At 35.6% G+C, this 72,089-nt stretch overlaps 1 protein-coding gene across 1 annotated transcript; it reads left to right on the top strand.

Moving 5' to 3' along the window:
• Positions 1-2,022: 2,022 nt before the first annotated feature.
• On the top strand, positions 2,023-43,580 carry LOC131060057 (ATP-dependent RNA helicase HAS1). Its single transcript, XM_057993158.2, has 13 exons — positions 2,023-2,797; positions 17,127-17,312; positions 32,076-32,261; positions 38,682-38,765; positions 38,936-38,977; positions 39,189-39,260; positions 39,378-39,476; positions 39,776-39,976; positions 42,129-42,167; positions 42,265-42,369; positions 42,454-42,522; positions 42,649-42,774; positions 42,907-43,580. Exons 1-13 carry the CDS (start codon positions 2,183-2,185, stop codon positions 43,114-43,116), a joined length of 2,034 nt encoding a protein of 677 aa, XP_057849141.2. The 5' UTR covers positions 2,023-2,182; the 3' UTR covers positions 43,117-43,580.
• The last annotated feature ends 28,509 nt before the right edge of the window (positions 43,581-72,089 follow it).

The following is a 72,089-nucleotide window of genomic DNA, read 5'->3' on the forward strand; positions in this document are numbered from 1 at the left end:
TTCCAAGGAGCCATTCACTCCCACATTTGAAAGCTTGTTAGCTTCCAAGTTTGCTTCCCAGAGGACATGAGTCACCTTAAAATCTTCAAAACTGCCCAACAGAAGATGCATTCTTCGAACCTGCTTGTCTAGGTGCCACGCCTCCATTCGGCCTTGAGCTATCCCGTTCACCAGAATCTGAGAGTCTCCCTCCAAATGGAGTTTCTTCACTCCCAATTTCTTAGCCATGAGAATGGCTTCTAACGCCGCTTGACACTCAGCAATGTTGTTCAATCCATCCACCAATCTTTTAGCACCAATGGCCGGAGTATTGCCCCAATCATCTCGAGCAATTACCCCAACTCTAGAGACTCATGGGTTGCCCCTCAAAGCGCCATCAAAATTTATCTTAATCCACCCCTTATTTGGCGAAGTCCATTCTGGAATTGATTCACCCTTACTCTGAAGATTAACCCTCAACAACCCATTAACAGGCCTATTTTTTTATTATTTATTTTTAGATAAATTAACTAAATAAAAAGTTAATTTCGTTAGATTAAATAATGAATTAATTTTTGTCTAATTTTTAATTTATTTTTTATAGGTAAATTCTTTTGACTAGAGCTTTGAACTAATGAGGCCACATTTTTTAGGGACCTTATCCTTAGGTGTTGGGATTAACCCCAAGCTAATTGCCTCGACTATTTACTTGCTCCTTAGTTTCCTACCCTCCTTATCACTCCTTCAACCGTATACCTCCTCTCCTTATTACTCCTTGCCTTCTTATATCTCATTCCCCTTATCACTCCTTGCCTCCATGCTCCCCTCCTCCTAATATCTCCTCTCTATCCTTATGTCTCCAGCCTCCTTATTACTCCTAGGCAGCTTGCATCACTAACCCCTTGCGAGGATCTTCGTGCTTCATTAGCAATGGTAGCCTTATTTCATCTATTTTCCTAGCCACACACATACCGCCCCTACCGTCGCATCCAATGCAATCTACCTCCATCCCCTCTGTCGACCTTCTATCTTCGTCTCCTCCAAGGCGTGTGGGTCCTTGCCACCATCTCCTTATTAGTCCTCTGCTGGGTATATCCTCCTACGCCTGTGTGATGACGTCACCTTCTTACCACTATTCGAAAACTGTACCATCACCAACGTAACCTTCACAAGAATCGAACCACGAAAGTCGAATCAACATGGCTTGCAACCTTACGGTTGCATTGCGGGTCAACCCCTAATTTCTGTTTAGATTGATAAAGATCTAATAGTCAAATTCATGAATAAAATTAATGAAAGACGTTATACAATGATAACAAGAGATTTTAAAATGTCGAAAAAAAATAAAAATAAAAATTTATAAAATAATAATTTAGTCTTACTAGTTTTTCTGGCTCTTATAAAGAGTTTAATAAAAATATAAATAATAAGATAGTAAATAAATAATAATATAATAATAATAATTTAGTCTTAATAATTTTTTTACTTTTGTAAAATTCTTAACAGTAATATATAAAATATAATATAATCGTATATAATAATTTAATTGGTTCTATAATCATATCTTTCGATCTCTTTTACATATTTTTTTCTAAATATATGTATGCTAGGAGATATAATTAATAATTAATATGTCTAATTATATTTAGAATATTGAAAAAAAAAATAGAATACATATAATTATATTTAAATAACTAGCTATAATTAATATAATTTAAAATAATGAAACAAAATATTTAGAATTTAATTTGCAAGAAAATATTTGAGATTAACAATTTATAATTATTTTAAAATTATAATTTGTTATATATTTAACTATAAACTAATAGTGAGAAATCCAATGATATAAAAGGCTATTTTTATAAATTTTGTTTACATTTAACATTATATTTAGCAAGTGTTATTTTAGGGACACTTTAAAACAAAGTTTCTGCATAAACTTAAAAGCCTTGTATTCATTAAACTTAATTTAAATTTAAAAACCTTGTATTCATTAAACTTAATTTGAATTAAAAAAGAAATTGTTCTTTTGCTAAACCCTAGGATTGCTTTTAGGCGTACAAAGAAAATTATTTGTTTCTCTCACGAGGATCAACTACAGAAATAATTTCGTAACAATATAGGGTTGATCGCTTTTACTGTAAATGTTTTTGGATTGATAGCGGAAGACAAAATTTTCAGGGTTCACGGTTGATCGAGTGCCATGGAGGAAATTGAAGTTCAGGGTTCAAATCCCGCCGAAGAGACAAATGTGGCTTTAACAGATAAGAAACGGAAAAAATCTCATGAAAAGAAGAAGAAGCAGCAGCTCGAAAATAATGCAGAAGATCTAACAGAACAGGTTCAACCGGAAATGAATGGAATGGATGCATCTCATGAAAAGAAGAAGAAGAAGAAGCAGCTCGAAAATAATGCAGAAGGCCTCACAGAACAGGTTCAACCTGAAATGAATGGAATGGATGCAGCTGACGAAACGAATGGAATGGATGTAACGGACCAAGGGTTTGGCGAAGTAAAGAAAAAGAGCAAGAAGAATAAGAAAAGAAAAAGTGATTTTAACACTGAAGAGGATGAAGTAAAACAAGAGGAAAGCGAAGTTGCTGCTGACAGGAACCGCGAAACATTAGATGGAGGAGGCAACGTCTCTGATAAACTTGAAAACAAAAAAGCGAAAAAGATAAAGTTTTCTATCGAGCGGCTAGAAGGGGCGACTGCTAATGTTTCTGGAATCATGAGTAGTATGTCATTTGATACACTTAAGCTGTCGGAGCCGACTTCTAATGCCATAAAGGACATGGGTTTTGAGAACATGACAGAGGTATGTCTTTTTTGGTCGTTGCTGTTTTGTTGTGGAAAGAAATACCAGAGTTTCAATGTTTAGTTGCTATGCAATTAACAGAACTGAATAAATATATCATGATTCAGATTCGTAGTACCGGTTAACAATGTTTTCATAATGTCAGAGAGGAATTTTAAATCAGTAACATAACAGTTGTGTTCTTCAGATTCATGAAGAAAGTTTAAAACAGTATAATTTAATGTCATGAAAGATTTTTTTAATTTTCTTCTTAAAACATTATAAAAAGTTGCCTTGCTATTGGGGATGTTTGGCCTTACCTGGGACGGTCAAGGGCCATCTCGGACATCCCTGGCCACCTTGGGAGTTGCCAAATATCGTTGTGGAGTTTCCTGTTCCTGCAACATATTTCTGAAACATTTCCGAATTTTGAAGATTTTTGGAGCCTGCCAACGACTATACCCCTGCTATCCTGCCACATCTAAAATGCCATTGGGGACAGGGATGGGGTATGAGGCCGGGGTTGCATTCCATATAACACACATTATTTTATTGCTAATAACCAACTACTGGCAAACCAATGCAATGTTGTCAAAGAGTGGAAGACACAAGATCAGAAATGTTAAAATGAGGAAAAATTAACAATTTTCTTTTTTTTGCCACACCTAAAATGCCATTGGGGACAGGGATGGGGTATGAGGCCGGGGTTGCATTCCACATAACACACATTATTTTATTGCTAATAACCAACTACTGGCAAACCAATGCAGTGTTGTCAAAGAGTGGAAGACACAAGATCAGAAATGTTAAAATGAGGAAAAATTAACAATTTTATTTTTTTTGCTTTGATCTTGCACTTTTTCATCTCTAGACGAGTTCGTAGATTGGTCTTGCCAAGTCCTAGCAAGTTTCCGGGCAATTGACTTGATGAGTACTTGCCTGAAAATCATCTGTGATTTTATAGGAGAGTAACTCGTGGGACCCTCCTAGCCCGTGAGTACTTGCAAGTGTGTGTTACTTGCCGAGTTTTGATACTATGATCAGACCCACTGAGGTGTGCGTAGGGATGGATAAGCACTCTTAAGGGATGGGATAGAACTTAATTATTGAATGCTTAAGAATTGATTTTTGAAATATTTTTAAGACTACAAAAATCTTATTGCTCTTTTTGTTTATAGATTAATTCGTGGGGTTTCTATCGGTGCTCTGCCAATGAATTGAGAACTTTTGTTTATGGGACCTACATCCTGACTGGAGTAGTTCGAAACATGGCCCAGGTGTGATTATAGTTTTGAGACTTGGTTCAAGTCCAGTAGATCTCTTTTAGATTCAGACTCGTACTCTGGATAAAGCTTAACAAATTTAAAAAGAACAAAAAAACCAATTCCTATATCACATTGAGCCAAGGTTGATGAGTGCTGCAATAAATTTCTAGGCACACCAATGTTTCACCCATTAATTTGGCTAGACGAGTCAAGTTTCTTTGACTTGTGTGGGATCAGCAGGATTTTGTGAAATTCGCTGAGTTATCACACTGTGATTCAGACAACAAAATAAGCAATCTTGGTGATAAAATTGTAAAATGCAGGATAACTTAAATATCATGCAGTTAAAATTTGGTCTTGATTGCGCCCCAAGAGAGCCCCTCAGGGTTTTAATGCTACTGAGTACTTATTAGGTGCTTGTGTGAATGTGGCTTGGGGATGCACTAATTGAATGATTCTCCAAATGACACGGGTCATATTGAATAATTAGGGTTATGGTCCATTCTAGCTAGCAGTAAAAGTTCAATAGAATTCTCTGCATGTCTTGACAAAAGACAGGGCCCCTATCCACATGTGTGGAAACTGCCAGAAAGAGGAAATACACGAGTTTGTGTGTCATGATTAAAATCTGCACTAAGCAGAATGAGAGAATAAGGGAACTGGTTTTCCATTCGAGAGACAGGCTTCCATCTTGCCAAAGCAATAATTTAGACATGAGAATTCCAAGCTCATTTCTTTCCTGCACATCTTTTCCATGATACAAATATGGTTATGGGCTTTTGACTGTACATATTTGAACCCCAGAGACTCATTTCATCTTTCAGTTTCTGTCAAAGATGCACTTCGACTAGGGAAGTTTAGAGACTACTCTACTGAGCTTCAAATGCAACACTTACACTCCTCTCTGGTGTAGCACCAGTTGACTGTCTGCTATAGACTTGAAAATATGAGCCATTTAAGAGATCATTAGTGCTTCCTATGCCATAAATATTTGAACTTACAGGTCATTGTTTGAGAGCTGTCAGAGAATGAGTCCGTTTTTTTGTCCTGTATGCCATTCTAATTATTCACTGCTTATGCACAGTGAGCCCTGAGACCACAACTTTAGGTAAATGAGGCTTGTAAGAAGGGTGCCGTCACTTTTTCAGATCTACAGAAACCCATTCTTCACTCAGTTATGACATATTGGTTGCATTTATATAGAAATATCATATATTACATACAATAAACTTGGGGTCAACAATAGGTCAGGTGCTAAAAGTTGTGCAATAATCCTATGGAACAAGTATCTCAAAATGAAGCTTCGGGTTAAAAGTGGCAATGGTTCAAAATTGTATCCATTAATTTAATCCACCCATTATCATATTATCAAAGCCTTGCTGGAGGCTGGCATCTTTTCAATGCAATCAATGCTCAAGTTTTTCAAACCCTGACCAAACAAGGTATGTTACCAACACACTCAAAGCTATCAAATTTGATAAAAATCTACGTAGCCACAGATATGGATAGAAGGGAATGGTAGCTAACTTACCTACATTATAAATCTTTCTTTGACTTGTACTTTCTCCTGCTATTGTCTCTTCTCCACCGTTTCTTCTGCTGCCAGCCCTTCCCATGTGAAAGGCGGGTTCCATAAGTCTTAGGTCAAAATACTGTCTGTGTTTATCCCAAAACATTTTCATCTCACTCATCTTGTCTTGCGATTTGTATATCCCTTGAGCTGGCATTCTTTTTATTATTAATGAAGTCTTTTTTTGGCGTTTCCCTTATCCATGTGTCCCGCTTTTTGTTATCCTTCTTTTTACTGTTTTCCTAAGAGGATCAGTCCTCACTCCATAAACCTCCTCACTTGTTGCTTTGGATTTTAATCTTATGGATGTGGAAGCTGCATTTTCTCTTGCTTGGTATAATTACTAATGCAACTTGCCCAATATTAATACTTGAATTGCTTCACTACAGGGCACCCTCTTGCATCCCCTATTAAATCACTTCTCATTTCCTTTTGTCCTTCTGATTCTGGCTGTTTTCCATCACATTATGATATTACTCATATTTTAAATCTTTATCACCTGCATTCATGATGTTCTTCTCTATGTTTTATTTTATTCCTTTCATTTTTGTACATATTCTTCTGTGACATGTCCAAGAATGTTACATATATGATGATATTGTTTATTTTTGTTTGGTTGCTTGTGGCAAATTTCACTCCTGCTTCTGATTACTACACTGAATGTTAACCTTTTCTTTCTAGTTGATATGGGTTTCTCCTTCATTAGCTTAACTATGTTTATCTAATGTCTTGAGATCAATGACGTCTCCTATCCTAATGCATTGGTAATCTCAAATAATTGTTCTTGTCCTACCTTACTTCTTCTACATAAGTGGTGGGAACATCACCATAGTTTTCTCCTACACTTGGGTAGCAGATCTTCAAGAAAGCATCTCATTTGCAACCCATTAATTTGTCTCATCAATTTTCTTAAATATGGCATTCAACTTCAAGCTATATAATTGAATGTTTTTGATTTTTTAATTGTTTTAAGGTATAGATTTTGTCTTAGGCTGAGATTCTTTATAGTAACCTTTATTGACTTTGCTTCAAATTTTTGGAATGTTTTATAGCAAATTGTTTGTCTTCTTGCCTATTTGCCATCCACATCATTTCACAAACTTGTTTTACAAGTTCTTTCTGACCACCGGCATATAATGTGATATATTCTGCTTGTAAATCTCTAGGGCTGTGTCATGCCCCTGCCATGGAGACATAGACAAACTAATCGCAGCAGTTTTAATAATTAAAACCAGGCATTCAAATTGAAATAAAAAAATAATAGTATTAAGTCCCTGTTAATGGCCGACCCCAGTTAAGTCCCTGTTAATGGCCGACCTAGGTTTTAAGCATTAAATATTAGCAATTGGATGAGGGAGGCCGACAAAGGGAAAAGGGTAAAATTCAGAAAAGGGCTGACCAAGGGGAGCATAATAAAGGGCCGACCCAAACAGCACTTGAAGCAAGAGGGGATGCGCCCCTTGCAAAGAGATATTATTTAGGAAAAGAAGTGACCCTTCACCCAAAGAGAAGGATATAAAAGGAGAATGCATTCATTTGGAAAAGGGGCATCCATAAAGGATCAAGTAGACAAGTGCAGGACTCAGTAAGAGCAGAAAATAAATAAATTATAGCAGAAATCTGAGTTATTATTATCAACCTAGAACTAGTGAGTTCAATTGTGAAAATATGATAAGACATCAAATAGGAATGAGCATCGATCAGGCAATCGAAGAAGAGCAGAAGTACTCATACATTGAACAAGATCGATCAAAACAGAAAACATTATATATATATCTAAAAGGGATCGGTTGGATCCAAGCATCAGCATTCATATACAGAAGTCTTGTGTCCTATTCATCTTTTTGGTATGTAGCATGATATGCATAATTCCTCACATATTGAAATAGGCAGTAATATGTATGCAACATGATAATATATTTGATACATAACCTCTCATATATTGGATACAGTCAATAATGTTTAATATCTAGATTCCTAGTCTATTCATCAAATTGCTGCAATCAATCATGACGAGGTTAGTAAGGGAGTACAAGGAAGGAGAGTAGAGACGGAACCTCCTTCTAAGTAGGCCACCTCATGTTGGATGTCCGAAGAGCCTGCCAATTGTGGCCAAGGGGTGCAAAGACATGCCCTTGGGCTTAGATGCGATGTTCTGGATGCCCTATTGCAGCTTCCTCTCTGATCTCTACAATGATTGATTGTGGACACATTTATATGTGGGTTAATGAAGTGGCACAAATAGGGAAGGCAGAGACAGGCTCCCTTACTAAGTAGGCCAGCTCATGTTGGATGTCCAAAGTGCCTGCCATTTGGGGCCAAGGGGTGCAAATACATGCCCTTGGGCTTACATGAGGGATGTTCTGGGTGCCCTATCGTGTTTCCCTCATTCAACCCTACAATATGGTTGATTATTATATTTAAGTATGTTGCCAATTTTTTTTTTAAGCTCAATATGATTTGCCCATGTTGGATGTCCAAAGTGCCTGCCATTTGAGGCCAAGGGGTGCAAATACATCCCTTTGGGCTTAAATGAGGGATGTTCTGGGTGCCCTATTGTGTTTCCCTCATTCAACCCTACAATATGGTTGATTACTATATTTAAGTATGTTGCCAATTATTTCTTTAAGCTCAATATGATTTAATGTTATCACAAATGATCATTAATGCAATGGATTATATATGCATTTATTTTTTATTAAAACTTAACCCTAATGAATTAAATTGTTCTTATGAATTACATTTCCAATATTGTCTAACATGATTGCAGAACCTAAACAAGGATTTATCTTCCTTAAAACATTTCAATTGGTAAAGTTATAACTCTAACTATATTACATTTCTTTATTTAATGGAACTTGTGATTCTAGGGCAAGATTTAGGGCGATCCCAAAAGGGAACATTACAGACTACCACACTTGTTAAAATATGGTTGTCTTGAACATCAACATCTTCCTTTATGTTTTCTTTGCAGCAATGTATAATCTACCAAATCCAAACTTTATGTTCCCCTGCATGGTTCATCAGTGAAGTCTTAATATGGAGAGAAAAGCAATTTTAATGCCTTTTAATTCCTTCTCTTGTATTGTCTTTAATCAATTGCTAAATATGAAAGCCACAACAACAAATCTTTCTTCAACGATGTGCTTCTTGTCTTATTTAACTTGTATGAATGGCCTTTGAATGGGACTGTAGAAAAATATCAACAGCTTGTTTTCCCTACCCCTTGAAGTGTTTCTGATGCTATGCAGATTGCCGAACGATAGAGGGGTGTTTGTTCTCCCACCTACCCTACACATATTTTGCCTAGTGCGTACATATTTTCCTCCTATTTAAGGGTATCCTCGACTCGTTCAGAATTACATATAGAAATACCATAATCATCACATTATAAAAATACACATATTCTGAATTAAGTTGTATTGATATCAATGATGGAAGTACACGTTGGCAAGTGATTAGCAACAGAGGTTTGAGGGTCTCACTAGATGAGTCTCCTGGATGGCTTCTTACTCTCACACTGATCGTACAGAACATGAATGAATGGTGGGGGAGGTTCATAAGGTTACTGTGATGGACAGACACTTGCATGCTGGACAATCTGTCACCAAAACCTAACACAATATTGATTACATTCTTATTCAGCACAATGCCTTTATACATGGCTATGTCCATATGGTGATTCGCTTTAAGCGTTTCATTATTAGTGAATCACCAACTCCTTGTTTCATTTGTATGGGACATGGGTATTTTCCTAGCTTGGCATTTACTTGATCTAGTGATTTAGAATCACATATACCCTTTTATAGAAGATGACTTAATTGGACTGAGGCAGTGAGTACAAAGTAGACTATCATGTAACTCTACAAGTCAAAGAGACTCTTTGAGGGCTAAGAACTATATTTTCCATACAGATTAGTTTCAAATTATCATCCTGTTGTGACCATTTCACACATCGCCCCATTGCAAATGGGGACCCCCTCTTTTTGCTCGTTTTTCGCTCGCTTTTCGTTTCGCTTTTAGGGTTTTGTTAGTCTGTCAGTTGTCTGGATTTAGGGTGTAGCCTTAGGGTTTTAATTAATGTCTTTTCAAGCCAGAATCCAGTCAGTTTTGAGAGCTTTTGAGCTTTCTTTCGTTGAATGCAAATTTTGAATGCAATGAGTTCGCCGGAATGGTCTATTTTCGATTGGAATTTTGAATGCAGAGCTTAAATTTGTCTAAGTGTTCAGGTGAAGTGTGAATTTTTGTTCAATTGACTAATTTTGACCAAATTTTGGCTTTTTTGATTTTTGATCCCGGATATTGAGAATGGTTGGTTTTTGCCTTGGGAATTGATTAAACTTGTAAAATCATGATATTTTGGCCTGTAGGAGCAAAATCGCTCCTGTCCCTCAGTGAAGGACCGGAGCTCGTTTTCAAATATCTTACTATTCCTGCAGGACCAAGATGAATTTCGAGTTGGAAGTGATGAAGAAAGGCGAGATCTTTCCATTGAATATAAATTGAAGATTTTCACGAACACAGAAATACCTCCAGGAGAAAAATCGCTCCTGTCCCTCAGTCAAGGACCGGAGCTACAAATCAAATATTGCTTTGTCCTTGCAGGATTCCAACGACTTAACAATTTGAAGATGTCCAAAGGAATATGTTTTATCAAATGAATATAAGTTGAAATGCAAACATGAAGGAGAATGACCCAGAATGCTAAAATTGCTCCTGTCCCTCAGGAAGGGACCAGGGCGAAGTACATTGTAGCTCCTGTCCCTCTCCAAGGGACCAGAGCGATATTCTTCATAGGGCAAAATTCAGACAAAGATCAAGTCAAGTTTATGTTTGATGGCAAGGAAGGAGGTGAAATGAAACTATTGAAGACAAATTGAAGATTTTGAAGAGTCAACAAAGGACCCTAAATGCCTAGTTCGCTCCTGTCCCTCTCCAAGGGACCAGAGCGATTTTTGTTATAGATGATTTTCTTGCCCATTTTGAGTGGATCCCAAGGCATAGATGAATGGAATGGAACATGACGAATCCGTTGAATATAAATTTTGAAGATGACGAAGTGAAATAAGGCCTACAGAGCTAGAATCGCCCCTGTCCCTCTCCAAGGGACCAGGGCGATATAATGGTTATATTGTCGTCCCTTCAAAATTCAAAACATTCCAAGACGAGGAACAAGGTCATACAAGGTTCAAGGCGTCTTTTGAAAGTGATATATCAAAGTTTGGAACGTCCAAATGTTATCAATCAAGCTAAGGAGTCTATATCGCTCCTGTCCTTTGGACAAGGACCAAAGCGATTTCATTAAAAACATTCATGCTCCTTCAAAATCAAGACAATACAAGGATTGGCGAAGTAAAAGGCGACCTTTGGAAGACAATGAACGAAGAACGAAGATCAAATGTTTACAAATTTGAGCCAGGACATGGAGATCGCCCCTATCCCTCTCCAAGGGACCAGGGCGATATTTGCCAAAACACATGATATCCTTTAAAGATCACGTTGAGATAAAGTCGCACATGGTTTTAAACATCATTTCGAAGGCGACACAAAGGGAAATGGACGTTAAATATTACCAACTTGAACTTAAAATGGAGAAAAGACAAGGATCGCTCCTGTCCCTCTCCAAGGGACAAGGGCGATGATCCTTTAAACATCGAAACGTCTTGTGAAAAGCAAGTGGGACGAGCATGGAATGAACAAGCAAAGTTATTATTCACCATACAAGGAAAAGTTGATGTCAAAATGGAGAATTTCAAGTGAAAACGTTAGGATCGCTCCTGTCCCTCTCCAAGGGACCAGAGCGATATTACATCCAAGGACATCCCTTCGCACATGCAAGTCAATCAAACTCGAAGGACTCGACAAAAATGATGATTTGAATGTAGAAATGCAGAGGTTGAACGTCAAAAATGCAAAAATCAAGACCAACATGATGGATCGCTCCTGTCCCTCTCCAAGGGACCAGGGCGATGAGGTACGTATACTTCATTTTCAAAATATTTTGGCGCTCAAATAAACATTTTTGAATTTATTTAAATGCTAGCAAAATCGATATTTAATTAAAAATGGCATTTAAATAGTGCGTTTGGCATTTATTAATTATTTTAATTATTTTGCCTTGTTAAAAAATCGAAATTTATTAATTGAAATAAAAGGCATTTAATAATTAATTAATTAATAAAAAAAATCGATTGGAGCGCTTGGTATGTTAAAGGTCGGCCTTGTTATTTTATTAAAAATCGTTTAAAATTGCCTTATTTATACCAAGTCGGCCTTGGGGGTGAATGGTGAGGTGAGCGCTATAAAGGGAGAGGTGAAAATCATTATTTTCACATTATCATTTTTTTCATCTCATATGCGATCAAAAGGAGAAGTGCGAATTTATATCCAAGGAAGTGCGAATTTATATCCAAGGAAGTGCGAATTGTGTTTGGAGAAGTACGAATTTCATTCCAAGAGAGGTGACGCTAACATCATCCAAAGGTGGTGCGAGACTTGGAGATTTATTTGTGCGAACTTGAAGATCACGTTAAAAGGGGAATTTGAAGATCACGTCAAGGACACAAAAGGTGGCGAATTGCTATTTTGCTAAGGCGATTACATTGAAGGCTATTTTCGATCTTTTTGCCTAGGCGATTTTGTCCTTTTTGCATTCTAGAGTTAGCTCTCTATTGAGGTATGGCGATTTGATTTTATTGTTTTATTTATTCATCGTCATATTTTAAATTTTGAATTTTGAATTTTGAATTCCTAGCTCAATCGTTTCATTTTAGGAAATGATAACTCAAAGACTTATCATGAAGTTTCCTAAAATTTATCTCTCTAATCTATGTTATGTATTGCAAAATCTAGCTTCTCATTATGAAATGTTGTGTAGGTATGGCGACCCCGAAGGCGGGAGCATCCACCAGTCGCTCAGCTCTCATGAAAGAAGATCAGAAGACCGAAGAAGTGGAGACCAAGATCGTGTCGAAGTGGAGCAACATTGGAGATACAAACTTGGGTAACTTCAGCACGAAGAAGTTTCGAGAGGTCCCTTACATTGGCAAGCCATCACCTGTCGCCCGGAGAATAATAGAGAGTGGCATCATTAAGGCGGCCGGCTTTCCTCCAGCTGTTCAGTGCCATGAGTTGATGATCGAGTGTGCTCGTCACTATGATCCACAGTCCAGGACGATCGTGTCCAAAGAGGGAAACATTTTGGCGTACCTTTCAGAGGAAGCTATAAGTGAAGCTTTCCATCTTCCAGAGCACAGGGACATGATATACAAGAGCATAGAAGGAGCCAGATCAGTGTACGAAGATGATCCAGATGCTTGTCTAAGCATTATCAATAAGAACTGGCTACTTAAGAGCCGTCCCCGTCTGAGCAAGGTCCCGAACACACCGCACAGGATTGACTTCCAGGAGGAGTACAGAGATTTGATTACCATGCTCAACCGAGTTACAGGAGCCCCTCATGCCTTTTATTTTGAGAAGTGGATGTTTTACTTCATCCAGGTGATCGTTCAGGGAAAAGGTACGATACATTGGGCTAGGATGATTAGCCATTGCTTAGACGTACAGTTGAGGAGACTCAAGGCTACTAAGTCCTTCCACATGAGTTCATATGTCATCTATGCCTTGATCAGGAGTGTTGAATACGCAGGACTACCTCACAGAGGAGTGATTGGAAGAGGACCCGGCGAGGTCAGAGCTTGTGATTCCTATGCCTACTTGCATCATCCGCTAGGGAACAACTATAAGTTGATTAATGATACTTTCATGATGAACATCACAAGGACGTTGCAAGGTGGAATTCACAACAGGTTATCTCAGGATGCCCAGGAATTCATAAAGAGGTACGGTGCTTGGTTCATTCAGTTCCCGAAGTTCACTTATATTAGAGTGCATGGATGTCCTTTACCTCCATACATGTTGCCGAGATATCCGACAGACAGAATTGTGTTACTTGAAGTAACAAGACAGTTGGCAGCATATGTGAAGGCATTCAGACACAGACATCAGAATGGAGTTCCAGTACCTATCATTTTGGGTAATTCAGTTGAGGTATGTCCTAATGCTTTAGCTATGGATGACGCAGAGAGGGAGTTAGCCTTGTATTCTTTTTCATCTTTTGCTTTGAGAGAAAGCTTTGATCCACGTGGACATTTAGAGGAGACAGTCGGCAGGAAGTTTAGACATGAGTATCAGATTGAGGATTTTATGATGAATCTCTTAGATGATCTTGAAGTGAAACGAAAAATGCATTCCAGATTACCTTTGGATTTCATTAGGAAATGCAAGATTTATAGAGTGGCCGACCAAGCTCAGGACAGTGGCAGACATATCCAGTCTTCCTATGATCGAGAAAGCAAAACAATAAGGTTAGATTGGAATGAGCCCGAGGTCGTGGATTTAGATACTTTGATGGCACCAGTCTTGTCTTGTACTCGCAGATGGGTTGACATACAACATCAGAAGTTGAGAGAACAAGGCATAGCCATGACTTTCACTTTGGAAGAGAAACCTGCCGAAGGTGGAGCTAGTGTGAGTGAAGGCAATCCTAATCCTAGAAATTCAGGTGAAGGAAACCTTCGATGTGCCAGTGAGGGCAATCTCCATTCAAGAGGTTCGAAGAGGAAAGAGAGACCTGGAAAGAGAGAATCTTCCAAGAAGAAACAAGAGGCTAACAGAGATCGATCATCCGGTACTTCTTCTAGACCTGAGAAAAGAACAATTCAAATGGAAGAATCCATGGAGTCGATGGTACAGAACGATAGGCAGGAGGAAGGACAGGCACAGCATGGGTCACCAGATGGATCTCTCCAAGACTCTGAGTTAGATGAAGGCAAAGAAGACAATGAAATATCATCTCCTCCTAGACAAGAAGAAATAATGCATAAAGAGATTCAAGTTCAAGAAACAAGATCGATTATCCCAGATTGGTTGAAGGAAAGATTAACCAAGGTGATCGTAGTAGAGGACAAGGACAGTGTAATTGATTTAGAGAGCCTTGTTGGACGCTCACATGAAGTAACAGAGAAGAGAAAGGCTACCAAGATGTCCAAGATGATTCGAGATGAGACTGGATCCAGGAAATTGCAGATAGCTACACCGGCGACAGACAAATATGAAGGTGAGATCCTGGCAGAAGAATATGATATACAGACTTTTGAGTTAGGACCCTCTACAGCAGAACAGACTTTAGATGATGCCACCGATTCATTTGAGGCATTGAAAGACAAGCTTAGAGAAGAAATGGAGAAGAATAGAAAGCTTGAGAGAGAGGTCGGTGCATGGAGGACATATTTCAATCACATCAATGAACCTTTGGGACGTCAGGATCCAGCTAGATCACCAGTGCAAGCACTTCCACTTCAGTCAATCAATGAAGCAGAAAGATTCAGGAACATGGTCCAACGTACAAGTAATTGGATGGACAGATCTCATACAGTGGCTATAGAATTTGCAACAAGGATGATGAAGATTATTCATCAAGCTATCCAGGTTCTTGAGATGATCCACAATTTGATGATAACAGTAGCTGCATTCGCCCATACCAAGGATGTTATCATTCCTGTCTTGAAAGTTATTAGACACACATCGAGGAAGATTTTAGCGCAGGAGAAGATCTTGGAGGGAGAATCTCACAGTTTGTTTCATTGGTCAACCTTACTCCATATGAAGAGTGTTTTCTTTGAAGACATCAGTACTAGATGTGGCCAAGTTGAGGAGGTGATCAATCCTATCCAGGACAGAGTATTTGAGGTACTTCGTACCATCCTTGGCAGGAGGATCGAGGTCGAGACAGATGTGGATATGCAGGAACTAGAGGATAGAATCAAGGTCATCTTTTGCAAGGACGCAAATGTTATAGATGAGCAGTATGATCAGATGTTTGCCACCATGCTCCTGATTGAAAGGACGAAGGAACTTGAACCTTCATGGGACGCAGCTCTTCTAGATGCATTCGATCAGGTCATCCATTTAGAAGAGAGTGTGAAGAATCTTCCCGAGATTCCAATTGCAGAAATCGAAGGAATCGTTTCAAGATTCATTGCATATGCTAAGAAAGAGAATTGGAAAGGGAATAAGATTCTAGATGAAAGGTTGTTACAGATGACATGACATCTTATTTCTCATTGGTTTATGTCTCCTAGGTTTTTGTGCCAAAATTTAATATTTGGCTATGCATTTAATATTGTTCAGTAAAAAGGAGGCCATTTGTAACAAACCCTAATTAGGGTTTAGGTGTCATGATCTTGTCCGTTGATCTACTTTCAATCTGGACCTTTCATTGTAATTGAGGATGCTATTTATACCCTCATTTTCCATTTCAAAAAGTAATAGTGTAATAATCAATAGTTGATGTAATAGAGAAAAGAGATTAGAGCTAGAAGCAATTTTATTTTGTAGCAAGATTGAGTTTTGAAGAGAGGAATTCAAGCGATTGTTGTACATGATGATTTGGAAATCAATGAAATATTGAAGTTATGGTGTTTTGTTGCAAATTTCTTGAGTTATCTTCATGATTGTTTGATTTACTTGAATTGTGCTCAATCAAAGTAGCTTGTTAGTTTGAAGGACATTGTGTGAGACTTGATCTTTGGTAGGATTCGTAATCCAAACCACTAGCTTCTTGCTGATTGTAGGAACGCCTTGCGTGGTCAACTGGAGAATACTTTGAGTCCCTTAACCTTCAATCATTATTGTATCTTGGATATGTACCTTCGTGGTAGTGTCCATGATATTTGATGCATTGAATATCATTTTATTAACTTAGAAGATCACACTAATTTCAATTGAGTTGTTATCTTATGGCAAAATTGAAGTTGGTTGAATCTTGCCAAGTCTTGTCCATACTAAGTCATTCATAGGGTTAGACTAGATTAGACCTCTTTCAAACCCTACTCCTTTTGTTATTTTTTTTGAATAGTTTCCTTAGTTTAGCAAATCTTGAGCTTTCGGAATACGTAAGGCCCCTTGGAGGAAACAGCAAATCACATCATACCGCTGGAAGCTTGTCCACACGTAGAGACCCTACTAAAAGAACCTTGGAGTCTACCTAACTGATCCTTTACGCGAATCTTCAGCAGTTAGAGACTATTTTCTCAAGAGAGGATAAGATGCCTATTGGTATTTTATTCTGTGTATGATGGTGTACAAAATACACGTCAACACATCCCTAGGTTGCATTTGGGTTCTCTTGTTTGTCTTTATAGTTTATTATAGTTTTCTATCACAAAACTCACCCGTACACACACATTAATATGGATGTACACCTTTTTCAGTTATTTTGAAGTTTAATATTATACACAACCACTACATGCAGCTATAAATACATGCAACCAAAAAAGTTACATTGATTCTGAACTTTGGTGAATTCTACATTTTATCTTTATTGATATTTCCTGTAATGTTATGCACCTTAAGTCATATATTATCATCATCTTAATGTTATGTCAAGAGACTTATTGATGTTCATAAAATGTGTTTGGGCACTTAATTAATCTTATAAAATTATTTATTTCAGATTCAATCCAGATCCATTCCAGAGTTAATGAGAGGCTCTGATGTCCTTGGAGCAGCTAGAACTGGTTCAGGAAAGACGCTTGCTTTTTTGATCCCAGCTGTAGAATTGTTATACCATATATGTTTTACACCTCGCAATGGTACTGGTGTGATCATCATTTCTCCAACTCGAGAGCTTGCCATGCAGGTAGTGTATACTACTTTATCTGTTGATGTTTTTAATATAGTTGAAACACAAATAGTGATTTTGCCATTTTCTGATTACTATCAAACTGTATGAATATAATTTGTCTGATGCTATTTCATTTTGAATCCTTCTGTGAAATTCTAGAATTAAATTAGACATGCAAATTAAATGTACACTTTACATGATCAGAATATTCATATACGAACCATTCTCTCCACTTAAATAAGTCTCTCTCTATTAGTGGGTAATTTGTAAACTCGGGGAGTGTATGTAGCCTTAGATGACATGTATGTTCTTTTTGGGCTGTGCTCTATTGTTAGGTGTTGGGATATGGATTGGGATATTGGAATACCTTAAGATTATACGATCAAATATAGCTATGTTCAAAGGAAACACACAAATTAATACATATGTCAAAGATACACATGAGACAGAGATTTACATCTTATGGTAAAAAACCCATCAGCAAAAGGACATAAAAAATTGTATTACTTAGGAATGATACATCCGATAGTATAGGTCACTTTCAACAGTCTTAATTTATAGGCCAACAACATACGACCTCCGACTAGGACTTCACACCTTTAGGATACATCACACTTTTAGGATACAACACACTAGACCAATCTCATTCTGTCCAACCTTGGTGTATCCATATGAGTAGATAAATATGATTGTCTTCATAGAATACCATCTAACTGTCTAACTGGTTTGTAGAATACCATCTAACTGTCCAACTGGTATGTAGAATACCAATGGTCACATGAACATCTCATGACTGTATCATGGTGTTAGCATGTTTTACATTGCATGCAACATGACCTCTCCAAATGAATGACCACCGCACATAATGAAGCACTGCTGCTTTCTACTAGTCAAAGGTTGTTGACTTGCATTTTCTAAACTGTGTACATGTCTTCCTCTACTACACTGTCTATGGCTTCTGGTAGCAGAGACAAATACCTGATTGATGCAAGCTACTTTTTTTTTGATCGGTTAATGGTTCTTTCTTTCGCTTTTGACTGGAGCTTTGAACCAGTGAGGTCACATTGGGGGACCCCATCCCCGTGGTTACAATTTGCTGAGGTATTAACGCCTCTAAGATTTGACTCATGTTGACATTTCTAAGCTATCTAATCCTTATCACTCCATATGCTGCTATGCCCGTGCAAACCCCCTTATCTCTCCGCCGTAACCTCCTTATCCCTCTCCATATACTCCTTATGTCTCCCCTCCTTATCTCTCCGTACTCCTCGTGCATCCTCTCGGTCACCTTATCACTCCGCTCTGCGAACACCATCCTGCTGGGCGCTGCCACTGTCGTTCACAAGGCTTGAGGCATTCATGCCTCATCCGTTTGTCAGCATCCTTCTACCGCTGAGACTCCACCGAACACCTCATTCGCTGCCATCCACTGTAGACATCGTTGCATTTTTTGGTATTAACACCAAACGAGCCGGTCTTTCGCATGACCAGCACCCAAATGCCTGCAGAGAATGGGTCTCGAATTCGAGATCGCCTGATAACCAGGCTCGTGACAAAACCATCACGCTTCGGGGTGGACCCCAATTGATGCAAGCTACTTGCGATACCTTTGGGAATCCTCTAAAACATCACCATGCCTCTAGGCATCATCTCATGTACTCTAACATCACCATAAAAGCTCTTGCACTATCATATACATTCCCAGTGACATACCTATAATTACGTAGTTATGAGTTTTCCTCCGAATGTCTTGTGGTTGGGAACATAGCCTTACTCTACCAAGAGAAGCCTCCATTTTTAAATTGCAACACTTGAAAACTCACCCCCAACTTTATAATGTTGGATTCTATGAATGTTTTTTTTAAAAGTAATTTTCTGATTGCAAGAAACAAGAATGGAGCTAAAACAGCAACTCAAATGAAACTAAATGATGATACAAACCAATTTTGGTATGTTCTGAAAGTTCGCAAACTGAAATACATATGAGAGGCATGATTCAATATGATTGCTGAAGTAAACTTTGTAATGTCCCCATTTGGCATTTACCTTGATTTAATCCTGAAACAGCAATTCTAACTCAAAGTGAGAATAGTAATACATTAATAAATATAATCTTATCAAACCATATATATTTGATTATAACTTTTAACTCAAAATCTTAAGAATAGTACGGAAGTTAGAACTTATCTTGCTTTATTGTAATAACCATGATAACCTCTTTCCAAGGTCTAACGTTCCTTATATGTCTTTATGCAAGGTATATAATAACATCACTTATAGTGATATGTCCGAGAGCATACGCTGCCCTGATATCTTCTTTATAATATATGTGAATTATACTTCTGCTAATCGATCTGATCTGATATCAAATTACTGTTGTTTCAGATATTTGGCTTTATACTTATGTGATGTTGGATCTCTGTTTCAGATTCGTTCTTATTACTTCTGTGATATTATTGTGGTGCTATTTTGTTTAAACAATCTCCTAAGATCGTGCAGCCACAACTATAAAATCTATGGCCTGATCTGAATGCCTTATATGTTCCCAAAAATCCCTCCCCTGTTTGAATATGTTTGATGCCTTCTTATACATTGCAAGTGAATGGGATGTCTCCAAGAGTTATGTTTGATGTCCCTTAGAATACTGATTAGTTATAACCTTCCATTTATTGATAACTTAATATTATTACCGGCAACTAATCCTTGCCTTTACTTGATAATATAAGTTGCTGTTTACCATTTACGTGTAACCTTAGTTACTTTTTGGTTTCTTATTAGAATCAAGGCCCTTGTACATATATAGAAAGATTGATTCAAAACATTAATAAAAGCATGATCACAGCCTTACTGATTAAAGCAAAATTGCAGTCTTAAACTATATTCTAGACAGCTGACTAAAAGATGACAGTAGTTTAATTAAGAGTCATTTAATATTAATTTAAGGGAAATCATCATTAAAAATAAATAAAGAAAATACTTTAATAAAAGATAATTAAATTGCAATTAAGGGTCAAGAGTTGTGACTCTTTCTGAAGGGCAAAATAACGAAAAGGCATGATTCCTCCCTCATATAGGAAGATATAAAAGGGAGAAGAGAACCTCATTTGAGAGGGGATATTTGGGAATCAGAAGTGCAGATCAGATTTAAATAAAAGTGCAGAAATAATGAAGAGTTGCACTCTTTCAAAGGGTGCTAATGGTGAAAGGGTGTGTCTCTTGCCAGAGGGCATACATGATGAAGAGTTGTGACCTCTCCCTCACATTGAGAGATATAAAGGAAAGGAATCAAAAGCATCCAGTGATATAACCCAAGTCACAGAATACGGCGATTTTCATGGATGAGGTTTGAATTTAATCGAATTTCAAACTTTTGTGAAAAAATTGTTCAAATTCAGCCATAAATTTGGGGCCATAAAAAAATTCTGCTAAAAAGTGGGCAGATGGCCTCTGTAAACACACAACTCACTCCCGTGGCTGCCATTGCTGCCGCCTGCTGTAGTCGCCGTCGCTGCTGCCTGCTGTAGTCACTGTTGCTGCCGTTGCCATCACTGCCGCCTGCCGTAGTCACCGTCGCTGCCGTTGCAATCGCTCCCGTGTTCAGTTAGGTACCCGATCCCTCAAATTTTATTAGTTATTTTGACATCGCTCCCGTGTTGTAAGCAATATTGAGCAATAGTAATGTATTCGATGTTGTGAATTTTATTAGTTATTAGTTAATTACAATCAATAGTAATTAGGTATTCGATATTGTCTGCTGTAGTTTTATTTTTTTATTGTAATAAATTAGTAATTAGGTAAAAGGTATATCGAATGCATTAAAAAATATACAGTAATAAGTTATTATGTATATTTTTTAATGCATTCGATATACATTATTAGTTATATTTTTTAATGAATTAATTATATTATTAGTTATATTAGTTACATTAGTTATAATTTATTAAAGTATTACATATATTTAAAAATAGACAAAATTATATAAGGCGAATTTAATCCGATTTTTTTTTTTTTGATTTTTTCCCTTGTCGAATTCGAACCTTGTGACTTAGGATATAATCATTGATCAGATCAGATCAGAACTGTTATTAAGTTACAGGCAGTAACATCCTTGTTCTTGGTGGTATGCATGGGGATGTGCTTAATATGTATGCTTAATATATGAAGCCTGATAATGTTCTTATGCAGAATTTTATATATATATATATATATATGAGAAGTTAGTATACTCATAATCTCGTTCTTAGTCGTCTACTGCCTATGTAAGGATTGGAATGATTTTGTAGGGAAAGGCACCCTAAATCCCCACAAGTCAGGCAATTCCAAGATGGGTAAGGACATGTATTTCCAATGCCTTGAGGGAGAGTCCCGAGATGGGTACGAAAATGCATTCCCAATCCCTTGAGGGAGCCTGCTTGTAGATGGTCTCTAAGCGCCCTAGCACAATAATTTTCCCTCCTTAGTTTGGTTTAGAGAAGTAACAGGGATAAGACCTTGATATATAGGGTTTTGGAATTGTATTATTAAGAAGTAAATGCCTACTAATCTAAACATTTAAATTGAGATGTTATAATATTTAATGATGCATTCAATAATATAGATTAATTGTCGAGAAATAGCCTGCCTCCAAGTAGGGGACACTTAGGCAATGGAACCCCAAGCCCCCAAGTCTCTCAAAAATACCAATTCTTCTACCACAAAAGCCCTATTTGTTTGGAGGTGATTCGCATACAACTTTTTCTGGTTTTGGGACTTTTTTTTAGTGCTTTCACTATGTCCACGCTTTGGTGAAGCAAATATTTAGCACCCTGTACTATAATGTTCACAAGAATCAAATCCATAAATAAAATGGCATCATACCATAAGGTGCCTTGAAGGGAGTCATAACTATTGACATGTGATGGGTGGAATTATATCAATACTCCCCATGATGTAGCCACTTGACACACGCGGTTTGTTTCCCCGTGACATAATTTATCAAGTAACCTTCTCTCCATTTATTCACAATTGCTGTTTGCCCATCTGTTTGAGAATGATAGCTAGTGCTTGGGGTTAATTCCATCCCCGTCAAACGAAAACGCTATCCCTGTCAAACGAAAAAGCTCTTGCCAAAACAAGCTGATAAACCTGCTGTCCCTGTCACTTATAATGTTCCTTGGCAGCCCATGAAGTCTAAAAATCTCTATAGAAAATAGATTAGCAACTTGTGGAGCCTTAGAATTAATAGCATGAATATGAGCATATGTAGTAAGCCTATCAACAACCGCATAGATACCATCCTTACTTTGCAACTTTGGGAGGCATGTAATGAAATTCATGGAGATAGTCTCCCATTTATGATTTGGAATGGACAGGGACTTCAACAAAGCAGCTGGAAATACATGATCCTTTTTGTTTTTTTGGAACACCACACACTTTCTAACATGCTTTAACACATCATTTTTGAGCCCTTTCCATTAAAAACGTTACCTTGCTTGTATATTTTGTAGTAACCAAGATGACTAGCAAGTGGTGTGTGATGACATGCTTGCAAAATTCTATCCTTCACCTTTGATTCCGGTACAAGGTACACCCGATCTTTGTAGAGCTCATCAACTACCTTGAACCTGTCATCTCGCAACCTTCCATTTAAAATGTCCGTAGCAACTGTATTCTTAGCATATTCCACAATTGTGGAAGCCTTCCAATCAGCAGATATATCTGTTATAAAGCAGAAATGAGTTTTCTTAGAAAGTGCATCAGCAACCACGTTATTATTTCCCTTAACATATTCAATGTCATAATCATTTGCGTACCTATTTTTGCTGTCTATCGTTCAAATCTTTCTGGTTTAGGAAGAATTTCAAGCCGTTATGATCTGTTTTCACCACAAACCTCCTACAAACCAAGTACTGCCTGAATTTTGCCAGTGCATGCATGATGGTTAGCATCTCCTTGTCATAAATAGAGAAAATCCTCTCTGTGTCCTTGAGCTTCTTACTCTCAAAAGGTATGGGGTGTCTATTCATCATAAAAAATGCTCCAATTTGCTCCCCCAAAGCATCACATTCTAAAGCAAAGGGAAGTGAGAAATCAGGAATAGCCAATACAGGAGATGAACTCATTACCTCCTTAAGCTTGTCAAAAGCTCTCTATGTTGGGGAGCTCCAAGAGAAAGCTCCTTTCCTTTTTAAAATGTCAATGGGGCCATGAGTTGTGAGACATTGAGAATACTTTAACAAACCTCCTATAGTATGCAGCCCACAAATCCTCTCAAATGTGTCAAATTCCTTGACCTAGGCCAATCCTGTCTTGCCTTAATCTTTTCTTAATCCATGCTAACCACTTTGGTACTAATCTTAAACCCCTAATATAATATTTCAGTTAAGGCAAACTCACACTTAGATGCTTTGGTGTAGAATGAAAACTGCTCAAGTATGCCAAGCATCTCATCCGTGTGCTTCAACTGATCCTTCCATTTTTAACTAAAAATCAAATAACATCAAAGAGGACCAACACGAACGTCCTTAATTTTAAAATAAATACCCGATTCATGCATGAATGGAAAGTGGTTGCTGCATTGGTCAAACCAATTGGCATTTCTTGGAACTCATTTTGCCCATAGTGATCCCTGAAGGCTGTTTTGTGCATGTTCTCATCTCTAACCCTTGTCTTTGATGCCCTGATCGTAGGCCAATCTTGGAGAAGTATACCGCACCATGGAGCTTATCTATTAACTCATTGATCTTCGGTATGGTGGAGCGATTCTTGATTCTCTTTTTATTGAGGGCTCTATAATCGATGCACATCGTCATAGGCCCATCTTTTTTCTTAACCAACACCATAGATGAGCCAAATATGTTGGAACTAGGTTGTATGTGCCGCACGTCCAATAGTTACTTAATCACCTTCTCAATCTCTTCCTTCTACCTCCTATGTTGGCGATAAGGAGTGGTGGTGATGGGTTTTGCTAACTCCTCAAGCTCTATCACATGCTGGAAACCCCTTTCCAGTGGTAGACCAGGAGGAATTTCATGGAACACCATGTAGCGTTTGTATAGGATGAACTAAATTTCAATGTGATAAGATTTCTCATCCTTGGATGGCCTTGTATCAATGATCAAGCACTCTGCTGCCCAAGCTACTTGACCTCTACGAAAAGACCTTTCCATCCCTTTGGCTGGAACCACCATGGGGCCCTTGTTAGATAGGCCATAGAGAACTACCTACCTCCCGAGAGATTTGTCCTTAAATTCCATGGTTTGATAGTTTTGTGTGTATTCTCCAAGCGAGTGCAACCATTACACTCCCAAAACAAACTCTGTCTCACTGATATCTCACACCTTGTGACCATTTAGATACAATTCTGATTCTTGAATCTTTTAGTTGCATGGGAAGGTATACCTGTCTGCCATTGTGACATTAAACCCTTCAAAATCTTCTGTCTCCAATCCAACTATGGCTACCAATCCCTCATCAATGAAATTGTGGGTGGCTCCATTGTCAATCAAGGCCATCACCCTTGATATTGCAGTTAAGTGTGCCCTCCAGATGCTAACCTCCTTGATCCTCATGTTCACCCCCATCTGTGATAGACTTAGTTTCAGCTCTTTCTTCCTTGGAGTCCCCATTTGGGACCACCTCTATATAGTGTATTTGTCCTTTTCCTAGACACCTGTGACTTGGCTGCCATGGCTCTCTACATGTAAAGCATAGTTTCTTCCTTTGGAGTTCATTCTTGGATACCTCGGTTTGGATTGGATTTGGGGGTAATGATTTGGGTGGAATCATACTCTTAGGCGGAGGCGTCTTATGCTGCATCAGGGGTGCCTTCGTGGAATAGAATTTGTCCTTCGTTACTGAATCCTCTAGATTTAGGGCTCTCTTGATAGCTTCCTGCCATGAATTTGGGTCAAATGCCCTTACCAATATCTTGAGTGTTTGGATAGTACTTCCACAAAAAGAACTATGAGCTTCCTTTCCATCACGTCTAGGATCATTACTAATTGCTTCTGGAATTCTGCCACACTGTGCTCTTCCTCCACAGGTACTGCCTTGTCTCTTTCTAGAAATTTGGCTTTGAAAGTCCTTGGGTTGGATTTACCTAAACCCTGTCACTGTTGGAGATGCTCCCTTTGATACCATTCTGTTTAGGCCTTCAAGCACTTAGCTGTTGATTTAGGCCTCTTAATAGTCGAACCATCTCAGCCATTGAATCTTTCATCGTAGTCTGAAACTCCTTTCTTTCCCTGAGAAATTCTTGTGACTTGTCTTCGTCTCTGTTATCCACAGCTCTCTCTTTCTCCTCCTCCCTTTGCTGATACCTTCTTTTTCTGTCGCTCTACCTCATGAAACAGCACTGCACATTCATAAGTGGGCAGGAGAGAAGGCTCTGATACCACTGAAATGAATTGTCCAATGACAATGTCCAATAACAACTGAAATGGATGGTAGTCAATACACTGATTACTGAGATATAAACAACTGAAATGGATTGGTCAATAACAATTTCCAGTATCACCGAGTTCTGCAATATAAATTTATATGTGTGAAACTGCATTTACAAGTAATTCTATTCACACTACTGTTCACTGGCAAAATAAGTCTGATGTGTCTTTCGGAAACATGCATATTCAGCAGATTACAGTATAGATAATTCAAAACTGCAGATCACAGAAAACTTCAGGAAGAAATCAATTGCAGGGTTTGTACTCTCAGACAAGTAGTTATAGTCTCTGCTGGCATATATTATGTAACAGGCTAATTGCGCCCAATACCACACCTGATCTGCTTTAGCCAATAGTCGAGTGAACTTCTGTCTGGATGTGCTGGTTGGTAACACCAGTTCACTGTATGGTGAAGTCCTTGCAGCCTGGAAAACGTTATGTGTTGCCATTAAATTATAGTCCTCTTCAATGTGCCTTGGGTGTGGTGCAGTAACATCTTGAATCAACCACAAGCTGCTCTGGGAGAAAGGTGCCATGCACAGGAAGCTTTAAATTGGATCAATCATCTGTGAAAGGCAGCGCTAGACTTGAAGAAATGTTTCAGCTTTAACTTTAAAAGGACTATGCTCAGGCAGGGTTTGTGTCCTATCTGGAGCCTTCTCTAACTGAGGCATCCATCCCAGTTGAGAAATCAATCTCCGCTCGCATACTTGAAAATGTATTAACAGATGATGGTCAAATGAATGTGATTGCACTTGCTTTTATACTGGTGGTGCCAATACCCAAATACCCTTAAACACAGGTCGGGCACCATACAAAAACAGCATACAGGTCAGCCACCATACAAAAACAGCATACAGGTCAGCCACCATACAAAAACATTTATTATTATATATCAAAACAAATTTGTTATTATTAGAATATTATTATTATTATTATCATTATAATAGTGTTAAAAAATACTTTCATCATTAAATGAAATGTCTTCATGGTGCTGATTCGTTGGGGACATGACATGCACTGTAATCACTATTTGAGTGGTGTAGAATATACCCTAGGGTTTGATACCCCTTTTATTGCTGCGACCACTTATATTACCAGATGCCCCTTATATGGTGTGCTGCATATAACAAGGGCTGCGATTGGCCTGCTAGCTAGTACAGATAAGAAGAATGCGATTTGCTGTTGCAAGAGCCAAATTACCTTAATGAAATAAATATTTCGTAGATGTGTGGTGGCTGTATATGATGCTATGTATTAAAAGCTGTGCATAACAACTGGTATCAACTTGTATTGATGCTGTGATCAGCTTATAAAGCTCACAGCACTCTCAACAGATGTCGCAGATATGCTGTTTAGACTTGCTCACCAATATCAACCTTAGCAAATGTGTAAATAATCTGTGAAAATTGACAATGCAGAACCTTGGAACAATGTGAAAGAATGATTTGCTTACAAATACAAATTGCTTCAAATCTGGAAACTTGTATGAAATCACCAAAACTAGCTCCAATGCAACCTCTGTTTGGAGATAATTTAGACAGGGAATTGGGTTATAATCGTCAAATCTAGTGGTAGAAATCTAAAAGGGTTTTTGTTGTCCAAGATCTCCGAACAGGCAATAATTTTTGACTCCTTGGATGTGAATATGAACACGAAGCTGAGATGTTGAATTGCTTTTTTTTTAAAGCTCTCAAATTCGGTCCATGATTTAAAATTTCCATCTAAAAATATTTAAAAATACTTCTTATTATTAAGTGTTGAAAAACATTTATTCATTAATCATAATAATATTATTATGTTGCCCCTTAAAATAGAAATTATTGGGCCCATCTTAAAATAATATTATTAATCATTTGCCTTGCTTTACCCTTTAGCCCATGGGAAATGAGGATAGGCTAGAGGTCTTTTCATGTCTTCAATTCTGAAAAGGGGATGTGACAAACTTTCAGAGATTATCAGAATTGTTTACCAGTCTATCACCAAATAATTGTCAACATGAAATTAGAGCAACTTTCGTCAACTACTGTCACTGGAAATTACACCAAGAACTCTCTGTAGGTGAATAGCACACCAAAGTTCCAACAGTAGGATGGATATCTAGCTTTTCAAATGAACTAGGTTCCAATCTTGTTGGGCATGCTCAATGGAAATTCTACTTTTGAGTCCAGTGATCTTGACAACATATGGGAAGTAGGGGAAGTGGTTTGATTGAGATAAGCAAGGATATAGAAAGAGAGAGAGAAAGAAGAATTATTAATTTCCAATAATGACCAAAAATAGACCCCACTTCTGAAACAAAGGGCCATTGATACCAAAGGAGCAAAAGCAAAGAAAACAAAAAACAAGACAAGAAATTTTTTATATTCAAGAATTCAAGAAAAATGTGAATTTGTACAACATGGCTGGAACCAAGCTGTATTGGACTTTTAGTGGCACTGATACAGTGGTCTGCAGGGTGATTTGAATATTGGTTGGCAATCCAATTCACATTTAAACATATCTTATATCCTAAAATTATATCAAATATTACAAATTTATCCATGATTTTAATATTTTCAATATTTTTTTCCATTCATATTCGTATTCTTGATCCATCATAGGTTTAAGCCAGGTCTTCAGCATTCAGCACTGCCTTTGAGCCTATGTCCAATGTTTTATGGTAAATTCGCTTGACAGATATAGAAGGGTGAGACTATTAAGCTTCTACTGTTCTCAAGCTAGGGGTGATTTTTCCCGCAATGAAGTAGACTCCCCTTAGTTCAATGCCATCCAGAATTGAACTTTGAACTTGTGTGCCACAAAGATTGAGTCTTATATGCTCAAAATCAAAATTAAAGTATCATAGAATACAACAATCACATTTTAGATATTGTATTTGAAATTCCAAACACTGGTAGAATGAAATGTTCTAACTCAATTTGCAGTCTTTAACTAAGAAATGACAACTTTAGATGCATTACAGATGTAGACATAAAACATAACATTAGCAGTAAAACCAGGGAAACTTATTACTGACATCAAAATACTTTACACATTTATGTTCTCAGACTGAAATTGGAGCTTCAGATATAATAATTCCACCTTCTCAGTATATATACACAGAACATAGAACTCAGATTACATCATATCTATGTGCTTGCAGACCCATACTATTTGATCGCTCCTTGTCACTTGTAAATATTGAGTTCAGGAGTCTGGAACATGCAATTCTCTTATCCAAAGTCGAGTCTCCTATTGTGTAATCACCTTCAGGCGGGTAGTCTTGATATTGGTGCAATAATGGGGCACCAAATCTCCTCCCAGCTACCCGATCAGTGAATCAGTGGAGATTATGGAAGCTGTCGATGATACTTTGGCTGTGTGAAAGCAATCTTCCTGAGGTTGCTGCTGTTGCAAATGTGCAACTATACTCCTTTCCTTGCTTGCGTAGGATGCTTATGCTGATTCCTCAGAGTCGTGAACAATAGACAGATCAATAAATGTGATACAAGCTGATGGGATTGTCTTGTAGGAGCTACGTCCTACTAGACATGGCAACTATACTCCTCTCCTTGTGTTGTGCAGCGCAGCACTTGGGTTTGTGACATGGCTTAACCGCCTCCTGTGGATTCTACAAGTCTAGTGGTTGTATTGGGCATTAATAGGTCAATCTTTTGGTGCAACGGCAACTATACTTCTAACAAGGTCTCCTTAGATTGGTACGCAAGGAGATGGCAGAGTGCATTAGTTTAATGCAGAGAAAACAAAACTTCTTCGATGGTCCTCCAAAGCTCCCAACCACTCATATATATACAAGGCACCGGTCAGTTAAAAGATAACCACCATAGGTTGGCCTGAGAGCCAGACTTACTACAAAATCTATTTAATAATTTATTAAGCCAACTTCCTCCTAGGTCGGCCCAAAACAATTTAATAAAATATTCAATAATTTCATTTATTAATATTTTATTTATTTAATTTAAAAAAGCAAATAAATAACCCAATCGACCCGGGTCTAGCTGGGGTCATTACATAGAGTACAATGAAAGCCTTTATATATGTTTGTACAAGTATATCCACATCTTATCGTATCTTGGCTTCTCCAAAGAACTGATTTAAAATCTCAAAAATTATAGCAAGCTTTCTTTTTTAAGAGAATAACTTTATAGAGATAGTTTGCCAAAGTGAAAAGTAAAAATTGAGAACGGGTCATTCATAAGTCTGGCTTGGCTAGTTGACTGAACTCTTTTTTGGGGAATGGCTTGGTCGTAATTGCATTCCTCAGCCCTGTCATGTTAGAATTATTATTCCAGTGTCATAATCAATTGTGGAAACTTGAAGTTTTTAACTGTCTTTTTCCTTCAATATCTTTTGTATTAGGGCATTACAGCATAACTTCTTCCAGGTCCTTATTTCTCAAACACAATGCCATTAGCAAAATAAAATTTGCAGTGCTTTTCAACTATCATCTATCGCCACAGTCAGATGTAATATGAAGTGCACATTTGATTTTAATTAGCATCTGCATTTATATTTTATTAGTAGAGCATTTTGTAAATTCGTTTTTCTGGTACATTAAGCAAATGATCTGAAGCAAGCTCTAATGTTATGTAAAACACTGAGAAAAAACTGCAGTTTTCAAAGAGAAGATTTGGGATCTACTCCATGGCTGAAAGCAGATCCATCAAAAGTAATACAAAGAATGGATGATACCTGCCTTTAATGTGCATCTGATGTTCTTGCATAATATCTGAAGGGCTCTCCTCCTTTGTTTGGTGCTACATTTGTAAGGGTGTCAAAAATGTAAAGTGAAAACTCTTTGAAAACTTACCAACATTCAACGCAGTTTCCATGTGGTTCATAATCATTTTCTTTAAGCAAGGTTCTTATGTTCTATGCAAGGAATATGCAAACTAGAGTCAAATCTTTCAAAAACATGAGGTTTTAACTGTCCATGTGAGTGAGTGAGGAAAGCTTCTTGACAAAACTGTATGTATTTTATTTGCATCAACATTTCAGATAACACACTCTGAGATCCATTGTCAGGAACAGGAAGAAAAGATAATGGGATTGTGGAATTCGTACTCAAAAAACTCTAATTCTGTAATCCTTTGAGTTAATTTTATCATCTCCTTGAGGAGATTAATATGAAGGCACATTTTCCTCACATGAAAGCTATCGATTGAGAACATGAAGTTTTCAGTCCATTTGAATGAGAAAAGCTTATCACACTCCTTTATCTATTATTAGGATGAGGAATAAGTTTTTTTAATACTGTTTTTTGTGTCATTTTACGAAAACTTTAAAATAACTTATTGTAGCATTGATTGGAGTGTAAGTGCCCTGATCCCTTGCATACCAGTAAGCTAAATGTGGGCTGTAGCCTATAAAATAAGAGTGCTTTGGAGGTCATTTTTTTGGAAATTCGTAGGTTGCATTCTTCAATATTTCCTTTCATATGTTTTGGTAGGTTGGAAATGGTCCAATCTTAGTTGGATTAAATTTGTCTTATTCCCCTAGTCTAAAGTTTCATTTGTACGTTCATGTCTCTAGTTTAAGATTTTCAAAATTTCTCCAATTGTAGATTATTCAAAATGGTATGCTAACTGTTATAGGGTTTTTCATTTTTCTTTCTTCTTTTTAAATATTTTTAAATTTCAATTACCATTACAAATGAAATGTTTGTTTCTATGTAAACAAATATTTTATTTATGGCAAGAACTTTGATATAAAATATAAATTTGAAGCAGATGGTACCAAAAAGGTATCAAGATTCGAGGTACAAGATGGCTTTTAGTTGAATTGTTCAATAAGAAACCAGACCATGATTTAAAGAGAAACTAATGTAGCTTCAGTAAATATTTGATGTCCTATATATGTGCACCACTGGTATTTAATTTAGGCAGTTTGATGGAAAAGATTAGTTGAAGAAATATGTTCTTATGGCAGTGTCATACACAATTTAAGGAGTTTATACATTTGTGTGGATCAAAACAACATTGGTATGGAGTTTATTGTTTGTGTTAGTTGCTGTTGGTTCAACTACGAATCCTTTGAGCATCAGCAATGGAAGATTCTTTTTTATGTTTACATATATGTTTTACAGTTTTACCAATGTGATTTCCTAGCCCTCTTTTTACAAAAAATTAATGGATGTTGGATTCAGTGGCTCAGTCAAAGGACCTTGGAAAGGATGATTAATTTCATATACAAACAGTTTAAACAACCATGGTTTTTTCTTTAAAATGAGCATAGACTTTTTATCAGATTATTAGAATTGTAAATCCTAGTTTTTAAGCCTGAAATTTATTCGCTTGTCCTTTATGATGCTGCAAGTGCAAATACTAAAATCTGTCTGTCTTGAACATTACAGATATACGGTGTGGCAAAGGATCTTATGAAATATCACAAACAAACACATGGCTTAGTAATTGGAGGTGCTACACGTAGAGTTGAGGCAGAACGGCTTGCAAAGGGGGTAAACTTATTGGTTGGAACTCCTGGTAGACTTTTGGATCACCTTCAGAACACCAAAGGCTTTATATATAAAAATTTAAAGGTAGCAATAAGATTTATTTAGCTCATGCTTTACAGGTTCATGTTTTGTAACATCTGTTACTATAAGTGTATATGGTAGATTGGAATTTTGTAATGAGAATATGGTAGGTCACTTTGGTTTCAATATACAATAGACTGGAATGGTTTTCATCAGTTTAAAAACATTTTTTTTTAATATTGAACAATGCTTTTTGAGATTTGAACTGAAGACCTCCCATGTAGGAGGCTTGCAGCTAACCGCTGCAGTGTGGGGTCATTCCCGGTTTAAAAACACTTAATAAGAATCTTTGTGATCCTTCTCTTTAATTACAAATGCAAAATGGCAAAATAATGAGAAAAAATTCTGCCTACTAAGAGTGATTCAATCTATAATAAATATTAAATATTGCTTGTCCAAAGTTGCTATTTTAAGAAATACCCAAGGTGAGATGCACTGGGATTGTTCATAGTAAGCTATTCTGTCTGAAAAATGGTATGTGCATCTGCAATCTTTGTTTTGCCTGTATAATATTGATTTTAAACTTTTAGATAGACTGTGAAATGATTGAAGCACATGATAACCTGTGTAATCATTCCGTAAGGCTTTTTCAGTATTGTTAAAATTTGTAGCATTTTATTTTTTCTAATTTGATGCTTAGCTGCAAGAACCTGCATGTTTGATCATACCTTTGTCTTTACCTGCTTTTTGTATCTGTCCAACTATTCATACCTGTTGGCTCATCAGTTCTGTCAAACTCAATACGGGCTCTAAGTCAAACTCAAATCCACCTTCTGTTTAGTCATAAGAATAGAATCAAGCAACACCATTGTAGGAGTTGAAGATTGATTTGTGTGACATGAGCTATCTGGTTTACTTATGATAACTTATACATATCAGGTCACACATTTTTTCGTTTTTATAAGCATCCAATCAGTAATGTAATGTACCCTTTTGGGAATCACCCTAAATTTTGCCCTAGAATCACAAGTTCAATAAAAAAGGAACATAATATATTTATAGATATAACTTTTACCCAAAGCAAGATAGATTCTAGTTGAGATCCTGCAATCAAGTTAGACAATTATCGAAAAATACAATTCATAATATCAATTATTACTACTAGGGTTAATGAACATATATTCAGTCATCTGAATCATATAATATCTATAATTCATTATTGGGGTTCAACCATAATGGGCTCAAATTAAAATGATAATCAATATTAAATTAAGGAGAGGAATACTCATTATATAGATTATTACAATAAGATTTTTCCATAACGGAAATGATCAAGAACTAGAACAAATAAAGGAAACTTACAAAAAACTAACTAAACGACTTAACTGACCATTGATAAGCTAAATATAACAATATTACTTTAATACCCTCTCTTAATGGTCATTCTACTAATTACTCCAAGTTTGTTTCGAAATTTTACAAATTTGTCTGGATTCAGTGACTTGGTAAGAATGTCTATAGTCTGATCCTTAGTTGGAACATGCTGCAACATCACTTATCCATCTTCAACAAGCTGTCGTATGAAGTGATGATGGAGTTCTACATGCTTTGTATGTGCATGGGAGATTGGATTCTTGGTAGGCTTTAGCACCACTTGATTGTCACAAAACAAGAGTGAAGGTCCCACTTCAGACATTTTCATGTTAGAAAGTATTCTCTGAAGCCATATTGCCTCACATGTTGTTTTGAGAGTTCCTCAATACTTTGCTTCTGTCAAGGAAAGAGCTACTACCTGTTGCTTCTTACTAGTCCATGTGACGACACCTGTACGAAGACTGAAAACATACACAAAAGTATGCTTTTGGTCATCAACAGAGTTTGCTCAATTTGAATCTGTGAAACCAATCAGCCGAGGATCTTCACTTTTGCTATACAAAATACCAAAGTCGGGTGTCCCTTTCACATATCTCTGTACTCGCTTCACTGCAACCCAATGTTTAGCCTTAGGGGCAGTCATGAAATGAGAGATGTAACTCACAACATAACTTAGATCAGGTCAGCAACCTTAAACTTTGGAGGCTGTGTCATGTAGAACTCTTCTTGTATCTCACCATTGAGGAAAGCACCCTTAACATCCATCTGATGGACTTTCCAACCAAACTGAGCTGCTAAGGCAAGGACGAGCCATATGGTACTCATTTTGGCTGTAGGAGCAAAAGTCTCCTCATAGTCAATGCGTTCCTTTTGTGAGAAACCTCGAGCAACGAGATGAGTTTTGTACTTGTCAAGGAATCTGTCAGCTTTGTACTTAACTTTATACACCCATTTGTAGCTAATGGGCTTCTTCCCTAGTGGAAGATCAGAGAGGACCCAAGTGTTATTCAGCAAAAGACTTTGGTGTTCAACTTCCATAGCCTTTTCCCACTCAAGAATCCCTTTAGCCTCATAATAGCTTTGTATTTTGCTGCTTTCTCATATTCCTGGAAGATCTACCCTCAATGAGCTCATCAAGACGAAGATCACTAATGGTCTTAGCCCACCATTTAGGCCAGAGAGTAGAAGAGCCAACATCAGAGGCAGGAGGAACTGGAATTGGAGGTGGAATAGGTGGAAGATTAGCATCATCCAGAGGAAATTCAGCTAGTGCATCATCAAATTCAGAATCTACATCATCCTTTCCATCAGGTGAACCAAATGGAAGACGAACACCTAAATCAGAAGCCTTCAAAGGCAGATCCTTAGAATTTTGCTCAGACTAGGAAAGCTGAAAAGGTGTCTACATCAAATCAACCGGTAAGCCTTGTGGTTGGCATTGTGCCTTGTAAACATAAGCTTCTGACTCTCGGAATCTAATCTTGTTTACGCCCATGCTTCCTCAGGAGTCTTTCCCTTAATGGCACGTGTGGAGACCGATTTAGAAGATAGACTGTAGTAAACACTGCTTTTGCCCAATATTTCTTAGGAACATTCCTATGTTCCAACATTGACCTAGCTATTTTTGTAATGGTGCTGTTGTGACGTTCTACAACGTTGTTTTGTTGAGGGGTGTATGGTATGGTTAACTAACGTTTTATGCCATACCTGATGCCCTTTGCTAGCAACCTTAAAACCTTGAGGTTGTGTCATGTATACTTCTTCATCCAAATCTCCATTGAGGAAGGCACTCTTTATGCCCATTTGATGGACTTTCTAGCCAAACTGAGTTGCAATGGCTAGAACAAGCTATATGGTGCTCATCTTTGTTGTAGGAGCAATGGTCTCTTCATAGTCAATGCCTTCTCTTTGCAAGAATCCTTTAGCTACCAACCGTGCTTTGTATTTGTCAAGTGTTCCATCAACTTTGTACTTTACTTTGTACACCCATTTGCAGCCATTCGGTTTTTTCCTTGGTGAAAAATCTGATAGGACCCAAGTATTGTTCTTCAAAAGACTAGATTATGATGTTTAGATTCCATAGGCTTTTCCCATTCAAGTTTACCTTTCACTGCTGAATAGTCTTGGGGCTCATAAATATTCTTAATGTTGGCCATAAGAGCAAAGTTCACAATACTCTGCTCATTTTTGCGTCTAGATGATCTACCCTCGACAAGATCACTATCCCGGACATCACCAATGAGCTTTTCCCAACACTTAGGCTATAGGTTAGAAGCATCTTTTTCCACATCAGGACGATCATCATGACTTGGGCTGCTTGGAATGAAATGATGTGGATGCTGATCAAGGTTGTCCTGAGGGAAATTTGCTGGTATGGATATTTGCCTAGGAGATCCCACAAGGTCAGAATTGTTAGAATCCCTCCCTTTAGGTGGAGCTAATGGAAGCCTAACACCCAAATTTTTAGTTTGTAGAGGCTGATTTTTAGGATTCTTGATGGTAGAAGAAAGTTGAAAGGGCCCACCTTCTTCATCAAATACAACACCTTTGCTGAATGTGAGATGATTAGTGTCCCCATCAATCAGCCAATAGGCCTTATGGCTGTTATTGTAGCCAGTAAGCATCGACCTCTAAATTTTGGAATCCAGTTTGGACCTCTTAGCATCTGGAATCCAATTGTATGCAGTCGAGCCAAAAGCCTTGGGATGGCTGATTTTTGGTGTCCTCTTAGATCAACCTTCCTCTGGAGTCATCTTCTTGATGGGCTGTGTGGGAGACTGGTTAAGAAGGTACAGTAAAATATACACTGCCTCAGCCCAACACATCTTGGAAACTTTTTTGTTCTCCGGCATAAGTCGAGCCATTTGTGTAATAGTACAGTTCCTTCACTCAACAATGCTATTTTGATGAGGGGTATAGGGTGTGGTAAGATGATGCTTGATATTGTGTTTAGCACAGAAGTTGATGAATTCATTTGAATAGAACTCACCCCCATTATCTGACCTAAGAGTGATGATTGGACATCTTGACTCTTTTCCAACTAATGCTTTAAACTTCTAGAATTCATTAAACACATCTGAAGTACCTTGGATGCTCTCCAAGTTGTCCGTCTGAAAATGGAGTTCGATGCTGCGTCCTTGCTTAGCAAACTCTGCACACACCGTGTCTGTTACTGAATCCCATAACGTTGATGCCAAAAGGTACTGATAGATGAACTCTTTGCAGCCGATGCATGTTCCTGAGATTCTTCAGTATCAATCAGCCTATACAAGCCATGATCATCAAGGCCAACTGCAATCATTTTCAACAATGACACTTATGTGCACTGAAAGTGCTGTGCAACTTTGGATAGTGTCGCATTTTGTGGGTCTCTCTTCACTCTGATTTTGCCATTGCTTGTTTGATCATTTCTGCTTCTTGTTCTAATTTTGAGCTCCCAGCATAGCTTGCTACCTCTGGAGAATTTAGCTCTCTTTGAACACATTTTGTTAGCAAGGATGATTATAAAAACGATTAGGAAAATGTGTGTAATGTCCCCACTTTGATATACAAGTTAATGGTAAATAATCATAATAAAATTTAAAATTAAAATAGACAAGTATAATTAAATATAATTAAATTTTAATTGAGTTAATGAATGGTCAAAAGACATGAAATGAGAAGTTGTGACTCCCTCAAACATGAGATATAAAAGGGAGAAGAGAACCTGAGGGGGATAATTTGGGAATCAGAAGTGAAGATCTGATTTAAATAAAAAGTACAAATCTGATTCTGAAAGGTTGCGTCCCTCTCAAAGGGCAGAAGTGATGAAGAGTAAGGGTGCTAACGGTGAAAGGGTGTGTCTCTTGCCAAAGGGCATCCATAATGAAGAGGTGCGACCTCTCCCTCACATTGAGAGATATAAAGGAAAGGAATCAAAAGCATCCAGTGAGAGGACCATTGATCAGATCAGATCGGAATTATTATTAAGTTACAGGAATTGACAGCCTCCTAGTAGGGGACATTACAGTTTCTAATCAAAGGGGTAGACATCAATTAAGAATAACATGGTGTCAATGTATGACCACACCATCACCGAATAAAAAGATCAATCCCAATTGAAGACTGGAAATCGAGGATCGATATTAACTATCGATTAATTATAAAGTGTTAAAGAGAAGGTGGAAATGATTATCTTTATACTGTTCAATAAACAATTAAGCAATACTATTAAGCATCGACCAAGGGAGAATATAGCCACTTGAATAAGGAGTAATTGGTGTCTGTCAATGATAAGAGCAAGTCCTCTTCAATATCCCCAAGGGAAGGCAGCACGTAGTAAACTCAAAATATCAAGCCAATATAATAACAACTGAAATACAGGTTGGGGTTGGTAATCAGTTGACTCAGGCATATGCATTGAAGGAGAGTAATGACATCAATGAGTCTAGAAAGTATCTTGTTAAAGTATCAAGTGATAATCAAAGGAAATCTAATGATTAGTCATGCCATCGAATATGATTAATTGAACAAGGAGTTCGGTATGCCAAAACTGAATTGGTTATGAAGATAGACTAATTAGATCATGATTTAGAGACAAATACTAATCAGCAATCGAGTTGAACACGTGTATCCAAACATATGTGGTGTTTGGTAGATGAGGAATGGTCAAGTAGGGCAGATTTTAAAACCCAATCATGCTTAATGTTGGCTCTATGCTCTTTGATTCTGGTGTTGACAGATGTGGAAGATTCTTTCTTGCCCTTCCAAGCAAAGAGATCATTCAGAACTGCTTGATAATGGATAAACTGCTTGTTGAACAGAGTGCTTACTTGTTTTTGACATGTATAATTATCTTGACATGTTTTGGTTTGGTTCTTGAATTTATTTCAATATGCTAATGCTTTTTTAGCTGCTTTTAATATGCATATGTAAGACTTTGTGAAGCCAACTGATTTGTCACTGTGATGATGACAATAACTCTATACAACATTTGATTGCAAAATAAGACTTAGTTTGGTCATCTTTAAAATTATAACTCTAGTACTCATTTTAATTATCTTTCCAGGACATGTTTTAGTTGTTTTAATTATCTTCCAAGGTTCTGGTTTAATATTGTAACTTCTGCAGTGCCTAGTGATTGATGAAGCTGATCGTATTCTAGAGATAGGTTTTGAGGAGGAAATGAAACAGATCATCAAAATCCTTCCAAAGGTGAGCACCGACTTTTAATTTGATATAAATTACTAGTTTTTCTATAGAATTGCTGAAATTTACATGTAAATGCTATTTTTCTACTTTCTACTTTGTTTAAGTTTAGAAGATTATCTTAAGTGTTTTTCAAAGAACACAGCTTATAATGATGGAAAATCAAAATTTTGCAGGAGCGTCAAACTTCCCTTTTTTCTGCCACACAAACAACAAAGGTCAGCGTTTTTTTGCATGCATAGAAACAGTTGGCTGTATTAATATTTTGGAGTGAGAGAGCAGGACTTCATTTACTATTTAGTGTTAAATTGTTATTGACTAACAAAATTTTGTGGTAGTATTATTGGATTTCATGTTCATTGCAGAATAGGAACTCTTTAGTTTTGTTGCAATGTTCATCACCATATATAATATAATTTTTAACTATAGGTTGAAGACCTTGCACGTGTATCATTTCGGCATGCACCCAAGTATATTGGAGTTGATGATGGGAGATCTAAGGTGATTTTTTTTCTTTTTTTCTTTTGAAAAATGAGTGTTTCCTTTAGTAGGCATTGCACTTAGGATAATTTAGCATCATGATTCAAAAAAGTTGATATAATTATCTGTTTGTGCCAGGCTACAGTGGAAGGCTTGGAGCAAGGCTACTGTGTTGTGCCAAGTGCAAAGAGATTTCTTCTTTTATTCACGTTTTTGAAGAAGAATAAGTCAAAAAAGGCAAGATTTCAATTTTCTAGCATGTTCAAATATCCTAGGAGAGTGTACTATTCTATTTATGATAATCATCTTTTAATAATTATCCTTTTGTATTCTCTCTTCTCATTTCAAAGTCACCATTGGTGAGTGGTCTTAGCTACTTTTGACTATATGTATATCTTCAGTGCATCTACCTTGATCTTCTATGTAGTAGGTTTATTTTACTTTTATGCATGCTAAATAGTAAATAATTACAGCATTACATTTGTATAATTTGTTGATTCTGGTCATTGAAACCTGGTCTGTTTTTATGGTCACAGATAATGGTCTTTTTTTCATCTTGTAACTCTGTAAAGTTCCACAGTGAGCTTTTGAATTACATTGACATGCCATGCCATGATATTCATGGCAAGCAAAAGCAGCAGAAACGAACCACCACTTATTTTGAATTCTGTAATGCTGAGAAAGGTGTACTGCTTTGTACTGATGTTGCAGCCAGAGGACTTGACATCCCAGCTGTGGTATCTTCTTCCCTCAATTTTCTGTTTTATGTTTTCTCTTCTAATCTTTGTTTTCCATGGTAGTGGCCTGGTAAGCCGTATGTTACACATGTACTTGATTGGGTCAGATATTTTGAAGTGTTGATATGGTGGGGAGCACATTGCGATTCACCTTAATGCATTGAAATACTAAATATATGCTTCACCATACATATTTAAAATTGATAATATCTTTTGAATTTATATTATTCAGTGCAGAAAATTGTAAGCATTATACTAGCACATCAGACCCACTTAACCATACGATACCTAATTCCAATTTGGAAACATAACTATATTCAAATATTTGTGAAGAGAGTCAAGAAGTACGATAGACAATATATAGAGGATGGTCAGCAGCTAAAGCAGTCAACTGCAAAACAGCTAGGTAATGGCACAGCCTGGCCGGATTGTAAATATTTATCAACTACTCGGGTTTAAAGTGGAAATTTTTAGATTTTTAAATGATATTAAAATCTAGGAGAAAATTCACCTTTTCACTTGTAAAGCAAATTCTTTTCACATATAACTGGCAACTCACATAAACTGAATCCTATGCTAGGATTAATCCTTTTCTTCCAGGATTTAGCTGCCATGCAGTTTGGCCAAAGTAGTAACAAACAGGGTCAGGGATACTTTGAACATGACCAATGTGCTTCATCCACAATTTCCTGTTTCTAGGTGGGGGAAAGCCTACCATGAAATTGAAAAATAGCCTGCAAATGATGGCAAGCTCCATATAATGGTTAGTTATTAAAAAAATGACATTTAGGGAGTTCTGTTTATTACAATCAGTGGGACAAGATAGCATGAAGAACATCCTAGCCTTGGTAGTGTTGTGAAATTTCCAAGCTCTATCCAATGAATTAACAATAAACATTTGTTCTCAATTAATGACATCAATTGGTTAGATACCAGATTTGGAATACTACAATATGAAATTCTCAAATTTGTAAGCAAATCTAAAATTAACTTTGTTTTTCTGGGTATGGCTGTACAAAATAAAGAAACATATAAAAATTATTAAAATATAAAATTAACTTTGTTTTCTGGGTATGGCTGTACAAAATTAAGAAACATATAAAAAATATTAAAATATACATATTTGCAGATTAAAAACTGGATAAGTACAGAATACCATACATATGCTAAACAAAACTACCATAAATATTACATATTAAAATACATTTATAATTTAAAATTTTTGCTAAATATATTGTTAAATCATGTACCATAAATTTGTAATTAAAAATATCCTGAATAATAAACTTAAATCGTAAATGTAACACATACTAAATATATGATATATGCTAAATTTGTTATGTATCCTAATTTTTGTTTTTACTTGATAAATCTTAAACAATATGGGAGATCCTAAAATTATAATTTATGCTATATTTGGTTTTTCCTTAATAAATCCTAAATATACAGTATGTTATAAACTGTTTATAAAGGGTATTTAATAAACAAAACTACGACAAATGTTTGACCCTTGAGGTTATCATTTATAGTTTTTAAATTGCAAAAAATTGTATGCCATAAGATTTAAGTTAACATGAGGCAGAATTGGTTGTAAATCGATTATGAAACTTAGGGGATTTATCATATATGGTTTAAGTTCAAGTGGCAAGAATATCTGTTACGGGCAATGTATTGCTACAACTCTTTTCCTGTTTGCTAACGGGCTATGATTCCTTTATTATTTGGGCCTAAAGGTTAGGCTGTGAATCAAACAAAATGCATATATTACTGAGATGTTGGAGCACACAAGTTGTGTTCTTGCTGCTGCATTTTAGGATTTAGCTTAATTTATACTAATTTATATACAGTAATATATTTATTCTAACAGACCATCCACAAACACTAAACAACTGGCATTTAACTAAATATACAGTAATATATATACCATATTTGGTTTTTCCTTAATTTATAACTCTCTTTAGCATGCTTTTTCTTCTCTTCAGCTTCTCTATAGTATTCAAATTAACGTGTGCTTGGTTATATTAATGTTAATTTGTTTAACTATAGGGTTGATTCTATTGACACTCGTTTCCTTAAAAACCTGCAAGAAGGATGTTTTAGGACTAAATTTGGTATTCAAACACCTTTTGATGAAGTCAATTCTTTCATGCAGGATTGGATTATTCAATATGATCCTCCTGATGATCCAAAGGTATGCCATGCGTTTTCTCCGCATTTTGTTGAATCACTTGTCTTTTTGAATGATAAAAAGAGAATGCATTTTACATGTGAAATATATGGAATTGCAGGAGTACATCCACAGGGTTGGTCGAACAGCTCGTGGTGAGGGTGGAAGAGGCAAAGCTTTGTTATTTCTCATTCCTGAGGAGTTGCAGTTTCTTCGGTATTTGAAGGTTTGCCCTTTCTTATAAGTGTAATTAATTCAGTTCTTTGATAGAATGTAACTGTTAATTTGATATGCTATGGTTGATTTATAGGGTGCCAAAGTGCCACTGCATGAATATCAGTATGATGAGAAGAAGACTGCAAATGTGCAGTCACAACTGGTATGATTCTGTGTCCTTAAGTGCAATATTTGTGACTTCAACATTTTTCGAGTGTTACATATACTGTCATTTTGAAATGTGTGAGGTATTCTACTCTTTTAAAAACTGTAGTTGGTGTGACTGCAGGAAAAACTGATTGAAAAGAACTATTACCTTCACCAGTCTGCCCGTGATGCCTACAGATCATATATTTTGGCATATAATTCCCACTCTATGAAGGATATATTCAATGTTCATCGTCTTGATCTTCAGGTAAACTCGATCATTCTAATTTGAATGGTAAAATGGGTATGAACTAGAAGCTTTTCATAGATTTGACATTTTATTACTTGTGCACAATATTATATAACAGTATAATCATTGACACCTATTACTTAATTGTAGGCTGTGGCTACATCTTTTGGTTTCAATTGCCCACCCAAGGTCAATCTTAACATTGATAGCAATGCGTCAAAGTTCAAAAAGAAGGCTGGGCATTCAATAAAAGGTGGCAAAGGAAAAGTTGATAGTAGAAAGAGTGGTCATTATTTCAGTTCAAATAATCCATATGGGAAACGACCAGAGGGAGATAAGAGGCAGTTTGTGCGTTACTAAGAGCAGCTGTATTCAAACAAAAGCTTCACAAGCCCACAGCCTGGCCTTAAAATAGATCAAAACCAGGAAACAATTTCCTCCCTGAAGAGGTTTCAGCCCTCTAATGCTACCAGTTGCCGGCAATCATCATTCTATATGGTAATTTATCAATCATTTCACCAGTGGTGAAATGATTTTCCTCTTTTGGAGAAAAAGATGTCTCCTGCATCTCTGATTTTGTACTTGTAGTCTACTGTCACATTTAATTCTGTATTTCATAATCTATAATTTTGTTCAATCAGTTTTGAAGGCTATAATGCGGCATTTTTTCCCTTAACCTGCATTTATAAACTATGACTGTCTTTGACAGTTAATGAACCTTATAATGCAGAATTTTTTCACAAGAGGCTTGCCAATTCATGTATGCTTGCCAAATTAGATGCAAGCAATATAATCTTGAATCAATTTTTAAAAGGTTTTACTTATCTGCATGGGTGTGATTCTCGTACATGTTTCAATACTATTGAACTTGGAACTGTAAAAACCCAGCCATGAGAGCAATTTTTTTTAATAAGATAAAACCAGTATATATGCACACACGCGCACTTATCTACATGGGTGTGATACTTGTGTATTTGTCAATATTATTGAACTTGGAACTGTAAAAACCCAGCCATGAGAGCAATTTTTCTTGATAAGATTAAACCAGTATATATGCACACAAATTCTATCAGCAGCAGGAAGATTAAGTGTATAAAGCCGTACACATGCACACACCAAAATTCTATCAGCATCACACATGCATGTGCACACCCACACACACGTCAACATTATTGAACTTGGAACTGTAAAAACACAGCCAGTATATATGCACACACAAAAAATCTATCAGCAGCACACATGCACATGCACACACACAAATTCTATCAGCAAAATGAAGATTGTGTAGAGCCCCTGCCTCTTGATCCCCCCTCGCCCTCTTACACAAGATTAACAGTATACAATCCACACATACAAAAATTCTATCAGTAGCACGCACACACAGCAGCACACACAAATTCTATCAGCAGCATCAAGATTTATTGTGTACAACGCCACACAAAATTAAGTGTATACAACCCCCCACATACAAATTCTATCAGCAGCAATTAAGATTAAGTGTGTACTAGGGCTCTGCCTCCACCCCTACACTCACAAATACAAAAAAAATCTATTACACATGTACACAAAAAGAAATAAAAAATCCTATAAGCAGCATGAAGATTAAGTATCCACAACCTGCCCCACAGATACTGTACAATCCCCGGCCCACCCCCACCCACCCCCCTACCCTGCCGCGCACAAAAACACAAAAAAAACTCAGGCCCCCTTCCCCCACACATGCACATTCTTGTCCATGTGTACACATACACAAACAAACAGAAATTCTATCAGCAGCATGAAGAGTAAGTAATACAATACAATACCATGTAATCAAATAATCAGAGTGGAAAGACCATTACTTCAAGCACTTGAGGTGGATAAAGTAATTGATTGGTCATGATTAGCATCTTGGTTGCCCGAGCCTCCATTTACCCTCTTTTGAGGTGCAACTAACCCAACCAAGTACACCACTGTCCTGTCCATCCCAACCAAGCTATCCTAGGAAGAGTCTTATGAAGGGCCAAGGTCATAGTTTCAAATGATAATTGGTTATAACAAAGGATCAACTGAGAAGAGGATTCATTGTATCATGTACTATATTGGGAGTCCTTTCTTAACCCAGCAGGGTCAAGTACACATCGAACAATTGGGAAGAGGATTTGATGTATCCCAAATTATATTGAGGGTCCAATTCCCAAAAAGGTCATATAAGCACAAGAGAGATTTTCCTAGTAGTGAACCTATCCAACCCAGTATATTTCAACTTCAATTGCCCTTAAGCCACTGATGGCAAGTCTGTCCAACCAGAAAAAGTAGCTTCTGACATATGCCAGCTCGTGACTTTAGTGATATTGTGAGCTATCTTCTAACTTCTTCACAATATGGGTAGTGCTTGGCATCAATCACCCCCTTTTGCCTACTAGCCATCTCGATACAATGATGGGTCATGAGGGTTACAGTAGTCTGGAGCACCTTTTTTCCTCAAGACCTATAGAATCGAGTTGTCCAAGGACATGGACACCATGTTTTATTTATGGAACGGCCAAACTGAAGCCTATGCTCTCCCCTGATTATTGTGGCTATTTCCTAGTGTAGAAAGAGGGAAACTTTGTCATTAATGCCCTTTTTTCTTCTTTTGGCTGCCCAAATGTCATGACTAGCAATTTTTATTCGTTATGGTCTCTTCTCTCTCTTTCTCATTTACATTCTTTTTGTTTTGTTTTCCATCTCATGCTTGTATTTTCATATTACTTTGGTTTTTGTTATCTTAAAATAGTCTTTATGGAGCTTTTATTGGGAGGGGGAGGAGTTGAATTAACTACATGGCTGGTTAGGGGCATTATTAATAGTGATGAGAAATTTTTCACTTGGGTGGTGTAATTAAGGTTACTCAACCTCATAATTGCCATAGTAGGTTACAAGGTTTAAGATCCGTTCTTGGAATAGGTTGTCAGGTCTGCTTTATGTTGCACTCTTTTTGCAAAACCTATTCAATACTCACATACACATCATCACAGATGTTAATATTTGGTTAGTCTGACAAATATAGCATACATGTTAATATTACACTAGTCGACAATAAAAGTATCAGGTTTAGAGCATTTGTCTATACAAACATTAAAATAAAACTACGATCATAATGCAAGTGTTCTATCGTCGATCGAATTACATTGAAATGTCAGACGATTAACACAGAAGCTACAATAGAATTTGCAGGGATATGACAGAATCCAGTTTTATTACTAGAGAGAGTATTAGAATTTGAGTGTGCCAGTTTTATTAGCCATAGGTTAATTATTGAGTATTAGAACAGCTTCGTTTTTAGATATTCCAATGCCTTCCAATTTATTTTTAGAATTTAGCTCATGGGTAAAGTAAAATATCACAATAACAACATTGAATTATGTCTAGCCAGCCAACTTTTATATTGAGATGTGTTTGCGTTTCATTTTTATTGAAAAAGTTTTATATCAAGTGTGACATCACAATGATATCATAAAAACATTTGTTTAGGAAACCACAAATAGATCAGGTGTCAAAGACAAATAGCATCTATATTTAGTAGACTTGTGGCTATTGCGAGGAAAAATGAAACTTCTAACATTTGAATATTGCTTAAATAAACTCTAAAGCAGAAGCATCAATTATGGGCCATAATGATAAATTCTTGGTCAATTTTAAATATTGGTCAATTTCCTTTCTTAAATCAATTTATTCTTGGAGACAGACTTGCTTATTCTGTCTTGTCTATGCATCTGGGCTTTTGCAAGTGTATGGTCCTAGTTAAACATTTTAATATAATAAAAAATATGAAGGCAACAATGACAACTTTCAAAACACAAAATTTTGATTTATGAAGAGCATAGAATATTGATCGTTAACATCAAACCTTTAACTGTCAGCATGGGTGAGTCTTGTTTGCTACAAGATCCTTGTTGAATAATACTATCAGATACCTCGGTAATAGCAGATTTTGCTTTACAGTCTAAAAGTACAGATAAAAAGGGATCATAGTGATTTGGTGGAAGTAGAGATGGTAATGAGCTATTTGTTTCCTTTGGTTCTCTAGGTAGTGCTGCACTTTTTAAAGCAATGATCAACATTTGCATTTACTCATCATTCTATATTGTTCAGGGGACTCAATGAAATTTTGAAATATGATCAGGTCTTTTGTAGTTGCTGTGAAATTTCATAAAGCTGATTTAACACTCCATCCAACCTTTGGTCATAGTGCACATTTAGGGTAAAACTAACATTATAAACAAGGCAATTGACTGATTTTACACTTCATCCGATCTTTAGTCATCTAAACTTTGGTCAAATGCACATCTAGAACACAATTACTAGTATAAATAAGGCAATTGACGATTTTAGAGTTTATTACAATTCTCTCCATCTATGTTCTATAAAATATATCTTTAGTGTGCAGACGTTAAATATTGTAACGGTGAAATTAACATCACCATGTTTTTCCTTGTTTGGTTTTGTGTCTACCTTGATGTGGGTGTCTTAATATGGTAGGATATTGATAAGTGCCATATTTTTGTGTTAGACTTAGCTCACACTTTGATCCTTATTCTTCCCTATTTCACTTATGTCTGCACTAATTTCCATACTAATTTCCATACATTCATTCCCTATGTCAAGATCATCACATCATTGAATTATTTTATGTAATACAAGATTGACCTAGGTCAATCCAATGGAGTGCATAAAGATCCAAATATCGAAAGATATCAAATTTAAATTTCAATGTTGTGCTTCCTACTAACTGTTTGTTCTAGTACATGTTTCATACGATGTTATGGTATTTAAATATATTAATTTAGAATCATTAGAACACAGTTCAGTCTTAAAGAACAATAAACAAATCAAGTTTGATTCTGTGATATAGGTAAATGCACATTGAATGTTTTCTTCAATCTTTCTCATATTTGTTAATTTAGTCCCCAAGGGGGTTTGACCTTGGAGATAGTATAATAAAAAGGAAAACATGAATAGTTTATTAGGTGCATTTTCTATTAGATCGATTCAACACATTCGGTTGGGTTCACAATAGTCAAGATTGACCTCATAGGAATAGGCTTGTCATGTCCCTTTTTTAGTTAGTTTGTTTGTTTGGCTTAGTAATTAAAAAAGGTATTTTTAACACGATTATTATATATATATTTAAAAATAAACGAATAAATAAAATAAAGTATTTGAAATTTAAATATGGCACTTAGTTCTAGGCCGACCCATATTTTAAAGAAAGAAATCAAGTCTAATTTGTAGGTTAACCTTTTTGGGCTCTAGTGCCCTAAATAACTATATATATCCATTGAATGCAAGGCACCACGATATTTTAAATTTGTGAAAAATGTATGAATTTGGGAGACATTCCTAAAATAGTTGGGATGAAAACTCTAACTACCCCTAATGTTAGGATAAAAACCTTGACCTTGCCTTAGGAATTTTCATATATTTTACAAGTTCATTTTGATCAAGAGATTTGTTTTTGTTTATCCTAGGAAAAGTGTTACCAAACAAGATCATCATTAATAGATCATCATTAATAGTGACAAGAAGAATCCACCATCACCTAGGCCACAAGCCATTTTTATCATCAATTTGGGCATAATAATTGAGCGATTGCTCAAAAGACCTAGTGCTCCGCAAATTTGAAAGAAGGGTGCATATCAAATTTTCTTAAGATGCTTGGCATTTAGGAGGGAAGCAACCTAAATCAATATTAGACCAAATTTGTGGATTACAAACTCTAGCACTAATAGACTAAAATTCACTTTGGTGCTAGTGCTAGTAGGGTAAAAGTACAAAGTCATGTCACACTATTATAAAAGGAATAGCCAACATTGAGTCAACTTTTTAATTTGAATCACTAAAAAAGTGACATGTTTTGAATTGAAATGATGTAAACTAATAAAATGGATATTTTTATTGTATTTTAATGTTTATAATTTTTTTAATAAAATTTAAAAATTATTTGGATATATTTTTTATGAAATAAACACTATAATCTAGTTGTTGATAAAATGCTAAAAAATAAAGTTACATGGGACACCACTCTATATATAGTAATTTTTTTTTTCCTTTATTTATTTTCATGTATATTTATAACTTGAAACTTTAGTGCATGCATTTATTTTCTTCCCATTTTGATAAATGTATATTTTTAAATAATCTTAAACTTGCGTACATGTTAAACACAATTAAAAATAGAAAAATATATATTTAATCTTGAGATAGAACCTTTTTTCCATATATTTCAAAAAAAAAATTAAAAATATTTTTAATTTTAATTTTTCCTTGAGAAGATAATTAACCTCATATTTTGGTGATGACGATTTACTTTTAGTTAAAATTTAAAAATAAAATATAAAACTAATTAAATTGCTAGAAAAAAATAAATTTTAGAAAACTACACTTATAAAAATACGAAAGGGATTTTTTATATTGAAAAAATATAATTTATAAGAGTAGGAGTTGTTGAAACATCAAGTTTTTAATATAATTTTATTTTTTTAGCAAATTGGCCCCAAAGTAGTTCAAAATATGCATATAGTAGATACTTCCAGTTGGAAAGTTTTAGTCCATAACTAACTTAGCGAGAATGAATCTAGCTAGACTATATGTTTGACTAAAATTATTTTTTAGTGTGAAATGCTTCAATTCACTTGTGTGGATAAGTTAGCTGAAAAAACAACTCTATACTTTTGCCATCCAATAGAGACTATAATAATCTAGATCCTTTTTTAATAGAGAATCTCATATTGTTAGGGTTTTGGTGAAATTAGATCCACCACTTCTAAGATGCCCTATAGTGAGACCAACAATCAAACATCTAAACAAAGTAGCACCAAGTTCATTGGTCATACCTAGAAGAAGATTGTAGCAAGAGACCAGGGTAAATTAATTTCTTATAAAAACCCTAATCGAGTCTCTAAAATTGAAGACCACCAAGTTGTAATTTGATTGTGTGTGTGTGTGTGTGTTCTTTGATTAATTTGTTATGCAACCAAGTGAATAAGCTCAATTTGATAAAAATAAAAAATTAATGTGTTCAAAGTTATTGTGTGTTAAAGATTTCTTGTCAACTACAAATAAATAGCATGTTTTACCTAGGTTTTTATAGGGGATCACATTTTACCTAGGTTTCTTTCAGTGGTATTAAAATCACCTTGTTTGCAAGCTTATGGGAGTGTGTGGTATGAGTTCGTGCAACAAAGTGATAAGGAAAGTAGCTACCTACAAAAGGAAAAAAGAATATAAGCTATGGGTAAAAGAAATGAGACATCATATCTAAGAGGTCATTAGAAATGAAAATAGAGAGATGGCCAGAGAATTTTAGTCAACCACAAGGGAGTGTATTGTAGAGATAGTGAGGACCTTGAGAGGAATGAATCAACAATGGAGTTCTTAAAGGTCCAATCCAAATGGTTTTGAAAGAAGTCACTTAGCTAATGATGGAACTTTAATCAATCCACCAACTAAAACATTTAGAGACAAATTTTTGTAAAGAGAAGAAGAGAACCTATTTGAAGAAGAGTTGGCAAGTACCACATAGATATGATGATGGGATGGAAATGCATCATGTTGATTATAGTTCTCTAAACTAAACCATCCATTATAACATATAATTCATCGAGTACTATGATGTGAAAATAAGAAATGACCATTGTAGAGGAAGAAGATATTGAGATCAGCCACAAAGAGATAAACAACAATGGTTGGGAACATCACTATATCCACCTATGATGGATCCAATGGGGTGATAGCTAGAGCTTGGCTACAGAAATTGGATACTTTTCTCCTTAAACCCTAAGTATGAAGAGGACATAATCAAATTTGCAACCCTTCACCTAGAGGGTGTGGCCCACAAGTGGTGGTACCTTGGCATGGTGATCCAAGCACATGGCTCAATCACTATCTTAGAGGATTTTAGCCAAAGGTTAATGGAGATGATTGGTAGAAAACATCTAGAGATTCACTTCAAGGAGCTAACACAGGTGAGGCAAGATGGCAAAATTGAGAATTATGTCGCAGATTTTTAGAGGCTACTGGTGATGCTTCCAAATGTGAAAGAGAGGAGACTCAATTTATTGTTTGTAGGATTGTATGAACTACTTAAGCATTTGGTAAGGGTTTTTGATCTGAATTACTTACAAAAGGACATTAGGAGAGCCCTAAATTTGGAGGATTCAATGACAAAAAATAAATTCTAATTCAAGAATGCGCTACCATTTCAATATTAGGAGCCTCCTCAAAAGAGTTTCCCTCAACACAAGGTACTACCCCTCAACCACACAAGATTGAGGATTCTAAGAATGAAGTTTGAAGAAACAATGCTTTGCTTGCAAAGAACCATAACAACTAGGTCATAAGTGTTTGAGAAAAGGAAAAATATGCTATGTAGAGGTGGTTTTTGGTGAGGATTTTGAGGCAAAAGACCTTCAACCTTAGATTGTTGTGGATGAGGTCGGGCATGAGGATCAAGGAGTAGAGCATTCAAGTGGCACACTTGCAACACTTTTAGTAGCACCTAGATTTCACACTCTTCAAGTTAGAGGATTTATACATGGGTGTAGTGTAATTATTTTGGCTCATAGTGGGGCCACCTATAAATTCATTGATGAGGGATTGGTGGATAAGATGAGTTTTAAGGCTTAAGATTTTGATGGGTTTAATATTACCATGGCACCATTCTATGCCAACAAAGGATTTAGCAATTGAAGTTGATTCTAGGAGGGCACAAGAAGTGAAATGAGTTCTATTTGATTGACATTGGTGAGATGATTTAGTGTTGGGAGTGGAATGGTTGCATTCACTTGGTGAATAGACACATATTATTAGACCTTGGATTTGAAATTCAAATCCAATGGGAAGGATGTAGTTCTTCATGATCTGTCTATTGGAGATCCCATGATGGTTTTAGCTAAGAGGATGTAGAAGGATTTTCATATAGGCCAAGTTGCTTGCACAATAGAGTGCTAGATTACAGATATAATTTCATCCAAGAATCAAAGGTTTTATCATGTTAACATTTGATCCATCCTAGATAAACCTAGCAAGGTGCTCAACAAAATTCATTTGGGTTTACGACTAGATAAGGGTTTTAAACATTAATTGGTCGAGAGGAAGGAGCAAAACCTTCATCACTATACCATATCCCCATTCTAAATGCTATAAGGAGATTAGGAAGACGATTATAGAGTTGTTTGACATGGGACACACATGTCTTAGTTCTAGCCATTTTCTTATTTTGTAGCATTGGTCAAGAAAAAAGATGTCACTTTGATGGTTTGCATTAATTGTAGAGCCCTCAACAAAAAGATAACTAAGAATTTCTACCTCATACTCAAAATTGACGAGTTGATAGATGAGATCCATGGTGTGGTGTACTTCTCCAAGACTGATTTATGGTTAGGGCATCATCTGATAAAGGTTAGAGAAGAGGATGTGCACACAACTTTCAGAAGTCACTATGAGCACTATAAGATTTTGATCGTGCCACTTGGATCCACCAATGTACCCTCCACTTTTCACTCATGCATTAATAATGTATTTATTTTACAATAAATAAATCTGTGTTGGTTTTATTTGATGATATCTTGATCTACAGTAAGACATAAGAGGGTCACTTGAAGTAGATAAATGATATGCTTGGCATACTAGAGCAACATTTATTCTACACAAAGCGTCCATATGTGAGTTTGGTTTGAGGGAGATATTTTATAGTTCCCAAGGGGTTAGCATAGATGAGAAGAAGATCAAGGCAATAAGAGATTGGCCTAGATCTAGGACCTTGTTACATTTGAGTGGATTTGTGGGACTTTGCAGTTAGTATATGAGGCTTGCTATAGAGTTTTCACAACTTGTAGCTCCATTGATAGATTTGATGAAGAAGAGGGATTTATTTTGAAGCACTTCAATACAAAGGGCCTTTGAAAATATCAAGGAGGCAATGAGTCATGTCCTATTTTGGTTATTCCATATTTTTCACTGCCTTTTGTTTTAGAATGAGATGATTTAGGAGATGGTATTATAATAGTTTTATGCAAAATAGAAAACGTACAAAATTTGCGACTTGGAAGCTCAAGGAGATGAAGATGATCTTCTCTATTTATGAAAAAGATATTATATACATCATGTATGCACTAGACAAATATAGGCAATACTTAGTTTTTGAGAAGTTTATGGTAAAAATGGATCATAACTATGAAGGTATGAAAATGTGAATCTAAAAAAAATGGAAATAGTGCAATGCAAGATCCAAACCCATATTCATACTCACTCAATAAATCTTAAGACCTATTCATAAATCAAATGATAAATAATAACAACAAAGACCTTAAATTGCTCCATTGTTTCTTTGATATTTACATGAGTGCTTGATGTAGATGGCTCTCAAATTTTTAGTATAACCTTGATATCTTGACAAGATAAGATGAAGGCTTGATGCTTGATAATTGATTATAGATACACGCTTGATTGCTTGATGGTGATAGTGCTCATGAAAATCCTAGGATATGATCATAATAGTGCTAACTCGTGTGATATATTGTCTAGGGGAAAAAATGAATGAGTGTAAGTCTTATTTATACGCCTCACTTAACATTTTGATCAATGGTGGAGACTAATTAAAAAGATCAAAAAATGAAGAAATTTGAGAGGGGGTGGGATCTAAAATTAGCACATGGATTGATGAGGTGGAAGAATAAAGAGGGGGTGTAATTCATAGAGGAAATAAATAAAACATTTATTTAAGGTAAAAAGGTAAATAAATTATCATAAATTTATTTAATTTTGAGAGGAAGTGTTAGCTAACTGAATAATTTGTGAAAGTTATTTAATTATAGGAGAAATCAATTAAATAATAAATATTATTTAATTTATATAGAAAATTAGCTTAATTAAATAATTAAAACTTATTTTATTAATGTGTAGAAGAAAATGATGAACAAATCAAACAAGAAAATGCATTAGCCATTTTAAGATGTCTACAATAACAATTTGAAGTTCTTCTTTAATCAAAATGATTTGAATTATAGACATAAAAAGGGGTAACTATAAGCCCGTGATTTTTACATTGAATATGTTAAGGTAAAACATAATGTGGTGGTTGATGAATTCTCTAAGAAATCTTATTTTTTCTCTATGAATTATATATCTCCTTACTAACAAGTTTCTATAATAGATGGATATGCTAAGAACACACTTGTAATTGACATTTTGGATGGGAAACAACATGATGACAAGTAACAAAGTGGTTGATGAGCTCATTCGTTATACCAATAAGGCGTATCTTATACCAAAATCAAAGATGAAGGAGAGAATTTTGAGGGTATGTCATGACACACCACTTGTAGGTCATCCAAGCTATTATAGATATTTTAAGGCATGTTAAGGAGACATTCTATACCTACCATTATTAACTTTGCCTTGTGTTCCTTCAATTAAATTCATCTCAACCATCCCTTTGTTGTAGGGCTCCAATAAAGGAAGTATTAATAAAAAATAATAAAAAAGAGTATTTATTTTTATGTGGCTGACCCTTGTTTTTAGATGCCCCACTTTGGGGATATAAATTCCAAATAAATATATTATTTTTGGAAGTGGGCCAACCTATGTCTAGTCCACTATTTTGTGGTTTAAAATTACAAATAAATGTTTTTTATGAAATGGGCCAATCCCTCAAATGGTGCACCCAATATTATGATGAAAGATTGATACATATGTGAGAGTTGCCTTCTTTTGGAAGTTTTGTGTCTCTCCATGAAGTCACCCCTTTTGGAGAGGTATAAAAGAATTTTGTGAAGTGTCATGAAGAGTGTGTAGAAAGTAAATGGATAAAATAGATATACAACAAAAAAATTTATGTGAGAAGAGAGGTTAATCATAGACAGACTTTTGTGAAGACTTATAGAAAATTTAAGAGCAAGATTATAGTAAATTTATAATCAAATCTACAAAAAGAATTTGAGCTGACAAAGAGTAGAACTTTTAAGAGAAAATAGAAAGAAAAATTAGAGTAGATGTTTAAGATGATTTAGAGGATACCTTTAAGGAAAATTTATAGTAGATTCTGAAGGTGATTTATAATAGATTTAAGGTAGATTTTGTGAAAGAAGAGTTCTTTTGTTTAGAAATTTTATAAGCAAATTTTTGAAGGGAAGCATATACGTTGAAAATGTTGTATCATATTTGTGAATGACATTGTTTAGAAGCAACACTCATATGGTGGAACTTTTTTTGGAAGTTGATGCCTCATCAACGCGATTGTCATGTCTTATTAAGTTGGTGCTCAGTTGTGGGGATTGGTGTCTCCATTAGGTTGGTGCCTACAAATGTAAGAGATTGGTATCTCTTACCAAGTTGGTGCTCAATTGTGGGGATTGGTATCTCTAGTGGTTTGGTGCCTACAAAGTTTGTAAGAGAAGTTTTATATAAGCAATATTTTGCCACGGTTTTCTCCTACAAGGGCTTCCACGTAAATCTTGTGTTCTTGTGTTGCATAATTTTTAGATCTTGTGTGATTGATATTTTTATGGTTTTCAAGTTTTGAAAAAGTAAAAGATAATCTTATATTGATTCAACACACCTTTTAGTATAAGTGTGTGCTCATAATTACTTTGGACATGTTATATTTGGTGAGGACATATCAATAGACTCATCAAAGATTTAGGCTATTGTAGATTGGCCTACACCTATGGAATATTTATTTTAGATCCAATCACACTATCCCTTGCATAAGGAAAACCCTAACCCATCCAACAAAGCATCTATGTAAAACACAAAATAGTTTGCATGATTTAGCATTGCAAGGATATGTACAATCATTGACTAGTTAATAGGATATCTAGAAGGCTATCTCACACTAATCCAAACATAATTTTTTTTTATTGCATAGAAGTAATGAGATGTGTTACTTTTAAGAAATTCATAATAATTTGATGAAATTAACTTGCTAAACTTGTTCTATGTTAAATATTTAGGCTAAATTATAGATTGGCCTCCCTTTCCACCTAGCCTTTCATTCATCCATAATGTGTTCCCTATTTCTATTTTGAGGTAGTATGTTTATGGTCTAACCCATGTTATTGATTGGGGTATTTTTTAGGTTGATGAAGGTGATAAAATTTCTTTGGATAACATCCATATTTTGTAGCATTAGAAGTTGAGCCTTCATGGATAAGACTTGGATTAGGTAAATGTCTAGTAAGACTATCTTGATGAATCAACACCTACTTGGGACGATGCTATATAGTTATAGTTTCTTTATCCTCACCTTTTGTTGTAGGTTTCTAGGATTAAACCTTCTGTTGTAGGAAGGGGTATAAGACTCTAAGTGTTTGTTCCTCTTTTTTCTACTTAGGTACATTTTTTATTTGATACTATATCATACTTTCTATTGATGTTATTTTTGTATTCCATTTGAGGTGTATGGGTTATGCATATCTCTCCCTATTTGTATTTCTACTTTCTCTATCTTTCCCTCCATATCTCTTTATCTCAATCTCTCCCTTTCCCTCCCTCTATCTTTATCTCTCTAACTATATTTCTCTTTATTTTCTCATTTCTATGTCCATGTCTCCTCCTCTCCCTCCCTCTTTCTTTTCCTATATCTATCTCTATTTCAAACTACACATGCACCCATTTCTTATGGGTGCTAGTGATAGCTTAAATTACAAATTAATTATATTCTCTACTATAAACAACTCATTTTTTAAATCAATCAAAAATTAAATATACAAAGTAATTTGAAATTGAATTGTCAATAATACTTTTGATACTTTTTAAAGATGTATTTCATATTTCAAACCTTCTTAGTTGATTTGTATTTTCTTTATCTCAAACATTAGGATTTATACATTAATAATAAATAAATATTATGTACTTGAATGTGGATGAAGAAAATTATAAGTTGAAATACATTATTTCAAGTCACACATGCACCCATTTCTTACAAGTACTAGTGACATTTTAAATTACAAATTAATTGCTTTTCTTGTTATAAAAAATGAGAATATAAATCAAATTTTATGAATTGACATGTCTTCAAGCACAATGATATAAAAATGTTAAATCTTCTCACACTTAGGCTGTAGACTTGGTGATTCAAGGGAGAGATTATAAATAATTTTTTGCATGGTATTGCAAGTGTAATATCAAAAAATTACAAATGTTTTTTGAAAAATTAAATGCAATATCAAAAGTGATTGCTTTAAAATGTAATTATGTGTTATAAATTTATAGTTTACTTATAATCTAGATCCATATCGTAAAATGGGGAAATTATTGACATCTTATTTTTCTCTAAATTTTTTATGCGATTCTTAAAAAGTGATTCTTCATTTTAAGTCTATTTGACAATATTATGGCCTATACAAGTTGTGAATCATTGGAAAGATGTCACATGCATAAGACCATAAAATGATCTCATAATTCACACCATGATATAATCTGTACAAATTGATTGTTTTCTCAAACTTTGATAAAATGGTCATGAACTTGCTATTTTGTTAGTGGAATTATAAAAATATCTCAATAAAACAAATCCAAATTCTTTTAAGGGATGTTCCTATATCACTAGGAAATAAAGAGATTCAACAGAGGAGCTAGAGATTGAAAATTATTTTGTAATGCCTATAATGCCTAATTTATAGATATTAGTTCCAAATTCTTAATCAAATAACTAGTTTAAAAACAATATTGCCTTAGGTTGACTTGTAGGATTGTTATGGCACACCTCAATTTTTTTTACATGTGAAGTTAATCATAGTGCTAGGGGTTGGGTATTAGGGATATCATGTCATTTATTTTCTAGATTAATCTCCTTTGAATTCTCACCTCTCCATCTTGTTCTGATTAATATGAAAAATAGGTTTTAAGGACCCAAAACCTTTAACAAAGGAGCATAAGATAGTTCATAAAAAAGCATCCAGACCAACATTGAAACAACTTACAAAATACTGGCAAAAAGACCAGTAAACCGAACGGACAACTAAAGAAAGGAACAACAAAGCGGAAAAACCAGAGAAAAGACAAAAATGACAAACAACAACTATAAAGACTTAAGAAGATCAACCGCTTTATTGACCAGCTGGTCATAATTTGCCGAAGCAACTTTGAGCTCTTCCATATCCTTGTTTGGCTTCTTCTCCTTCTTTTTGCCTCTAGTCCTCGTTCTAGGTCCTTGCACTTCTCCCATACCTTCAATGTCAGGTTTCAGCTCTAGGGACTCCTTCTCGTTCTCCAGTTTGCTGATGAGAATTTTGGTATTGTCGGCCGAGGCCTTCAGAATGCTATAGCTTTGTTCAGCAATGCTTTTGAGGCATTTTTCAATTTTGTTGAATTTGTTGTTAGTTTCCGCCATTCTCTGGTCCGTAGCATTGTCATTGGTTTTTATCTCTATTAGGGCCTTCTCAATTTGCTCAAACCTAGGGTTGAAGGAATCTCTGATCTCTTCGGCTCTGGCAACAGTTTTACTCAAATCCTCAACATATTCCGCCATTGATTTACCTTCACCAATACCGATTGTCTCCAGAATTTGGACCCTATGGCTCAACTTCTTATTATCCTCCACAACTTTCTTGTAACTGTTAATTAACCAATCAATGGTGTCCACAAACCCTTTCAAACCTTCAGTGAGAGGATTTGAAGGGGGGGGTTCTCACCAGGATTGTCCTGTTCATTTTTGAGGATGTTGCCAGTAGTGATCTTATCGACATTTCCAGCAACCCTCTGATCAAAACCTTCCCTGTGATCTCCTCCTCCAATTTCTGGCCAACGTTAGGATCCTTTCTCTGCACTTTATCCTCTAGTTCCATATCATAATCATCCTGCCTCTTTTGTTTGTTCCTTATCTCAATGGAAGTTTTAGTTTTCTTTTTCCGAGGAGACTGGGGTTCATCCTTCTCAGAATCCTCAGAGACCTCCTCCTTTGAGGAGGAGCGGATCTGGAAAACCTTTTCTTTAGTTTTTTTCGTATCCTTAGAAGAGGAGGGCTTGGTACTCACTTATTTTCTTTTCTTACCAATTTTATCTTTAGAGTCTTCCAAACTCTCCTCTGACTCACTCATCGAATCACTTTCAGACTCCTTACCCATAGAAAAATCAGAATCTGACCCTTCCTCCTCAGACTCAGAGATAGAAGGCTGGGGATGGGTAAATTGGTTAGCTTTTAAATGGTCATAAATTAACACCATAAGACCTTGATGCAGGGTTGTATCACCCTTAGGGTTATTTCTATGGGCTTTAGTGGTAGCATTCATTGAACACAACAAGAAATATGGAATATTAACTTTTTCATCATACTTGAAATGATTAAGCAATACAAAATGATAGCCATACACTTTTTCTGAATCTGCCATCCAAGGTAATGTAACGCATAATAGCAAACATAACCTTCCTCCATGACTTAACAAATGCCCCAGGCAGGTAGTAGGTTTTACTTAGCTTTACCAGGCGCTTCTTCTCCTTTGCCGTTTCGGGGTATCGCTCAATTGCCTCCTTGCTTAGTTTTTTGTCTCTGTAGTAATTGCTTCCTTCCCTGCGAAGACCCGTGACCTGAGCGATGAGGTCTTCATCAATGGAGATTGTTTGATCTCCCATCTTCAGGGTGCCCTTCCTCTAGTTTTTGCAGAAAAAGTTAGTGATTGTGACGTCCCTCCCATGGAGCCTCTCCATAAACTTCGTAAACCCACCCTTCTGCAAGATGTTCCAAATTACCTCCTTTTGTTTCCACTCCTTACAGTTGCTTGGTTCATAGCAGCATCTATTTCCTCCCATTTTTTCATTTTTCAAAACAAAAGGCGAAAAGTTGTAGAAAGCTATAGGAAATAAATTTCTTGAAGCGACCACATATACCTAGAAAGCGTGGGAAAAGGTGGCATTTGTTGTTGGCATTATGTGAACCAGTATGAGGACATGATGACATTATATGTTGTCATTAATGTCAATATGCTGAAGAAGAGAGAACCAGTATGTTACCAAGAACAAGTATATGTGAGAACCGGTATATGTGAGAACCGGTATAACATTGTGAAGCGGTGTGTTTGTTCAAGGTGAACCGACATGTGGATATGGGAACCAACACATGGAAGCTTTGTATGACTACCGGTTGGTAGTCTCAACTTCAGGGTTTCCGGTTGAATTACTTCAAGCCTGTGTGACTCAATCGGTGACTTTGTGTGATGAGTTAGCATTGTAACGAAGAACAGATCGTGTTTCCATGTCAGCCTTGTGCACGTGAAGGATCTTGCATGAAGGACAGTGTTCCTTTCTACCTCGAGAATGTGCGAAGTCTGTAAACGGTGAAAACGTGTGATGGGTTATAAGCCGCCATGAAAGCGGTAGAAAACGAACGATGGAGAACGCTTTGAGATCAGTTCAAGATAGTTGCATTTAATGCAATGTTCTCAACGGTCAAGATTGAACCGTTTGAATTGCTTAACCTAATAGGTTTAGGGTTTAGGGTTTATGCTACCAACCTATCTGTTTCCTATAAGGTCGATGTTGTGTTTCTTTTTGAGGTTGTTGGCAAAAGTTGTGTGTGTGTATCCAAGAGAAGAGATACGTGATTCTTGCTAGACCAGAGGGGAGAAGTGATACTTGTAGAGTGTAAGTGCAGAAGGTGAAGATGAGCTAAAGCGGATCTGCATTGGCATTGAGTGCTGTTACCAGATCATTGTAATACCTGTTGATCTCTAACCACTTCAACAGTTGGGAAATCCCTTAACAGGGTAGCTTTAACCGGCTTACTATAAATCCTTTGACAGGGTGACTCAAAACCATTGAGTTCTTGAAATCCTCTAACAAGGTAACCTTTAACAGGGTTTAACTTAACTGGGTATTCTAGCCATCCCTTAACCGAGTGATCCCTAACAGGATTAGTTCCTAACAGAACCTATTGTATCAGTCTTTAACTGGACAAGGCTCCTAACAGAGCGAACTTCTAAAGAGTTCAAAAACAGCTTGTGGGTATTCATCCCCACCGTGGTTTTTTCCATTTGGGTTTCCACGTGAAAAATCTGTGTGTCATGTGTGGTGTTATTCATGTGATGGTTTAAGTGATTTGTGTCTGAAGGTAAATCATGTTGATCTAGCTGTTTATATATTTTTGATGATAGATTACCTGTTCATGCACTAGGGTGAAATGGAAATGAAGTATTAGATTGTATGAAAAGATAAGTGTCAATTGGTTTATGCTTGTCTCAGTTATTCTAGGTTTTGTCAGTTGTACTCTGTTTAAGACCAGTGTTACTGTTTGTCTGCCAAAGCACAGTGTCTGCTGACAAACCGGTTTTAGGAATGTGTTTTTGTCTGTATTGATTCACCCCTCCCTCTTAGTACCGGTTTGGTACTATCCATTCATCATTGAGTTATCATTTGTCTTGTAATAAATGGTATTGACATAATGATAATTACTCATAGCCCTCCTATTAATTCGTTTAATCATTATTTTGTCCATTTATGATCTTTGGGGTATTGTTATATTTATCCATGAAAATGATCGATTTGACGTCATTGAGGAGACCCTCTTCACCTCTCCATCTTGTTGACCTCTTTGCAATATCCAATTATTACACCTTTCACTTCTTTGTTAAGGAGAAGGTCAAATATTTTAAAGTTCAACAACCATAGCTTTACACATTAAAATGGTGAAAAAGATTGTCTCTAGGTTATAAATGCAAACTAGGAACCATTTCCAATTGATATATCATCTCATTAGGGTCCACTCAATTAGGCTCAGTTTTATTCTCTTAGAAGAGTTCAACACTATGATCAATTGTTCCACTTTTTGACTTGATATCATTGGATATGATTAAGACAAGAAATAATACAAAATATGAAATAATCAACATACATAAAAAGAAGAAGAATTGGAAGTCAATTCAAATGCATAGATATGGAAAGGGAATGTAGAAAGGAACCTGCCACTGAAATACGGGTTTGAAATAATCATACAATCGAGCTAGGCGCCATAGTCCTAACATGTGTCATATAACCCAAGGCTTTAGATATTGGATTATTAGGTTTTGTAGCTCACTCTCTCAAGAAATTATCTAAAAAGTATTAGACTATGGATTTAATTGGATTTGTCTTGAGGCTTTTGCCTATTCAAATTCTAGAACTACGTGTCTCAATCAACTTTGCACAATTTTGTCACTTTTTTTTGTTGGATCTGTAACCTACACACATTGAGGAAAATTGTTATGCTATATAGGAGTTTTTCTAAGTCAAAACTTGGGTAGGAATTAACCTCCGCTACAACAATAGTGATTAGAAGTGATCTTAACCTGGTAGGGTAGAGGTTGAAAAACCTTAGGGAAATTATGAAATTGATAAATGATACCTTTGCTATGATCTTCTTTCCTTGAAGCCCCATAAAAGGTTGATGTTTCTTGATAGGAGTTCATGCATGCCTTCATTCATGGAGGAACACATAAAAATTGATCATGATTGATGAAATTGAATGCTTGAATGCTTGAATGCTTGAATTTAGATATCTCCTCAATTGAGTTGAATATTCTTGACTGTAATGCTAAATTTGAGTGATGATTTGAAATTAGGAGATGTTCAAATGAGGGGGAGGGAGTTGTATTTATACACAACTTACACCTTTTTGGGTTTAAATTTTAGAGAATGCTGACATCAGGGAGCACTTTCCCACTCCACATTTTCTTGACCATTAGAGTTTTGAATTTGGGCCCATTTTTACTAGACTATGGTGATAGGCGCCATAGTTGTAGCTATTTGAATGAAAACTAAGTTCATTGAGATCAAGATTGTGCTAGGCTTCCTAATTCAACCATAGGATGAGCACAATCAATCATGAATTAGGGGGATGAGGCACAACCACTAAATCGAGCCTAAAATGAGTGTGAAATTGTAGAGGAATATAATTTATGACACTGCATTTAGCCCCCATTTAGTGAGAGCACGACCTTACACTCATACTCTTGATAATTTATTCATATAGCATCAAAAGACTTTCACCAAGAAATTAAAGAGACAAGACAACAGCAAGCCTATAAGACTTAGGATCTTATCGATCTTAAATACCAAGATAGAATGAGTGACATAATCAACATAGGCTACACATACACATGGATCATGTAAGAACAAAGAAAGGATATGACATCTAGGTCCACTAAAGGATGCATACTAGGAGCTAGAAGAGAAGAGGCATCACATCTAGGTATAGTAAGGGATGCTTACTAGGACTGATGTTAGAGTAGAGATTCTCTTCTAAAATTGATAAGTTCTTTTAGGGATAAACTTATAAAATTTCTAACGGAAAGTAGAGATTCTCTTCTAAAGAATGAAATGATAAGTAAAAATCTTAGAAAATTTCTAACGAAATTGAAAAATTATCTTTCAAAAAATAAAAGAATAAGGTTGCTTTCAAAAAAGAAATGGATAAGAACCGTTTGTTCTAAAATTATAACTAAGCTAGAAGAAACTATATGTTATTTAGACAGATATGAATTGACTCGGTGGCAAAAAGTAAAAAAATTTTGCAAGTCTTGTTGGGCGGTTTATAGCATCTATGGGTTTTTTGTGCTGCTAGGCAAAAATTGTGGACTCTATTTTGGGATTCCTGATTGGCTAAAGTTTAAATTATATCATTTAGCTTCTAAATTTGTTTATCTAGTTAAATTTTTTTCTAAGTTAGCATTTCATTAGTCAGATAGGTCTAGCAAGGTGCATTATGCTAGTTGATTCTTGCTAAGGAATATTACAAAGAAAAATACCAGTTTGCTAGATAATTGAAAAGAAATCTGTTTGCAAAATAGGTGTTGTAGTGTGCAACAAACAAAAAATTGATATGAGACTACAAAATGGGTGTTGCAATGACACCAAGCACATAATGGTGTATGGTTAAAGTTCACAAACCAAAATCGTGGTGTATGTACAAAGTGGAACATATAGTGGAGTGCATTTCCCCATGTTAAATTGATTGTGTATCCCTTACAAAGAGAGGTTTATTTAAGGTAAAATACATGCATCCATAACACAAGCATGTCACAACGGTGAAGCATCCTAAACATAGGCAAATCAAAGGCGATGATTAAAAGACATGAAAGAACACATAAGGGATCCATTATTTGGGGTTAGTATATGCATGAAATCAATCGTGCATATCAAGTATGATTTCTCTGAATTGACCTCATCTCCCAAAGGTAGTGAAACTACAAGCATAATAGAGGAAGAGAACATAAGATGAACACAGTCAACATGGAGGAGATAAAAAAGATCTCAACCCTTTGCATCATCCTCAAGTAGACAACAAAAAAGGACATTTATGACAAGAGCACATTTACAACATAACATGTATGCAACATATAGAAGAATGATAATACAAATAGAGTGATTTTACAAAAAGGTCAGTCTCTTTATAGCCTTGTGCAAACAGAGAAAAAAGGGCCATCCTAAAAGAGATTAACAAACACAAAGACGTACCAAACATCAAATCATGGGAGATCACACTACATGCAAGTAGACACACAAAATAAGGAATCTACTACATGATGAGCTAGTCTAGCAAATCATCTACTTCTCAATCTAGCTCAAAATCATTTAGAGATGGTGGGAAAAATGCTAAAGGAGCTATGGCTAGTATGGTATATGAAATGATCTCTAGTGCCAAACAAGGACTATGCTCTAATGATGGATCACCATGTGTGTCACTAGGAGCAAGAATTACTTCTGGAAGCAAGATCACAATCCTTGGCATGATGTCTTCGTCGATGTTTTCTCGCACTACAATTTTTTTGGTTACGAGTCAAAGATTCTATAGAAGAAGACTGAGAATCAATCAACATAGATTCCTTTTCTTCCTTTGCTCTAGGAATGAAAGGAGGAATTAAAAAAATCACTAAAGGCTAAGAGATAGAAGATGCTTGTTGTTTTCCTCTTTGTCCTTTATAGGATTTTGGAAGTGGAATCGTAAGATATATAGGAAGAATATTAGGAGTAGGAAGGATTCCTAGTCCAAGCTATGGTTCACTCCTCACCTATGTGGTAAGAAGAGATACTTCTATATCCACAAATAACAAAGGATCGTTAGGAGATGCAGTTGGAGTGGATCTCAAAGGATTAGTTGAGGATAAGTTAGAGATTCTATTGGCTTTGAAAATTTTATAGGAAAAGGAATAGGATATCTTGATGTGGTTTAAGTGGTTGAGGTTTTTGAGGCCAAAATTAATCAAGGGTAAAGTTTCCATGATTAGATAAGGGATGGAAAAGACAACGATTTATAGTTATAACTTGACCATTGTGAGAGAATTTCAAACACTTATAATTAGAAGAAGGGGACTCCTTAATTGATGTGAGATACTTGGGTGACTCAACTTTGCATGAAATTGGTATGAGGTAGGGATAATGGTAAAACAAATATCTAAGTACTTAGAGCCAAATTGTATGGGAAGGGTGATGGAACCTATGGTGGGACAAGTGAAACCACCATGCACATTGATCAAGATGTTAGATTTATCATATGTGTATTGATATAATTGTTGTGATAAAAATGCTCTTTTGTAGTCAAATTCACCATACATAGAGAGAAAATAAGCACTCCAAATGAGAGTTTATCTTTGATTTTCGTAGTATTGTATAATTGACAATCAAGTTCTTTTATGATATCACTTGAGGTAAATGTGATATTAGGTTCACGTTTAGGCTTAGGTTTCACTTGGTCTATCAAGTTCACAAAGTTGTTGGCTTCATTAGATATGTTATTAATGGCTATATGGCATCCTTGTGCTCAACAACATTGGTTGACTGGGAAGGCAAATGATTGGTAAATATTTGTAAGTTTTTTTTGGATGGGGAAACATATTTATTCTCATTATCATTCACATCATCCATCAATATAGCATTAGAATCAATAAGGCCTTGAATTTTATGCTTTAGACGCATACAATTCTCCTTGTAATTCTCAGGTTGACGATGATATTGGCAAAAGGGTTTTGGAATTAAAAAAAGCAGGCAAAGGTTTTTAGGTGTCTACAGGATGGATTGGGGGAAGCTTCATCAAATTTCCATTAATCAATTGAATCATAATGAAATGCAAGGAATTAGAAAGGGGCATGAAGTTGCAATGTTTGAATGGTGTACAAGAAAAGTGAGCTACAATAGGGGGTGTTGTGGCTTCAACTTTAGTATCAATATGGTTGGAGGAATTGTTGTTGTTGATCTTAATGCAATTTTTGTTTTGATTTCTAAATCCTTGAAATGTTTGATGAGCATCTTCAGTCTTACCAATTGGAGCCAAAGATGAAGAAACTTTAGATTGACTAACCTAAAGTTGGTATTAGTAAAGTGTTGTGCACAAGTGCGTGAAAGATGAATACTAAAAAAGTAAAATATTTTCTCTAATGTCTTTTTTTAAAATTATCAATAAAAACTCTTTGAATACCAACATAAGGAATAGTATAAGCAATTTGAGAATACAAATGTTGATATCTCCCAATAAAATCAGTCAATTTTTTCTTAGCACCTTGTTTTCAATGTAATAAATCAGTCAATGTAAGTGGTCTAATGTTGTTTTAAATTTTTTGTACTAATGAATCTACCAATTTCCCAAATTTAACTATTGAATAATTTGGCAAGGAGAAAAATGAAGCAATATCTTTTATGGATCATTGCAAGAAGTTTGTCATCATAGAAGAAGTCAATGTATAAAGCGATAAATATTTTCATATGAGTGTGGGGTCCACCTTTTTCATTATATATCTTAAAATAAGGGACCTCAATGTTTTGTGGGAGTGGAGTTCGAAGGATCTCAATTGAAAGTGGACTACTTGCGGTGTATGAAGGAATAGTGAATTGAGATTGGGTTATTCTAGTCAATTATTGTTGAAAAGATGAAACATTTTCTAACAAATTATTTATGGTAGCCTCATTTGATGAATTCGATTGGGAAACATTGGATTGCGATGGAAGATTTGAAGGTATAGCATGGTAGTAGGTGGAACATTATCTTAGGTGGGTGGAGGAGATGGTTGGTGTATATTTTGAGAAACAAAAGGGAGATTGGTTGAAGGTAGAACATAAGCATATTGATTGATAGGATCTCCCCCACCACTAACATGGATAACACTACCATTTTGTGTAGTAGTAGTACTAGTAAAATGTGTAGATAGGAACATTGGCTATAGATGTAGGCATAGGAATGGGTATCACAACTTGGGTTGGAGTATTAGAATTTCCAAGCACTTCTCTGCAACTATCCAACTTCTTAGTGTTGTCATCCACTATGTAAGCTATACCACGTATAAATTTCACACCATGTTAGTTATTTTGAATAAAATTTCTTAAACCCTCGATCAAGGGGGATTGCCTCTTGAACCAAGTGTTCTTGACTCACAAATTGTTGAAGATCTTCCAAGTGCTTCTCAATATTCCCCAATTGTTCATTAAACACTTGTGTTGAAGGATAATCCTCATGATGAGAAGCACAAGAGGAATAATTTTCAACAATGTTAGGTAAGATGGGCACTAGATTAAGAGAAGATGATTCACCCAAGCTCTTAGGTGGTAATAAGTTAATGTTAAACTCGAGCCCAAATCCACTAGGATTTAAACCACGAGAAGCCATGAGTCTATAACTTCTTCTCATAGGGATATTGGATTCAAAACAATGGGTTATGAAACTCATAAACAAGTACAAGATCCCACAATAGACAATAGGTCAGATGAAGAAAAGAAGAAAAGCTAGAGGCAAGGGTAAAGGAATTGGCTTATACTTTCAATGCCTTTTATACAATTATGAATAATGATAATGCAAGAAACTCACATATGATATGCAATGATATAATATAAGCAAATAATTAAATAAATGATTAAATTATGCAATATAGCAATTAGATAATCAATTAACCACATATTTAAGCAATATGAGGTAAGAAAATGATGATTGATCAATAAATGCAACCACATAAAAGATGAATTATAGAAATTAATGTCTCTAATCTGAAAATTTTATCAAATTAAACTCAGATTTGAACATTGAAATAAAAACTTATGCAAGTTATGTTGGGTTCACCAAAATTAAATGGTGGAAATGGTTGTCTCTAGCTTAGAAATACAAACTAGGAACCATTTCCAATTAAAATATCATTTCATTAGGGAACAATCAATTAGGCTCAACTTTAGTTCCTTAGGAGAGCTAATAAATATAATCAACTGTTCCACTTTTAAACTTGATTTGATTGGATATGATTAAGATGAGAAATGATGCATAATAGACAATAACCAACGTACATAGACAAATATAGAATTGGAAATCAATTCTAGAGCATAAATCTACAAAAATAATGTAGAAAGGAACTTGTCACTAAAATTTGGGCTTGAAACTATTAGACTATAAAGCTAGGTGTCATAGTCCTGACGAGTAGCTCACTGTCTCCAAAAATTAGCCAAAAAGTATTTGACTATGGAGCTAATCAAATTAGTCCCAAGGTTTTTCCCTGTTCAAAATGTGGAAATGTGTGTCTAAATCTACTCTACACAATTTTGTCACTTTTGTTGTTAGATATGTAACCAACACATAGAGGGGGAAAATATTGTGATGTATAGTAGTTTGCCTAAGTCAAACTCTAGATAGGAATTAATCTTCACTACAATAATGGTGTTTATAAGAGAGCTTATCCTTGATAGGGTAGAGGCTAAAAACCCTTAAGGAAATGTTAGAATCAGAAAATGATATCGTTTCTATGAACTTCTTGCCTTGAGTCCTCACAAAATGTTGATGTTTCTTGATAGGAGTTCATGTATGCCCTCATTCATAGTGGAACACATTAAATTTGATCATGATTGATAACCTTGAATGCATGAATGCTTGACTTTAGATCTTTCCTCAATTTCCCTAAAGATGTCTGATTGTAATGCTCAATTGGAGTCATGAATTGAAATTAGGAGATGTTCAAATGAGGGGGATGGAGTTGTATTTATACACAACTTACACCTTTTCATGTTTAAATTTTCAAAAATGTTAACATCGGGGAGCACTTTCCCACTCCACATTTTCCTGACCATTAGAGGTTTGAATATGGGCCCATTTTGACTAGACTATAGCCGTAGGCACCATAGTCCTGACTATTTGAGACAAAAATAAGGTCAATGAGCTTAAGATTGTGTTGGGTTTCTAGATTTGGTTAAGGGATGAGCACAATCAGTCATGAATCAAGAGGGTGAGGCACAACCACCACAGTGAGCCTAAAATGCGTGTGAAATTGTAGAGTCCATACAATTTAGAGCACTAAACATATTTATAAAATTATTATAGAGGTCCATTACCTTATAACAATATTGTTCTATTCGGTTTAAAAATCTCTTTGTAAGTTAGATAAGAGTTTAACTTTAAAAAAAAGTGAGAAATGAAATTGGATTTATATTCCCATTTAGTTTAGAGTGCACTCCATTTTTTAAAAGTGTTAATTGTTGAAATGATAACGAACCCATAATGAAGTTGTAGAGTTTAAATGATCAACCAAGAAACATGCCTTCCACAAGATACAAACATTAAATGCTCAATGCACAATAATGAATGCTTAATGCACAATTATGATTGCCTAATGCAAATATAAATGACCTATGTGTCTAGAATTAAATAATAAGACATGGCCCCATTATAAGAAAACTTCTAGAATGTCACCTAGGATATAAGGATAGCTAACATAGGATGATGAATCTATTTTAAGATGCAAGCTAAGATCCAAGTAGACTTAACACGTGAATAGGTTCCTACTGACAACTAGATAGGAAATAATCTCATTCACACTAACATTAATGACACTTTACGTAGAAATTAATTGTACTTCATGCTATAAATAATTTTTTGAATAATTAAAAATTTAATGTATGCAAATTAATTATAACTTAAATTACCACTAAAAATTGTAATATTGAATTATCCTAATTAATGCCTACAATAGAAGAGGTGTATGGAATGATGGGTTCATCTAGATAAATAAGAGTATGTGTAATGAAAATGGATAGTAATTGATAAGTCTTAACAAGACTAGTAAACACATGACAACAACTACTCTTCATACACATCTACATGTGTAAGATGGCATATCATGATTATAACATATGTTGGACATAGCATACACTTTTTATAGACACTTGTAATTAATGAAATGAGAGATATAATAACTTGTATGTAGTCAAATCTTTTAAGGGTTTGTGAAGCCTCTTTCTAGAGTGTCCTTGCTTTTGTGGATTGACATTCTTCCTACTTTGTATTAACAAATAACAATTCAACCTTTTATTAAATAACACCAATTTAAATTATAAATAAATTACACCCCCTAGTATAGACCATTTTTTTTCTTTCAAAATTTAGAAAATCAACGTGACATTATGGTGCCTTAGACATGTCAGTTTATATCAATGAATTTAAATATTCATGATTAACTAAATATTGCACTTAATTTATAGATTAATTTTCTAGGAACACTTGTAATAAACTATTTGTAATATCGCAACAATATTTGTCAATTTCCCATTTGTGAACTTTGAAGAAGTAGAGATCAATACAATTTTTTGTTAATAAGTGTTAACTTTCATGTTTTGACCTTGTTATTTTTTGCGAGCATAGTCATATTCTATGGATATTCTTGTACACCTTGGATAGGGGAAGTGTACCAATAGTGGACATGGCTAACTTTAGACATTTTAAACTCTCAAACCGTACATACAATTTCAATTTTTTTTTGTTGTTGTCTCTGTATATGACTTAACTACTTATAACTAAGGATCTGGCTTCTGGGTAGTAACAATGCACGTTGTGGAATTCATTATGTCAGCAAAGGTCAACAAGGGGTCATTTAAAAGTGTCGCTTGATACATAATCACTTTTGCACCAATAGTAGATGGCTCAAAATATCGTGTAGTAGTGGACACATGCCCCAATAGTAGATCACCTTTTTTTTACCACAATTAGCCCATTTGTGCACCACTACTAGGACATTTGTGTATAGTTATCCACTATTGGTACTTGTGATATTCATTAATGAACTTTTCATCATCAATTTTTTGGGCTCCTTTACAATATAGTAACAGGGGGGTTGGGTTGACAAAAAGTTGTCCACTACTCGTACCCTTCCCCTATGAACCTTTCATGTTGTGAGCATGATGTGGATAATGAGCCTTAGGCATCTACATAAGAAGCATTTTTGGATATATGTAATCTTGACTTGAATTTGTACATGACAATCAGGTACACCTTTGCATTTTTATAGTGGTACATGATTTATAATTTTAATTTTAATTATATTAAAAGTCAAATAAAATATTAAATAATTTATTTTATATAATAAATATTTCACAATTTATATAAATTTTGTAATTTAAATAACAATATTATTGATTATTCAAAAAGAAAATGAAGTTTTAAATATATTATCATTTTTTAGCTTCTTTTTTGAAAGTAAATTTATATTACTATTTCACTCTTCAAATATGTTCTCTTAATGTTTTCTAAATTGTATTAACAAAACATAATAAATTATTTTTTCCATTGGTGGATGCCTAATGCTTAAACACGAACCTAAAATAGTGAAATCAAAACATAGGTCTTATGATCCATTGTTAAATACTAAACAATGCTATTTTTTATCACACCTTTGTAAGAAACTCATGTTAATAAACATGTATACAATCAAGGTTTCTGTAGCATCGTAAATTGTACACCCTTGCTAGGGTGGTACAATTCCACGCTTGGTTTAGCACCTACCTTAGTGTGTTTTGCATCTTGCATTTCTCATCTCCTTCAAGCATTTAATTAATTAATTTAATTAAATCTAAATTCATGTTTCATCACTTCACATGTTATAAAGTTGGGCCCTTTACCCTAAGTTTGCCCCTTTTCATTTTATTCCTTCAATAAATCATTTAATCATAAACCCTAATTATGTCCTATTTTGACCTTTAAGGCCCGATTTCACATATCAAAACACCTTGAAATCAGCTGTAACTTTTGGATTTTCTCTAATATCATCATATCTAACGACCTCAAAAATTTGGTGAAAAGTTGGTCGGACTATGTGCAAAATGCACATGGTCCTCGACTATTTTCCCAAAAATTTGGGAGCATAATCCTATGATATAATAATTCTTAACCCCAAAAGATTGGTAGGAAATTCAAATCCTAGGTGGGCCTAAACATGAAATTAAGGTCTAGGGTTTCATACATAAGAGCTCTCTTTCTTCATTTGAAGGGGTCCTTCTTCTAAGAATCTAAGAGCAGGTTTTTTGGAGCGTAAAGAGACTTCTATGCAGCGAAAGAGTAGATATTTGAAGTCTTCAACAACATTCAACATTCATCAAGCATCATTTCA

Source organism: Cryptomeria japonica, chromosome 1, assembly GCF_030272615.1.
Source record: "Cryptomeria japonica chromosome 1, Sugi_1.0, whole genome shotgun sequence".
NCBI lineage: Eukaryota > Viridiplantae > Streptophyta > Pinopsida > Cupressales > Cupressaceae > Cryptomeria > Cryptomeria japonica.

Excerpts from the sequence above, each read along its gene's own strand:
- LOC131060057 (XM_057993158.2), top strand. The coding sequence starts at position 2,183 with ATGGAGGAAATTGAAGTTCAGGGTTCAAATCCCGCCGAAGAGACAAAT. Across the intron at positions 38,978-39,188 it reads CTGCCACACAAACAACAAAG|GTTGAAGACCTTGCACGTGT; the intron begins GTCAGCGTTTTT and ends TTTTAACTATAG. Across the intron at positions 42,775-42,906 it reads TTCATCGTCTTGATCTTCAG|GCTGTGGCTACATCTTTTGG; the intron begins GTAAACTCGATC and ends ACTTAATTGTAG.